The sequence below is a fragment of the Phoenix dactylifera genome, chromosome 11 (genome assembly GCF_051530095.1).
Source record: "Phoenix dactylifera cultivar Ajwa chromosome 11, Ajwa_hap1_PhDact_Kaust_v1.1, whole genome shotgun sequence".
NCBI lineage: Eukaryota > Viridiplantae > Streptophyta > Magnoliopsida > Arecales > Arecaceae > Phoenix > Phoenix dactylifera.
This window is the reverse complement of record NC_143200.1, coordinates 8,288,177-8,360,265: the sequence shown is the minus strand read 5'-3', so window position 1 is coordinate 8,360,265 and position 72,089 is coordinate 8,288,177. Positions and strand designations below refer to the sequence as shown.

General features: G+C 43.4%; 1 long non-coding RNA gene and 2 pseudogenes across 3 annotated transcripts; 1 reads left to right on the top strand and 2 right to left on the bottom strand.

Annotated features, from left to right (window-relative positions):
• Window positions 1-17,741: 17,741 nt before the first annotated feature.
• Window positions 17,742-18,875, bottom strand: LOC103724083 (NDR1/HIN1-like protein 1 pseudogene; annotated as a pseudogene). Its single transcript, XR_015971115.2, has one exon. The product of XR_015971115.2 is annotated as an NDR1/HIN1-like protein 1 pseudogene (transcript).
• Window positions 18,876-33,952: 15,077 nt separating this feature from the next.
• LOC103724082 (NDR1/HIN1-like protein 1 pseudogene) lies at window positions 33,953-35,228 on the bottom strand (annotated as a pseudogene). The gene has a single exon (XR_015971114.2). The product of XR_015971114.2 is annotated as an NDR1/HIN1-like protein 1 pseudogene (transcript).
• A 7,865-nt stretch (window positions 35,229-43,093) lies between these two features.
• LOC148700719 (uncharacterized) lies at window positions 43,094-50,893 on the top strand. The gene is made up of 2 exons (XR_016397807.1): window positions 43,094-43,258; window positions 50,662-50,893. It is a non-coding gene; the product is annotated as an uncharacterized LOC148700719 (long non-coding RNA).
• Window positions 50,894-72,089: the final 21,196 nt, after the last annotated feature.

Genomic DNA, 72,089 nt, shown 5'->3' with positions numbered 1-72,089 from the left:
GCTGGTTGCTCCTCTTGACTTGGTGCTTTAGCCGCTTGCTTTGCTTTGTGAGTCGCCATATAGCATCGCTTAACTATTGACTGATCTCCACGAACTTCGCCTACTCCTCGGTCAGTGGGGAACCGCATGAGCAGGTGATAGGTCGAGACCATAGCTCGGAGAGCGTTAAGCCCTGGTCGTCCAAGGATGGCGTTGTAGGACGAAGATAGGCGGACCACAAGAAAATCCATCCTCATAGTGCTTTTTCGAGGGGCGAGCCCGACCGTGACAAGAAGGCTGACCTCGCCCTCAACCAGGACCGAATCTCCGGTGAATCCGACCAGTGGAGCATTCATTCTCCAGAGATGGCTTTCTGTTATCCCTATTTTTTGGTAGGCATCATAGTACAAAATATTTGCCGAGCTTCCATTATCAACTAGGACGCGCTTTACATCAAACTTATTTACAATCATAGAGATGACCACAGCATCATCATGAGGAGTTTCAACTCCTTCCAAGTTCTTGTCCGAAAATGAGATGGCTTCGGAGGTGCGCGTGCGCTTCGGAGGGATCCTTCTCCCAGTTGGTTCTTTAGCCGAGCTTCCTCCTCCGACGGTGTTGATGGTACTGGCGATAGGCCTGTTGCCATTTGGATCTTCGGGCAGTGCGGCATTTTCTACCGGCCTCCTTTCTTTGCGCCGGTCCCGCACAAACCGGTTGAGTACTCTGCGGCGAATGAACGCCCCGATCTCATCCCGGAGTTGGAAGCACTCCTCCGTGTCGTGGCTGTGGTCTCGATGGAAGCGGCAATACTTCCTAGGATTGCGCCGAGCTCCTATATCCCGCATCGGAGGTGGAGGTCGGAGGTAGTCTCGACCTTCTATCTCCATTAGGATCTCTGTCCGGGGTACATTGAGGGGAGTGTAGTTCTCGTACTTCCCCGAGGGCATTCGAGGCCGCGGTGGAGATCTCGGTCGAGGCGGGGACCTCGGTCGAAGTTGTCCCCGCTGTCAAGGTGGACTTCTTAGCCGAGGCAGGTTCTTATCTCGACGGGGAGACCGGCTCCTCGGGCGGCCGCGCTCCTCGCAACGTCTCTTCTGCTTCTTTGAAGCCTACTCGGTCGCGCCCTGCCTGGAGGCGATAGCCTCTTTGGCCTTCGCATACTTCCGAGCTCGGATCAACATCTCAGTGAAGTCGGCGGAAAAACTCTTCTTAATAGAGAAGAGGAACCTATAGGATCGAGCCCCAGTCTTCAGTGCCAATATGGCTATCGACTGGTCAAGCTCGCAAACCTTTCAGGTTATAGCGGTGAAACGGTCGAGGTAGTCTTTGAGGGACTCTCCCTCCTTTTGCTTGATGTCAAGGAGGAAATCCAACGTTCGCTGCTGACGTCGGCTGGCACAAAGTTGGTGGCGAACTACCTGCCGAGCTGCTCAAAAAAGGATACCGTGCTCGGCTTCAGTCTAGAGAACCAGAGCTGAGTCGTTCCCCGAAGAGTCGCTGGGAAGGCCTTGCGGAGCACAGCCTCCGAGGACTCCTGCAATGCCATGAGGGCTCGGTAACTTTCCAAGTGGTCGAGGGGGTCGGTAGTTCCATTGTAAGGCTCCACTTGGGGCATTTTGAACCTCGGTGGGACCGGCTCATCCTCGATCTGGCGGAAAAAGGGGAACTTGGTGGTGAACTCAAAGTCACTCTTGCGCCTTGCCTTCCTGCTATGGAGCATCTCAATCTGGCGCTCGAGCTTTTCGAGCTTCCTGTCGAGTTCCCCATCCTGGGGGATTGCCACTGTAGTCTGCCCCGGTTTGGGTTGGTCCGGGGCCGACTCAGCTTTCGAGTGCTGCGGTCTTCTGTCTATGCTCCTCTTGGCGGTTCTCTCCGGAGAGACGCTCGGGCTGAGCCTTGGTAGCAGCACCATTCTTCATTGTTGGCTCTCGAGGAGCCATGAAGATTTTGGCCATGGGGCGCCGGTTCGTCTGGAGGAAGCACTGGCTGGACCAGGGCCTGTGGAGGCGGCATAAGTGGGGCCTCCGCACGTTGCAGGTCTTGGATGGCTGCAGCCAAGACTTGAACTTGTTGCACCAGGATATTGAACTGTTCCGGCTGGACTTAGGGGGCTGGGTTCGCCGGAGGTCTTGGTGGTGAATTCTGGATAGAGTGTCCAGGGCTTGGTTGGGGACGTCGAGAGGTATTGGAGGCTCCTTTGCTTCTCAACTTCATAGCCACAACTCGGGCCCTTCCTCTAGCGCCAACTGTTGCTGGAAATTGGACTCGGGGGCGACCATTGGCTGAGAAGGAGGGAGATCCGGCAAGAGATGGTGGGTGGCGGTCCGTCGGTGGGCGGCGTCCTCCGGGGGACCTGCAAAAAGCCGATGGCTGGGATTTTCGGCGCCGGCCCTCCGATGCTTAAGTCAGAGGAGGCTAATGTGTAAGGGGAGAGAGATTATCCTCTCTAGTTTTTTGAGTCCAGCCTCGCTCTAAGAGGGAGGGGTTTTCCTTTTATAGAGGAGTACAGGGTTACCTGTGATGTGACGGGGTGAACGAGTTACCGTCATGATTGAGCATGATCATATGAATTAATGCACGATCGTGTGAATTAATGTATTTCTGTGGAAGATCAGGCCGGAGCCAGTGAGTCGTCATGGCTGATCGGACGTAGCTGAGTGGATCAACTGTTCGCCGTGGAGGGCCTGAGATCCGTGGATAGCATGTGCATTAACTGTTGAATGAGCCAGAGATCTGCGGAGGCCATGCGCATTAATTGTTGAGTGAGCCGGAGATCTTCGAAGGCCATGCACAATAACTATTGACAGCAATAGCAGGGCACGGTCCTCGGGCGAGCTGCAGAAGGATGTGACCGCAGCGGATGGATAGTGACGTCGGGCTAACGAGGTCGGGCGCCTCGAAGTTGGGCGCCTTCAGGTCGGGCGCTTCCAGATCGGACGCCTCCAGGCCGGACGCTTTCAGGCCGGGCGCCTCCAGGTCGGGCGCCTCCAGGTCGGGCGCCTTGGTCACGTGCCGGTGATGCGTTCATGCGTTTTAGGGCAATCCATTTTCCCCCCCAACGCCTACCATAGTTAAGCTTAATATAAATAATAAATTGCAACTTATGTATTATAAAATTAGTAATTTTGTAGTAGCAGGTACTAACCATAACCACATAAAACAGGATAGAAATATGATGAAACAAGAAACTCTCTACTTGATCATTTTTATAATTTAGAATCCAAACACAACCCAAGAAAGTTTCGAGTCTAATTTTGAAACCAAACCCAATAACTAATTAGTTATTAAATTTATGTTTTATATCTCAAATTTATACTTTGGTGATTTTGTATAACATTTGCAGGGTATCGGTCTCCATCGACAGCCCCCACTGCCCCTCCCAAAATTTGTACCCCGGTGGGGCATTTGTTACACAAGACTGCAGTACACTGTTAGACACGGGTGCTACTCATGTATATTAATTAGCTGAAAATTATACTAAATAGATAAGCCAATTGACCTAATTTTAGTTTCGAGCACCTAAAAAACATTGCTCATGCGTAAGCCATCTATGCTTAACCTCCATTCCTATTATATATAACACTGGTTGTTCGGCATCCTTAACAGCATATGGTGCATATAAATATTATATATATATATATATATATATATATATATAAAGGCATCATTACCTTGTCCAATATGTGCTTTTATTGTGAAAATCTGAATATTTCAAAAATATTCTTAAAACAACCAATGATATCTGCTTGAGTGCCCGTATTTCATTTTTATCTTGAGTCAAAAAAAAAAAAATCTTTCTATTACGCTTTGCATGATAGAATTTGTTTTAGCCTAAAATACCTTATAGTAATTTTCCGGTTAGGCAAAGTATATTATATGTATGTATGTATGTATGTATGTATGTATATATGTATGTATGTATGTGTGTATGTATGTATGAATCAATTAGTTTGTTTTTTGTTTTTTTTTTTTGATGCAAGATAGAGGTTAATTTGCTCGTGAAGTCAGAAATAGTAAGAGCATTCCGTCATTCTACGAAATCTCTATTTCATGTTAGGGACTCCCACCTACTCTCCCTCTCGCCCAAACTTTTTATTTGTTGACCAGAAGGTACAAGCGAAAGAGACAGGAACCTACATGGAACTCAGCATTAGGCATAGACTTGAGAGGCGGCAGATGCCGGCCCTTTCCATGATGGGTAGGATCACGCTAGTGCGATCAGTGTTCAGCTCGATCCCAATCTATTTGCTATCCAATTCTGTCATCCCTATGAGACCGCTGAGGACCATGGAGCAAATGTTTAGAGATTTCATATGGGGGAGGGGAGAAGGCAAGGGAGGTGTACACTTGGTAGCCTAAGAGGCATTATGTCAGCCGACCAGGACTGATAGACTAGGAGTACAATCACTGGTGGCAAGACGAGAGGCCCTTGCTGCAAGGCACACAACCAGTTTGTTTTGGAGCCTGATAGTATGTGGGCATCTCTGTTGAGGGCCAAGTATGGAGTCTTGTCGCTGGTAGGGCCCGCTGGGGCCCGACGTCACTGGTCACCGGTTTGAAGGAAGATGTGTGCTAGAGCCCCAGTGGTGCTCCTGACGATCATATGGGTGATTGGCAATGGACAGGCTTGTTGACCCCCTAATGGATTTTGATGAATACAAAACACTAGAGTATAATTCCATTTATCTTAACAATTTACTTGAGAATTTTAGGTGTTTAATTAAGAATATTGTTAAGAAATGTCTAGGCAAGTTCCCATAATTTTTATGAATTTATTGAAGAATTTTTTAAGTTGAAGAAAACAGATCAGGGACAGCCGAGACGTCTCCGGTTTGTCCCAGAGACGTCTCTGGCACAAACAGGAAGAACTGGCACGTCGGGAGACGTCCCCGGCACCTGGCGAGGCGTCTCGCAGGGTCGGAGTCGACTCTCTCAGTAGCGGAGTTGACTCTCTCAGTGGCGGCAGAAAGGCTGATTTCAAGAGATGCGCACGAGCCGTCTCCACAGGACGAGGAGTCGTCCCCGCAAGTAAAAAGCAGACTTTCCGAGTCGTCCCCGAGGTAGCGGAGTCGGCTCTCTCAGGGTATTCCAGAGGATGTCTTTTTCAGTGATAAGGCAGCGGAGACGTCCCCTGAAAGAGCGGAGTCGACTCTCTCAGAGAATTCCAGAAGACATGTTTTTCGGAGATATAACGGCGGAGTCGTCCCCAAGGTAGCGGAGTCGTTCCCATGCAAAAAGCGCAAACAAGCCGAGACGTCCCCGTAAAGCGCCGAGGCGACCCTCTCAGAAAAACAGAAAAACAAGGATTCAAACCGTTCATCATCGGAGTCGCCCCCGTAAAGCGCCGAGTCGACCCCAAACATCGTCAAAAGTAAAATCTTACAGCCGAGACGTCTCGCGATGAAGCGGAGACGTCTCCGGAGCGCCTGGGACGCGACTGACAACTTTTGCAGGTTTGGTTTGAATTTCAAATCTCTTTAACTTTATCTCTAACGGCTATATTTGCTTTTTGGGCTATAAAAGGGAGCTCTTAAGTGCTTTCCAACAACTTCTCAAAAAAAAAACCCAACACAAGATCATTCAAGAGAGAAGAAAGAAAAAGAGGTTCAAGGGAGTTAGTGCATTCAAGTGAAGAAATCAAGTGCCTTCAAGCTTCCCAAGTGATTTCGTGCTCAACTACTCTCTTCCGCTAGGCATTCAAAGCTCACATTCAAGCCAACGCGATCCACATCGGAAGAACCACCATTTTCCACGCTTCCAACGGCTAAAAGGGTTCTTCCGGGTTTCATTGTTTATCATTGTTATATTTGCTTATTTAGAGCTTTCAAATCTTTTGTAAAACTTTTTCAATATTGTGCTTGTTCCAGTCAAGGGACTTGGAACAAGGAAAAGGCGTCCCAAGCCTAGGTGAAATTGGGGGTTTTAGGGTTCGTTGTTAGCCCAGTGTAAAACAACGAGTTGGGTAGTGCACTCACAAAACTACCGTACTGTAATCTTGGATTATAGTGGAAATTCCCAAAGGTGCTTTGGGGAGTGGATGTAGGAGCAGTGGAAGCTCTGAACCACTATAAAAGCTTGTGTTTGCGATTGTCTGTTTTCATACCTTTATTTTTACTTTAGCTCATACATTTGTGTGTTTTATTAGACAAAAAGTTTTAAAACACCCAATTCACCCCCCTCTTGGGTGACCATCTCTGGGCAACAAGTGGTATCAGAGCGGGTGCTCTGTATATTTCTTGAAGACCTAACCGTCTTAGCTAAAGATCTATATGGCAACACCCTTCAATGTTCCTGCTGAGGGGCAGGCAACCAATAGACCTCCACTCTTCAATGGGACAAATTATACCTATTGAAAGACTAGAATGAGGATCTTTATTCAAGCACAAGATTATGCCTTGTGGAGGGTTATAGTTAAGGGACCACAAGAACCATCTCACATGGTTAATGGCATTCAAGTTCCCAAACCTGAGGAGGATTGGGATGAGAATGATAATAGGATGGTTCAACTCAACTCTAGAGCCATGAACTCATTATTTTGTGCTCTAGATGTGAATGAGTTCAATAGAGTTTCAACCTGTACTTCTGCCAAGGAAATATGGGATAGACTTGAAGTTACCCACGAGGGTACAAATCAAGTCAAAGAATCTAAAGTGAACATTCTAGTTCACAAATATGAGCTATTTAAGATGGAACCCAATGAAACCATCACATGCATGTTCACACGTTTCACCGACATAATAAATGGTTTAAAGAGTTTGGGTAAATCTTATACTAATCAAGAACTTGTGAGCAAAATTCTCAGGTCTTTGCCGAAAGCTTGGGAAGCGAAGGTCACGGCGATTGTAGAAGCCAAAGACCTCAACACATTGGCACTCGAACAGCTATTGGGCTCATTGATGACGCATGAGCTGACAATGAAGCAACATGAAGAAGATGCGCCAAAGAAGAAGACAATCGCACTCAAGGCTACTTCGAGTGTGTGTGAAGAAGAAAGTAGTGAGAGTGAAGAAGAAAGCGAAGATGAGGACTTGGGTTTAATAGTAAGGAAATTTAAGAAATTCATGAGAAGAAAGAAACCCTTCCCAAGAAAGAAGTTTGGAGGGAGAAATGATTGGGAAAAGGAAAAAGAAAAAGAAAGAGACCCAATCATATGCTATGATTGCAAGAGACCGGGACACATTCGTTCCGAATGCCCTCAACAAAAGAAGCACTTTGGAAAGAAGAAGAAGAAGGCATTGAAAGCAACGTGGGATGATAGTGACACATCCTCCTCCGAGGAAGAGAAGGAAGAAACCGCCAACTTGTGCTTCATGGCATTCGAAGATGACGAGGTATGTCAAAACTCAACTATAAATTTTACTTTAGAAGAATTGTATGAAGCTTTTCAAGAACTTATGAGTGATTGTAGTATGTTAGGAGCAAAGAATAAAGAATTAAAAGCCTCCAATCTAAAACTAAAGGATGATATTAAAAATCTATTGATTGAGAAAGAGAGCGTTGAAAATGTTAACACCATTGATCTAGAAAATAAAAATTCAAAACTTAGCATTGAAAATGAAACGGCAAAAACACTAATTAAGGAATTAAATCTAAAAGTAAAATCCCTACTCGATAATAATACCTCACTTGCACAACATGTTGAATCCCTTAAAAAGGATAAGGAAGAACTAGTTAAAGAAAATTTGAATCTTAAGAATGAGGTACATAAGTACAAACCAATTGTTGAAAAATTTACACAAAGCTCTGAAAAATTAAGTCTTATTCTTTCAAATCAAAGAGCTGTTTTTAATAAAGCCGGATTAGGATATAAAACTAACAAGCAACAAAAGTATCTAAAGAATTTCTTTGTGGAAGCAAAAGATGTCAAAACTGAAAAACCTACATGCTTTCATTGTGGAAAAAGTGGACATAAAGCTTACTCTTGTATTCAAAGAAAGATCCAAACAAACAAGAGTACATTTGTAAAAGCTAAAAACATAACTAAAGTATGGGTGCCTAAGGGAACCAACTACACTAACCACGAAGGACCCAAGAAAACTTGGGTACCTAAGAGCTTCACATGATCATTTTGCAGGTATGCCTTGCAGCCGAGAATAAAAAGAGAATGTGGTATCTTGATAGTGGTTGCTCAAGGCATATGACCGGTGACAAGAGTCTCTTCCTCACCTTGAAATCAAAAGAAGGAGGAGTAGTCACATTTGGAGACAATGCAAAAGGTCAAATCATTGGTGTTGGTAAAATCTCCATATCACCCTCCTCATTTATTGACAATGTATTGTTAGTTAATGGACTAAAACATAATTTATTAAGTATAAGTCAATTTTGTGACAAGGGTTTTAAAGTGTCATTTGAATCTTCACTATGCATAATTAGTAGTCCAGTTGACAATGAGATCATACTTACGGGACATAGGCATGGAAATGTTTACATGGTAGATCTTGATGATCTCACCATGAAGGATGGCCAATGTCTTGTAGCCATGGATCCCAAAGTTAATGAGACTAGTTGGTTATGGCATCGTAGGTTAGGGCATGCTAGCATGGATTTAATTTCTAAATTGATTACAAAAGATCTAGTCAAAGGACTACCAAAAATAGACTTTGAAAAGAACAAAATTTGTGCTGCATGCCAATTAGGGAAACAAACAAGAAGTTCTTTCAAGTCTAAGAACATAGTCTCAACATCAAAACCCCTAGAACTAATTCACATGGATTTGTTTGGATCCACTAGAACTGCTAGTCTAGGGGGTAAGAAATTTGGTCTTGTAATTGTTGATGATTTTTCACGTTTTACATGGGTTTCATTTCTTGCACATAAAGATGAGTCCTTTCCCGCTTTTATCAAGTTTCATAATAGAATTTCGAATGAACTCAATCTTAAACTAAAAGCAATTAGGAGTGATCATGGTACCGAGTTTGAAAATCAGCACTTTGAAAAGTTTTGTGACGAAAATGGTATCAATCACAATTTCTCGGCCCCTAGGACACCCCAACAAAATGGGGTGGTAGAAAGGAAGAATCGCACACTAGCAGATATGGCTCGTACCATGTTGTGCGAATCGGATCTACCAAAATACTTTTGGGCTGAAGCAATAAATACTGCATGTCACATTTTAAACCGTGCATTAGTTAGATCTATTTTAAGGAAAACACCCTATGAGTTAATGAAAAATAAGAAGCCCAATATAAGCTACTTTCATGTGTTCGGTTGTAGGTGTTTTATTTTAAACAATGGAAAGGACAATCTAAGTAAATTTAGTGCCAAATCAGATGAGGGGATCTTCTTAGGTTATTCCTCATCTAGTAGAGCATACAGGGTCTTCAACAAGAGAACTCTCGTTGTTGAAGAATCCATACATGTTGTCTTTGATGAAGCTAATGGAGATTCTTCTAGAAAAGAAGAAGATAATGATGCAGGTATACTTGAAGACAGAATGAAGGAGTTCTCCATACAAGACAAACAACTTGAGGATGAAGTCAAGGAAGATACAATTCAGCAAGATGAAGAAGATCAACCCCAAGCAACAAATCAAGATCTTCCGAGGGAATGGAGGTATGCACATGGTCATCCAAGGGATCTAATCCTTGGTGATCCCTCGCAAGGGGTAAGAACAAGATCCTCTCTAAGAAATACTAGTAATTATCTTGCTTTCATTTCACAATAGAGCCTAAATCACTAGAAGAAGCCGAAAAAGATGATAATTGGATGAATGCTATGCAAGAGGAATTAAATCAATTTGAAAGAAATCAAGTTTGGACTTTAATGAAAAGACCCCCTAATGTTTCAATTATAGGCACCAAATGGGTATATAGAAATAAACTAGATGAAGATGGAGTAGTAATAAGAAACAAAGCTAGGCTAGTGGCCAAAGGCTATAATCAGGAGGAAGGAATAGATTTTGATGAAACTTTTGCTCCTGTTGCTAGGTTAGAGGCTATTAGACTACTTTTGGCATATGCATGCTTCATGGACTTTAAACTCTATCAAATGGATGTAAAAAGTGCATTTCTAAATGGTTATATAATGGAGGAAGTTTATGTAGGACAACCTCCAGGCTTTGAAAACCACTTACATCCAGATTACGTTTATAAATTGCATAAAGCATTGTATGGGCTTAAGCAAGCTCCTAGGGCATGGTATGAAAGATTAAGTAATTTCCTAATTGAAAATAAATTTAAGAGAGGAAATGTAGACAAAACCCTCTTCATTAAAAGAAAAGGAAATGACTTATTGCTTGTGCAAATTTATGTGGATGATATAATTTTTGGTGCTACTAATGATAGTCTTTGTCAAGAGTTTGCCAAGCTTATGCAGGGAGAATTTGAAATGAGCATGATGGGTGAGCTCAACTTCTTTCTTGGGCTACAAATAAAACAATCAGAGGAAGGCATCTTCATCAGTCAATCCAAATATATCAAGGAAATGTTGGAAAAATTCAAGATGAAGGATGCAAAGGAAATTAGCACACCCATGGGCTCAAGTTGCAAGCTTGACAAAGATGAAAAAGGTAAAAGTATAGACTGCAAATTGTACAGAGGTATGATAGGCTCTTTACTTTACCTTACTGCTAGTAGGCCAGATATATTATTCAGTGTTTGCATGTGTGCTAGATACCAAGCATGTCCTAAGGAATCACACTTGCAAGCTGTTAAAAGAATTTTTAGATATCTAGTAGGGACATCTAATGTAGGCTTATGGTATTCTAAACAATCTGACATAAATTTAATTGCTTATTCCGATGCTGATTTTGCCGGGTGCAAACTCGACAGAAAAAGCACAAGTGGCACATGTCAATTCTTGGGTGCTAATTTGGTTTCTTGGTTTAGCAAGAAACAGAATTCAGTCGCCTTGTCCACAGCTGAGGCTGAGTACATTGCAGCTGGAAGCTGTTGTGCCCAAGTTCTTTGGATTAAGCAACAACTTGAAGACTTCGGTATCAAAATGGACAACATACCAATTAAATGTGATAATACAAGTGCAATCAATTTAACAAAAAATCCTGTCCAACACTCTAAATCAAAGCATATAGAAATTAGGCATCACTTTATTAGGGATCATGTGCTGAAAAATGATGTGATGATTGAATATGTATGTACTGAAAATCAATTGGCCGATATCTTTACAAAGCCCCTTTGTAAAGATAGGTTCAACTTCTTAAGAAATGCTTTGAGCTTGTATGATCCTAGCAAATAAATTCAACTTGTATTGCAATGCTTTGCTACTTAAGCTAGTAATCCACCTCAAGGTCAACATAAGTGAAAGCATGAATCCATCTAAGCTAAATGACAAACTGTTTGACTTTCCGGAGGATGGTTACCCTCCCTTGGACTCTTCATAGAGATATTTTCAGAGCCTATTTCATAGGTATTCGAAATTTGGTCAGACATTCCTCATTTCAACATTAATAATTCAAAAATCATTATCAAACCTCTATAGGATGTATTATTAAGGGGGAGGATCACAAACAAACTCATTCTGTATTCACCAAAAGAAATCATATTGATTAGTGTGATTAAATGAAACAAATTAGAAAAAGATAAAAATCAGTCTGAAATTTTTCAGTGCCGGAGACGTCTCTGGCAAATCACAGAGACGTCCCCCCGGCGAGACGTCTCGCCTTAGTCGCAGAGACGTCTCGGGGACCGAACAAGGATTTTTTAAAATAGGTCGAAACAGCTCGAGCCGACCCGAGCTATCCCCTTCATCCCCAACAAAAACAAAAACCCTAGCCTCCATTTTCTCTCCAACACAAACCCTAGCCTCTTTCTCCTCATTTCTCTAGGTTTTCCATTCAATGGCACCTAAAAGAGCTAGGAGGACTGGTGGGAGGCGTCCTAGGGCAGCGACCGATGGTGAGGAACGGAGGGAAGAGCCTTCCGCGCCGTCTCCTCCGGTTGCTCCGCCAACCGCGACCATTTCCTGTGCGAATCGCACAGTAACCACTCGAAGGTACATAGATTTTCATTTTCTAGATAGTGAGGGGTTCTCTATTGGAGAGAGACTCCGCGCCCAAGGTTGGGAACACCTTTGTACACTCAATACATCGACCTACCCCGGCCTGGTTAGAGAACTATTTAGCAATATGGCCTTAGGGGACTTAGGGTACACTGCATATGTCCGGGGGACATTGGTAGAAATTAATAAGGATGTCCTATCTAGTGTCTTGCAAATTCCTAAAGACGGTGAGGCTCCGACCTCACATCCCCAAAGGGAAATAGCCCTAAACTTGCTTTTAGGACGAGAGGACTGCGGCCCTCTCGATGTGGTTAACTCCCAAGACCTGAATGCCGAGATGAGACTCCTTTTGAGTATTGTCAACCGAGTCTTATTTCCTAAAACCGGCCGCTTTGATTTTGTTTCGGAGCGAGACCTAGTTATCATACACCACATCCTACTAGGGATTCCCCTAAACCTCCCTAGACTTATGTTGAACTACATTGCTACATGTCATAGGTATTCTAGGTTTAGCATACCTTATGGGATGATCCTTACCCTACTCTTCAAACATTTCAAAGTACCCATTCTAGAAAATGAGCCTGCAAAACCCTTGAGAAACACCGACTATTATAATGAGAGCACAATGCGAAGAATGGAGTTTCACAAGGTAGATGGGTCATGGGTCAAGGTACCAAAGAGAAAAGCTCAAACCCTAGAGCCTGAGATCCCACTTCAGGAGCCTGATCACCACTCCCCTCCACATAGCCACATGGACTTTTCTGATGTACCCTCCAGCTCAGCTGGACCTTCCACATACATGCCACCACCTCCTCCAGTCAGTGGGCCCTACTCCCTATCAGAAGACCAGATGCGCACTTTAGCATCTGTTATTTGCCAGCAGATGAGGGAGGAGATGAGATCGATGATCTCTACTGAGTTGGCCCCCATCAGAGCCTCACATGAAGGGATTCTACAAGAGCTGAAGGAAATTAGAGCTCAGATAGAAGCTACAGCGCAAGAACTAGTTAGTGTGAATGCCACCCAAGCCTTCAGATCAATTGAGCTACAAGACAGCTTGAGGACCATTTCAAATAGCCTTCAAGAACTGACAAGCCCTGGAGGTAATGTGGGCACTGTGGTTGCCCAACTTCGAGGAAGAATTGAAAGGGCAAGCATTGAATTTGAAGCACTAGTGGCAGCCTTTCATCAGTCCCAGGGAGAGCAGTTCAAAACATTACTAGATTCCATCAATGCATTTATAGATGCAGCTTGTAGGGCTTATGAGCAACGTCGCCGATGAGGGACATTTTGTAGACATCTAGGGTTCTTCTTTTGTAAACCCTAGGCTCATTTTGAAACACTTTTTGTATTAGAAATGAATACTTGTAATGATCTCCTCTTTTAACTTTGTAATGACTTCAAAGGTTTACAATGATATATGAATGACATACAATTTCTTTTGAAACCTTGTGTACATTTCTGACTCTGTGTATGTGATTCTATGATGTGCCTTAAAGATCTCATAACATACCTTAAGTGCTCAAATTTGACACAATTTATGAATGCATACAAAACAGGGGGAGCACATCTTGTGGTAACTATTTTAAACAAAAAGAGGAGTCTGAAATGAATTCCAGAACAAAGGGGGAGTGGTATGAATGACTGAATTCATTAATAAAAATAACTTGGACAGGGGGAGCAATAACTTGAATACCCTTGAGTGGTTCATGGTACTATGCTGAATTTTACTAGAAAGTATGCTTTAAGCACCTAAGGATAATTTGTCCCCTTCATTGTTGATGACAAAAAGGGGGAGTAGAAAAACACATTTGTAGAACCAATATATGAAATGCAAAATACAAAATTTACAATCATACTCGAAAGTTGAATTAGAAGAGTTAAAATTGAAGAATATTGGCTTTAAGATAATTGCTCTTCTGAAAAAGAAAGGGGAGTCAAAAAGGAACTTAGCTCTCAATTGTCTTTAGCATCCATCTATATTTTAACTTGATTGAAATTCAGTAGATATGCTAAAATTGCCTAAGAGCTATTACGATCAATTTTATGCATAAGGATAGAACTGAAAATTGACTATTTTGAATTATGCACATTGTATCTAGCTCTAATCAAAACATTAGACTTGTACATTTGATCAAATACTGTGTATATGTTTAAATTTCGAATTTTGCATATACTCAGTGTTTTGTCATCATCAAAAAGGGGGAGATTGTTGACCCCCTAATGGATTTTGATGAATACAAAACACTAGAGTATAATTCCATTTATCTTAACAATTTACTTGAGAATTTTAGGTGTTTAATTAAGAATATTGTTAAGAAATGTCTAGGCAAGTTCCCATAATTTTTATGAATTTATTGAAGAATTTTTTAAGTTGAAGAAAATAGATCAGGGACAGCCGAGACGTCTCCGGTTTGTCCCAGAGACGTCTCTGGCACAAACAGGAAGAACTGGCACATCGGGAGACGTCCCCGGCACCTGCCGAGGCGTCTCGCAGGGTCGGAGTCGACTCTCTCAGTAGCGGAGTCGACTCTCTCAGTGGCGGCAGAAAGGCTGATTTCAAGAGATGCGCGCGAGCCGTCTCCACAGGACGAGGAGTCGTCCCCGCAAGTAAAAAGCAGACTTCCCGAGTTGTCCCCGAGGTAGCAGAGTCGGCTCTCTCAGGGTATTCCAGAGGATGTCTTTTTCAGTGATAAGGCAGCGGAGACGTCCCCTGAAAGAGCGGAGTCGACTCTCTCAGAGAATTCCAGAAGACATATTTTTCGGAGATATAACGGCGGAGTCGTCCCCAAGGCAGCGGAGTCGTCCCCATGCAAAAAGCACAAACAAGCCGAGACGTCCCCGTAAAGCGCCGAGGCGACCCTCTCAGAAAAACAGAAAAACAAGGATTCAAACCGTTCATCATCGGAGTCGCCTCCGTAAAGCGCCGAGTCGACCCCAAACATCGTCAAAAGTAAAATCTTACAGCCGAGACGTCTCGCGATGAAGCGGAGACGTCTCCGGAGCGCCTGGGACGCGACTGACAACTTTTGCAGGTTTGGTTTGAATTTTAAATCTCTTTAACTTTATCTCTAACGGCTATATTTGCTTTTTGGGCTATAAAAGGGAGCTCTTAAGTGCTTTCCAACAACTTCTCAAAAAAAAAAACCCAACACAAGATCATTCAAGAGAGAAGAAAGAAAAAGAGGTTCAAGGGAGTTAGTACATTCAAGTGAAGAAATCAAGTGCCTTCAAGCTTCCCAAGTGATTTCGTGCTCAACTACTCTCTTCCGCTAGGCATTCAAAGCTCACATTCAAGCCAACGCGATCCACATCGGTAGAACCACCATTTCTCACGCTTCCAACGGCTAAAAGGGTTCTTCCGGATTTCATTGTTTATCATTGTTATATTTGCTTATTTAGAGCTTTCAAATCTTTTGTAAAACTTTTTCAATATTGTGCTTGTTCCAGTCAAGGGACTTGGAACAAGGGAAAGGCGTCCCAAGCCTAGGTGAAATTGGAGATTTTAGGGTTCGTTGTTAGCCCGGTGTAAAACAACGAGTTGGGTAGTGCACTCACAAAACTACCGTACTGTAATCTTGGATTATAGTGGAAATTCCCAAAGGTGCTTTGGGGAGTGGAGGATGTAGGAGCAGTGGAAGCTCCGAACCACTATAAAAGCTTGTGTTTGCGATTGTCTGTTTTCATACCTTTATTTTTACTTTAGCTCATACATTTGTGTGTTTTATTAGACAAAAAGTTTTAAAACACCCAATTCACCCCCCTCTTGGGTGACCATCTCTGGGCAACAAGGCTATTGATATTCTGGAGATAGCTGGGTGACTGAGTGGCCATTATGCAGATTGCTGACTTTTGTGGACACGGCCAGGTTACGTGGGCTTAGGGTCAGTGAGCTGATTGACCCTCAATGGAGTGGATGGAGGATGCAAATGATTAGGGAGGCTTTTGGGGATCAGTTGACGGAGAGGATCCTGGCCTTTCCTTCGCCGATATGGGGAGAGTCTGACAGATTGGTATGGATGCTGACTGGGTGATCGAGGGTGAAGGCTAGGGACATCTAGGCGTTGATTACCCAGGAGCCAGTCCGTCATATCGATGGTGGTTGGATATGGAGGATGTGGATTCTCGTCAGTGTTATCTTCTTCATCTGAAAGTTGGCATGGGGCTATTTACCGACCAGGAGGATGTTAGTTGGATAAGGTGCTCGGATCACTCCGCACTGCGACGTGTGCCCAGATACGGAGGAGACCATCAGCCATGTTATTCTGGAGTGCCCCAGGGTAGTATAGATTTGGGAGAGCTCTTCTGTTCCTTTCCACCAGGCTTTGGGGTCAGTAGAGGAGCTGTTACACCACCTGAGAGAGTCTGTGAGGAGACCTAGCACAGTCGAGGTAGGGGTTATGAGGGCATATTTGGCTTATCACATTTGGTTGAACAGGAATGCCCACATGTTTGAGGGTAGGGGATCCTTGCCGAGTATAGTGGTGGGCAAGCCTTCCCGCGATGCGACGGAGATCGTCATGACTACCACGTTGTTCACCTCTGGGATGACTAGGGACATGGCATACCCACTCTGCTACTACAGCGCCTAGATTTGCCTTCTTCTCTTGGGTACCCCCACTTCTTGGTCATCTCAAAGTGAACTTCGACGGTAACTGGTTGGTGGACGGAGCAAATGGCAGAGTGGGCTTCGTAATTAGAGATCATCTAGGCACGTTGATTGTAGCTGGAGGGCGTCGCACTATCCGTCGGTTCGTCATTGAGGTGAAGTTGCAGGCTGTTTGGGAGGGCATATCCTATGCGAGGTGAGTCCTTGGAGTCGACAAGATTTTTAAAGAGGGGACTCCGTCACGACAGTTGACTTGATTCGGGGAGTGGATCCGGATGAAGACGGGCACCCATTGCTTTATGAGATCCGCAGGCTAGCAAGGGAGATAGGATCCTTCCAGATAGCACATGTTTATCAGGAGGTGAACAATGCGGCAGTCTGGGTCGCTTCTTATGTGGTTCGATATTTGGGTGGAGTGGTTTGGACCAGCATTGGAGATATACCCCACCCTCTGTATCATCTTCTTTCTTTTGACTTGGCAGATTGCACTCACGTAAGAATTATATGAATGCCGTTTTTAACCCAAAATAAAATAAAAAATAAAATAAAAGAGACAAGAACTAAGGGATCATCCCGTCATCCTACAAAATCCCTATTAGGGAGTTCACACCTACCCTGCGTCTCTCACCCAAATTTTTTATTTGGGAACTAGACACTGCAATCCCCCCCCCCCCCTCAACTATTTGGCAAGAGTTTTTTTTTTTTTTTTTTTGATACATCAGCCACTCACACTAATCTCACGCTTATAACCAATTGAATTACCAAAAAATAGATTATTTTTGTGGCAAAAGTTTACCGGTACATATTTTTCATCGGGTCAAATACTTGTTTCCATATTTAAGCTGAAATTTTTATAAATTTTTATTAGGTTGGATCACTACAACTAACAAATTATAAAATTGCAGGCTAAACTAAATTTATATCTATAAATACTCAAACATAAATCTAGACTGAATCAGCCTAAAATTTTATAAGGAGACAAAAAAAAATCCCAACAGATCTTCAGTATTGGTATTATGTATTTTAATTTGTTTCGATGACTAATAACAACTATTATAATAGTAATGTACAAATCATATTTTTAATTTATTTAAATAATAAATACAAAGGTTGAATAATCATGTACCCACTAACAAAAACTTTAGCCTGCAAATTGTAACTTATTAAAAGTTAGAACATTCATTTACTATCAAAATAACCGAACAAAGTATTTCATAAATTTAATTACCGAAGATAACGAGCAGCGGTCTATCACGGTGTGTTGAAATCAAATCCCATTAATTACAATAAATAAGAAGACCACAAGTGCGAAGGACAAGAAACCATGACGTCGAGACAAGAAGATCATGATGTCATCTTAGCTCCATCCTGGATCGATCCATCAATACGCCCAACGGCTGTGATCAGACATACGAACAGTACCCGCTATATATTCCTTGTGGCTAGAGTGTATTTATTATCCCTCCCTATATTAATTAATTTTTACTTGCATGGCTATTCTTACCCCGGGCTACACCAAACACTGACTAATTTGGATGCAATCGCTGGAGGAGATATGAAGAGGAGGTGGAGACAAGAAGGTGACCGTCGCCGTCAGACGTCGACGCTGCAGGAGGTGGTCTTCTGGAACTGGAATTCCTTGGTGGAGTTGACGGTGAAGAAGGCGGGGCAGTTGACGTCGATGTGGTAGGTGCCGGAGATCCAGGTGCCGACCTTCCACCGGAGCCGGCCGTCGATCTTGAAATAGATGAGCATGAATCCGGCGGACTCGTCCTGGTCGACGGCGACGGCGAGGTAGTGGGCGAGGGGGACGGCGTTGCCGTAGAGGTAGGGGGACCAGACGCTGAAGTCGTTGTGGCCCTGGTAGCCGGTGGGGAGGGCGGTGGCGGCGGTGATCTGCTGGCCCTTGTAGTCGGCGTAGACGTCGAGGTCGTCATAGTAGATGCCGATGCGGTCGTTGGGGTTGTGGGAGGAGATGGTGATCTGGACGATGGAGGAGAGTAGTGAATTGGGATCCGAGAGGTCGAACTTGACGACGGTGGCGTCCTGGAGGTTGAACTCGGGCTTCGACGGACGGAGGACCAGCCAGATGACCAGGATCACGAAGAGCACCAGGATGATGAGGCACAGGAAGCACGCGAACAGGCGGCGGAACACCTTGTGCCGCCATGGCCAGTACCCGCCGTAGTCGCCACAGTCCTTGAACGACATCTTATCTACTTAGAGATGGGAATTAGAGAGATAGATAGGAAGGGTGGAGAAGGCGATGGTGGTGACTCAAACTAAGAAAATTGAGACCTTGGAAGTTATATAGCAGGGTGGAGGATGAGGCAGTAGCATTGTTAGCAGCAGCGGAGGATATTTCGAAGAAGGTATGTCACGTTGGCCCACTGAAATCACGGAGGATACGTTAGAATGGTGTAGATGGACCAACGATTAATTGGACGACCTGGATCTCTCCTCACTATTTTTTTTTTTCTAAATGCTGCACAATTTATGTCACGTTAGAAAGACTTCAAGAAACGACGAGTTGACGCATATATCATGTGTTATACAGGGTTATTAAAATATAAAAAATTAGATTTTTTTTTTAGTTCATGAAGAAATTAAGGGGAAAAGAAAATAAAAAGCCTGAGTCGGGTGGCTGTGGAATTTGAGGGGTTCGCGTAGAGACACCACCAATGAGTGGGGCCCACTTTCAGAAAAAAGGAAAAAGGAAATGACGGAAGAGAGAACAGAATTGCCGACCGATTTGTTTTTGTTTTTGTTTTTTTTTCTTAAGATGGAAATGGATATGCATGGCCATGTCAAGTGAGTAACCATGTGCAAACATATACAATGTCCGCACCACATCCACATGGACCGGCTTACATTTTTTTTTTTAGGCTCTATTATATTGCCCCATGAAACGTGCGGGAAAATGATAAGCATAACTCGTTTAAGGTCATCTTTTATGAATTTATAAGTTTTTCAGATTTTTAAAAAATAATTTTTTTTAAATATAGAAATTTTTTTAATATAAAAGATAGAGATGTAGAATGATATGTTAGGTGGAATAGATCGAGTGTGTCAGCCCAAGATATGAAACAAATACTCGGGGTGCAAATGGGTCGGATCGGATGCTGAGTGATACTGACCCGATCCGATTTTTTGTTCGGATTCTAATTTTGGATCTAGACCGGATCCGATTGTAGATCGGATCAGGTCAGGTCGGATCTGGGTCGGATCCGGATCCGAGCCGGATATTTTTTTCTTTTTTTTGCGCTTTTGGGAAGGAATTTGGGCAAATCTAATTTGGTCATATCATAATTATGAGGTGCTGGGTGACCCATGACTCGAAAGACTTGCAATTGACCTCCAGTCAACAGATGACCCATGACTTACTAACTAAGTCGTTCTACAAGCCAAATTTCATATCACACTATTTTTTATCTATGACTGATTGGACGGAACTTGGTGTCTCCCAGCTCCCCTCCCACGAGGACAAAAAAAATCCCAGATCTACTTCCAAAATCCAATTCCATTGCAGAAAACTGGCACGACCCATATTCAATTCAGTGTTCCCTCACTTTCTCCCTTAAAAAGTTAAAAGAAACAAAAACCAAAAAACAGAAGGAAAAAAAAAAAAAAGCCAGCTACCGAGACACCAGAGGTATCAACAGTGTAATAGATCGAGAGAGAATCCTGACGGGCCGAGGTTCCTTTGGATTCCGTGAGCCTATGCTTGTTGCTATCCTTCCACGCTTGAACCCTGCTCTCCTTAAGGCCTTTCCCTTTAGTTTTTTTTTTTTTTTTTTTGGGTACAAAGCTTTCCCTCCTCATTGGCTGGCATTTCCCACCCCTTAGAGAATAATAAGGCCATGGGAGCAAGCTAACAAGCTCCTAAGAAACCTATCTCCTTCCTGTCTGACTTGAAAATCCGCCATAAATTCACTTAAAAACCACCAATAGTACCACAACCCACCCACACACACACACACACACAAAAAAAAGAGACTCGCCTTTGCTTTTCCCCTCTCTCTCTCTCTTCGGGTCCTTTCGGATCGGGTCGGGTCCATTTGGTAAATCCAGATCCGATCCAAAAAACGATTCGGTTCCAATTTTAGGATCCGACCCAGTCCCGCGGATCCTAAATTTCGGATCGAATCAGGTCTACGCGGGTTGAGCGAGTCGGGTCGGGTCGAGTCGAGTCGGATCGACTCGGCCCATTTGCAACCTTACAAATACCAAACAAAAAATATAAAAGAGACATTGGAAGAAAAATAATTAAAAGAGAGAAAAAATATTTATTAAAAATTGAGCCATGCTTTGCTCTCACGTCTTACCAATAAGGACAACTCATACTCTCTCCCTCTCTTTTCTCACACCACATACTAAAGGAGACATCAAAAGTTCTTTTTAATGGAGATCATATGGGTCGGATGTTCGATTTCTATCCAAATTCAAAAACCAATACCCATTAAAAGATAAGACTTGATGACGAATCCAAAAAAAATTAGGACTTGGCAATGAATCTCAACACTCTTCCTCATTGTAAAATTTATGCTAGCAACATTGAACTTGTCAATGTCGTTGAATGCTACAGCAGCAAGCCACAACAACTATTGCCAATATTGTCGCAGTAAAAATAATATGTAATAGCTTATCAAAATAATAATTAAATAGCAGAACTCTTTTATTGGCTCAAAAAATAATTTTTTCACCGTCTCGTACTCTTCGATGCATATGTTGAAGTCAATAATGTTTTTTAACACTTCTCCTCAGCATAAACTTCATGGTTACGATATCATAATTCCCATAGAACATCTAATTATACCAACAAACATCAAGTTGCTTGCTACAATTGATGCTCACTAGAGCGCCGGCTATTACCTTGGTGTATCCTTGTTAGAGAAAGCACCATCACCATTGGCTCCCCAGCCACCATAACAATCAACAATAATCGTGTGGCCATAAGCTCTGCATCCCCAGCAGACCCTCGAATAACAAAACAGCTAGATGGGTTGTGGTTGAAGGTGGCCTTTTCATCGAGGTATTGGCGTATTGCTCCCAAATGATGGGCTTAATAACATGCTCCGTCGCGTCCTGTATCACGAATCCATGTCTTCATGAGACACTCAAAAGTAGCCATGATGAAGTTCTGGAGGACCCTGAGGGAACTACAAGATGACATGAAAACATCCTCGATCTATGCAAATTGGAGAAGCCACTTGGGGACACGGCCGGACAACAACGATGCCAGTACCAAGAGCATCATCAGCACCAATAGCTTCCTCTTTGTGTAGTAAATTCTCCATTGTAGCACAAAAACAATTGAAATAGGATGCTCCAGTATCCAATTAGTGGGCTTCGAGCCACGACCCCAATAAATCAACATCCACATACTTGGAGAGCAATCTCGACCCAATGGTGGACCTGTAAGATTTCTCAAAGATAGTTTCATAGAAAGAGACCATAGGTCAGAAACTTTAATCTCTACACCTCCCATGAAATCCCCCTGCAAATCTTTCAAACAAATATCTTCCAAACTTGATACAACATCCACCTGATCAAGCTCCTTATGCTCCAATGTTGATTTTTAAACTGATCAATTTTGCTATGCTCTAAGTCTTGCAAACTTGATCCAGTCTCTAACTGACCAACTTCCTTCTGATTCAAATCTTCATCTTTAAACCAATTCTAATCTTCTTCTAAATTTTTAGAGAAGTTCGGAACCAAAATCCACTCTTCAGACAATTTTTGTTTAGATAACCACCTTGCTAAAACTTGAGTAGACATGCACAAGAATATCCCACTCTTTCTTTGGCTCTTGTATATCCTCAATATAGAGATAATTTTTTTTATCAACTGAAACTTGAATAATTCACATCACCTTTCTAGATTTCAGATTCTATTTTTCTCTCACAACCTCGTTGTTAAGAGTATCTGTCAGTCGGCATTGTCTTTGACTCATCCAAGATATCTCACAAGTCTTGGATTTTCAAATAAAACTTGACAACAGCCATCCCAATTGGATAATAGATGTTATTCAACTTATGGAGAGAAGCAGTAGTAGCAAAAGTAACCATATTGATATTAGTGAGATCAGGCATATTAAACCCATTGAGAGAGAATGTAGTAGCATCAGTTATGATGATTCATTCTCTTGAATCACTAAACATGAGTCCATACATTTGCACCACCACACAATAAATTATTGAAAGCTCTTCAACCACACCGAGCTACGAACACACAAATAATAGATCTCCAAGCCTATAGCTTTAATACCATGTAGAATAGCACATAATGCGAAGTAGATTAATTGTGCCAACCCAAGATCTAGAAAAACACCAAACGAAAAATAAAAAAGACACGTTGGAAGAAAAATAATTAGAAAAGAAAAGGTAGAAGCATCAGTTATGATGATTCATTCTCTTGAATCACTAAACATGAGTCCATACGTTTGCACCACCACACAATAAATTATTGAAAGCTGTTGTCCCTAGTGTGATTTTGATGTTTACAAAGTCATTGAGGTCATATTATTGTACCAATACTTTTAAATTAAGTATGTCAAATGATCTAGTACATAAGTATTCAAGAAAGAAAGAATTGAAATATTCTTGATACGCTTTGCTGATACAATTAAAACAACTTTCAAGAACTTATCTAAAGATAAATTTAATGGGAGAACTTGAGGAAAAACCTAAAGTTCAGTTTGATAGAATTGAGAGTCAAGTTTTCTTGGTTGAAGTGCAATTCTGTCTTTTCGAAGTTTAAAGAGATGAAACTTTTACATGCCAAGCATCCTAAATGAAAGGAAATGACTTGCAATGTTTCTACTTTAAGAGCTCGTTTGGTTCGCGGGAAGCATTTTTCCTCCTAGAAATATGATTTTTGGAAAATAAATTCCTAGAAAGAGGATGCCTAGAAAAATACTTTTGGTATGTTTGGTTGACCATAAGAGAGTAACAAATTTTCAAAGTGCTTATGTTTGGTTGGCCATCCACTTTTCTGAAAAAGTTATGTATAATTCCTATTATGCCCTTAATAAAAATTAGGTCTTTAATGCCTCTTTAATGCTTCTTTAATGCTGAAGGATCTTTTTGGAAAAAAGTAAAAATGGAGTAATTCCCACCTCATGGAAAAGTAACTTTCCCATGTTTCTCATGAGAAAGACTTTTTCATGAAATGTGGAAATCATATTTCTATGAAAATATAACTTTTCTGTCTCTCTCCTTTGAAAACTCTAACCAAACAAGAGACATCTCATTACTTTCCCGTTGACCACACTTTCCTCCTTTTTCCGCGAACCAAACGAGCCCTAAGAAGTTAAGTTTTATGTGCAAATATAACTTAAAGATGCAGCGAATCAGTATTAGAGTCAATCCAGAAAGTTTGGAGCCGACTCTAGCACGCTTTGGCACATTTGCACAAGTTTTGGGTGGACCCCGGTACGCCCTGAACATTTGGCACAGAGTTCGGGTCGACCCCACCAGACTTGATAGAAGCTTATTTTTCTGCACCTAGAACTCGAGTCGACCCCATCAGAGTTCGAGTCGACCACACTAGTATTAACAGAAACTTGCTCTTCTGGAACTTCTGCTAGAGCCGACTCCACTAGAATTCGAGTCGACCCCAGATCTGCTCGAGTCGACCCCAGATCTGCTCGAGTCGATCCAGCTCGACTGACAGCCTAACGGTTAGTTCTGCAGAAGTACTTTTGAAGGCTCTAATGGCTATAAACGACTAGTTTCTTCAATCCAACGATTAGTAACTACTATTTGGAGGTTGGAGAAGTATTTAAGAGCTTCTATTCATCAGAAAAATAATCTTGGTGAGAAACTAGGTGTGCATTCAAGAGAAAGAGCCAAAACCAAGAGAGTTCAATTATTGCTTCAATTCAAATCCAAAAGAAGAGTGTTGAGCAGAAATCCCAAGTACTTTTAAGAGCTCAACCAATCCATTAAATAGTGAAACAATCTTAGCAAGAAAGAAAAGCAAAGCGCCTTCAAGGAAAATCATCCTTTTTCTTCCTTTTAGTGCATAATTGTTTTGTTTGCACATTTAAGGAGTTTTAAATTCTGAATTACTTATTCTCTTTGTAAGATTTTGTTGGTGAGCCTTAAAACTAACTGAGTTGAGGATTTTGTTAGCGAGTCCGAAAAACCAATTGTATAGATTTTTGGATTGTGATTCCGGTAAAACAATCCAACTGTAATCCGCAGGATTATAATAAATTTCCAAAGAAATGCTTGGGAGTGGACATAGATGCTTTGGAGTGCACCGAACCACTATACTTGCTTGTGTTTGGATTATATTCCTTTGTGCATCTTCACTCCTTGCATTGTGTAGTTGCTCTAGCTTAATTTCTTACTGATTTACTTATGATTGACTAAAGCTTATTTATATCCGCTTCCACTGCATTTACACCTTTCACATAGGTTAAATTGTACACTTATCTGTAAGTTAATTTGGGATCATACTTTTTAAAAAACCCAATTCACTATCCTCTTGGGTTGTCACCTTGAGCAACAAAAGCTCTTCAACCACATTAAGCTACGAACATACAAATAATAGATCTCCAAGCCTATAGCTCTAATACAATGTAGAATGGCACATAATGCGAAGTAGATTGATTGTGCCGACCCAAGATCTAGAAACACACCAAACGAAAAATAAAAAAGACACGTTGGAAGAAAAATAATTAGAAAAGAGAAAAAATATTTTATAAAAAATTGGAGCCACACAAAAAGTTTTTCTCTCACATCTCACCAAGGACAATTCTCTCTCTCTCTCTCTCTCTTTTCTCATACGACACACTAAAAGCGACACCAAAGTTTTCTTTAAATAGAGCATCATATGGATGGAATGTTTGATTCCTACCCAAATTCAAAAATCAATGCCCACCAAAAGAGAAAATTTGATAACCACTAAAGGATAAAGATAACTATTCTAAAAGGAATAACTAAATAGTATAAAACTAGTAATAGAATCTTAGAGTCATAAAATTAATGACCAACTAAATTGCCAACTTCCTATCTTGGCCTCCCTCTACATTCTCAAAAACCAAATGCATGTGAATGGAAGTGTTTAGAAGAAAAGGTTGATAGGAAATTGGCAGCATGGAAAGGCAAGGTTGTTTCATTAGATGGCAAACTGACCCTTGTAAATACGGTTCTAAGTTCAATCCCTATTTATTGGATGTTTCCACTCCTCATCCCTGATGAAGTTATAGAAAAAATCAACAAGAAACAAAGAAGCTTCTTTTGGAGGGGGACATGTAATAGCCCAGTACTGTAGGCTTCTGGGCTGGCCCGAAGAGGCCAGGCCCAAGTCGATCCCATGCTTAGCCCAAGGCAAACCTTGTCTTGTGGCACGAGGCATGGGAGAAGAGACTCTGATTGGAGTCTTTCTTCTCCTTCGGCATTTTTGACTAGGAGTCAGAGTCTTAGGGCCGCTAGGACTCTAGGACTCCCATATAAAGGGAGAGCTCTCTCTCTCCACAAAGCCTCCAACTTGAGCGATCTTCCTTCTCTCTCTCATTCTTCTTCTTCTTCTTCCTGTTGAGCTCGTGGTTTTCCATTATTGTGTTCGCCAAAATCGGAAACACCGAATGCCACTGGGGTCGAGGTATCACCCTAGACTTCTTCTCCTTTTCATGCCCTTCTTCCCACGAGCCAAAATCATGGTTGCCAGCCGAGAAATCGGCCGAAAATTGATTGGGGAAAAAGATCCCATGTTTGATCTATTTCGGCTCTCTTTTCTTTCGAGTTATGTCGCCGTCGCCCACCGAATTTGGCTGGATTTTGCCGCCGTCTAGGACCCCTGGAAAAGTGTGGCTGTTGATTTGTAGAATCGACCAAGATCCATTCCTCCCTTCTTCCTTATGCCGCCTGACAACCATCGCCTGCAATGCCTTGATGGAGAGATCGCCCTAGACCGCTGCCACTGTAGTCGGCTGCCTTAGCCATGCCACCCTCGCGCCACCCTATGATCCAAGAAGAAGAGGGAGAGATCGGCTCTCCCTTGTTTTGGGGAAGAAGAGAGCCTCTCTCTTTCTCTCTCCTCTCTTTTCCTTTCTATCTCCCCTCTGTCTTGATTTCTCTTTCTTTGTTTCTCTCTCTTCGCATGATTCAATGGACCTAATAGGAGGGTCCCAAATATTTTCATTGTAGATCCGGATCGACCCTAGTAGAGATTTCAAGACCAGTGTCACTGCAACCACTTATTGCACTAGCCTTACTTACCCTGACTATTGTCGAGCATCGCTGAACTCTATCATCATGAATCCTTATTATGTTACCTGAACCATAGTCTGATTCGTGTTTTATGATTTGACTGGCTTGATTGGCTCGAGCAGACTGACTCAGATCGTCGAATGCTGCTAATTCATCCAATCAAGAAATAAATATCTAATCAAGGAAAAAGATAATAGATCAGGGGGTTATCAATTGTGGATGGATCCAATGGTAGCTGATAATAGTCAGGTGCAAGACATAGTCATAATCTTGCTTAATCCAAAGCCGAAAATTCATTAATGGGAAATATGGAAATCAAGTTAATGAGAAACTGATAAAATGACGTAAGAAATTGTTGTTGAACAATTGGTTACATATGAGATATATATTTATTATGTATGTATATACGTATATATGTGTGTGTGTGTGTGTGTATATATATATGTATATATATGTGTGTGTATGTATGTATGTGTGTGTGTGTGTGTATATATATATATATGCTTCTTTGAAAAGATGATAATAAAAACTTAAGTGCAGGTTATTTGTATAAGCTTTTTAAGTATTGATATGATATTCATTTTATATTGCCAATTGGTTATTTTTTTAATTACTTATGGTGTAGCGGTTTGAAATTCTTACCGGCTTGTAAAGCTCACAATCTCTCTCTTTTTCAAAGTTGCAGATAGCATAGTACTTGTCTACGGTTGAGATCATAGGTAGAAGGGATAAATAGATAGAGCATCACTGATACTGGTTGCATGATTAAATTCTATAATTGAATCAGTTTTATTACTCGTTATAAATTGAGATCATTATTGTTCACGAATATTGAGCTTGTAATAAATTTTTCAAGCCTAGCATATTCTATAGGGCTCTGTTCTAAAGAGTGTGCAGCCATATTACATTCGGGACCCGAGTATTAGATGTGGGGCGTGATAGGACAAACTTTGCAAAGGTATACATTGCCTCGCCAACTGGGAACAGAGTTGCAGACCCAAACTCTTGGTGGGCTGGTAGTTATAAATCTCAAGTTTTTAACAGATGCCTGCTTAAAAAATGCTGGTGGAGATTTTTTCAAGAGCATAATAAGTCTTGGAAAATTCTCATCCAAACCTGCAATGTAGCAATAGACTCCTAAGCCAAACGGAGGCGAGGCGGTTAAAATACATACGCATCCACAGCTTGGAAGAATGTTGTGAAAGTGGACAACTTCTTTCACCAAAGCATCCTGTTTGAACTTTGAAACGGAAAATACGTTTCGCTATGGCACGCCTAGTGGACAAGATCTGAACGTCTCAAGTATTCTTACCCGTGCTTTCCACATACCTCGTTGCCAAATATTTCAGTTCATGAGTTCAGAAGGATAACTGAAACCACAACCCTTTTCAGAGAAGACATCATCTCAAACATGGAAGTAACCTACCATCCCTTCAACAACTCTATGGAAAATATCAACCTCACAAACTTATCAGATTCAGTATGGAAATGGAATCTTAGAGGAGACTTCACCGTCAAAGAATGCTACACATTTCTGTGCATTGGAGGCATTTGGTCAGCTTTTGCAAAGGCAAACTGGAGAACACCGGCACCACAGCAAGTAAGGATCTTCAATTGGCTTCTCTTTTTTTTTTTTTCTTTTTTTTTGCTAGAATGCAAGCATCATACGTAACGTATATGGATACAACCAAGAAAATCAAAAGGTATACATCACAGAAAGCACTAAGCAGCTCCACCTTGCCCACTTATATATGGTCTTTTGAGTAGTTAGCCACAAAAGAAGCTACCCAATCCGTGGCCTCATTGGCCTTCCTGAACACATGCCTCGCGTGAAGCCATTCCATCACAAACTATGATCCGGATGTCTCTCAGTAGTGGGTGATAATTGCCGACCCCACCTGAGGCCTGTAGGATCCACCCAATGACCGTCGCAGAGTCACCCTCCAAGAGGATATCTCTTTCCAGCAAAGCACGCCGAATATAACTCAGTCCAGACCAGGCTGCTCTTAGCTCCGCCGCTGGCACCGAGATGTCAAACAAGTAGTAGCCCCCCGGCCGCGATCACCCTAGAATCTGGGCCCCTCACAACAAAGCCTGCACCTCCCCTCTTGCCGCCCTGCAAGACGCATCCATTGAAGTTGAATTGGCTTCTCTTTCACAACAAAATTCTTAACGGCAGAAAAACTAATGGGAAAGAATATTCAAGGCCTGCAATGCTACCCCATGTGCTGCTCTCAATTTGAAGGCACGGACCACATGCTGTGGCAATTTGGTAGATAAAAATTCACAAACTAAATATACCCCAAGCCCCATGCGCCACATGGTATGCCATGTCGGTATTGAGCCCTGTATTCGCACCACCCTATCATGTATCGGTACAATCAGTATGGAAGCCTATTTGGCATACCGAATATGCCCTCTGTACCCTGTACTTGCACCAAATTAATATAATATGATATACTTCGTACTATCCGATCCAGTATGGTATGACAGGTGAGACCCCCCTATCTCTCATAAACTATCCAAACGTGCTTGGGACAACCTTGTTTCCACGACTTGAATACTGCTCCGCTTTGAATCTCTCTCTGTGAATTTGCTCTTCCAAAACAAGGGCAAAGCCAAGCAGGGCATACAAGATATTGTTCAGGCGCTTAAGTAGAAGGCTAAGGTTCCAAGGTTTCTTGCCTTCGTCTGGTAAAGACCCCAAGGTTTCTTGTCTTCGTCCTGTAAAGACGACGCTCCAGATTATTTTTTCCTTTTCCTCTTCTCTGGGTTGACTCAGGTCAACCCAAACCTTCATGAAAATCCCATGTAAACTTCCCTTGATCTTTCAATAAATCTGGGTTGTTGAACCACACATTCACATTAAAAAAAAAATACACTTCCATCTTTGACCCACCTCTCTAGAAGAGATCTTGAGCCTTAACTATTCCAGTCGTTCCTCCACCTCTTCACACAATTCAATAGTTTCAACCTTTCCCAAAGAGCCTGATAGCATAAGCTGGCGATCGTGCACAGATTTAAAATTCTCGGTTCGATCTCAGTATCTTTTTCTCAACCTTCCTTGTTGCTCGGCGTCTTGTGCAATAAACATCTTGAAGGTGCCTCTATCTCAGGAAATAACTCTCTTTCCTTGACTACCTATGTAAGTTCGAATCCTTGTAGAAGATAAACTTCAACAGAGAGGACTTGATGGGTCTCAAGCCAGCACGGGTTCGTTTCCAGCCCAAGTACGAGATGATCAAGCTATTAATTCTTTTTATTATTATACTAAATGACCTCAGTTTAAATTCAGCCATCAGCAATATGTTGAGAGATTTGAGAGATTAACAATATTTGGTGAGGCCTAATCTATATTATGTGGTCCATTATTTATGGGCCTCTTTTATCACACACCCATTTTGATTGGGGATGGCAAGCGTTTAACCCATTTGACTTGTTTCAGATCACTAGACCGGGTTGGATTACTTATTTAATAAAATGGTCAGATTTGGATCTTATCTTTTGACCATTTAAATAAATAGGTTATGTTTCGGTGGACGGATTTTTGATTTATTCTATATCTAACCTGATCTGTATCTTGTCCGAACAGACCCAACTGCCACCCTATTTTTGGCCAAATCAAAGCATGCTGGAACTTATCAATCATACAAAAGATTCTTACGGAGTGACAACTGATCATGTAAATATGTCTCAAATTTATCATGCAAATGAGCAAGAATTTTTACATGTTCCTCTTCATTCACAAGAAATCAATTTTAAGTATAAGGACGGATATATGAATTCCCATTGTACCTTCCTCTTGGAGCAGTGAAGTGCATCAGACCGGCCAAAGTGCTGGTCAATAGCAATGCGCTTAAATTATCCATAACAAATTTCTTTCCAGGCCCTCTCGCAGCGCATAGATGTTGCAAAATCAACGTGACCTACCCATGGAAACAGAATATCAAATGATTGTTTATATTTTGATTTGGAGAGGATGATTTGTTTACATGATAGATGACTCCAACATAGAGGTGGCAATTGGGTTAGATTAGATATGGATGAGGTTGGATGCGGGTCAAATCAAATATTCATCAATCCAAACTGACCTATTTATTAAATATATCAAAATTTTAAATTTGAATGCGACCTATTTATTAAATAAGTAATCCGACCTGACCCACATAACTCATTTATTAAATAAGTTAAATAAGTTAGATGGATTTTTAATAGATTAAATAGATTTAAATAGATTAAATAGATTAAGTGGGTCAGGTTAACCAATTTAGAAATAGGTTAAACGGGTTTCAAATAGATTAAACAGGTCGGGTCATAATCCGACCTAAATTATTAAATAGATTAAATGGGTTACAGATTTAAACCTGAATCCAATTTATTTAATAAACATGTTTAGATAGGATGACCCATTTACGACCTAAATCTGTTTATATCATACCCAAAGCTTTTTAAAGAGGATCATTCGCAGATCAAATTGACCGGCTGGATCATAATTATTGCCACCCTAACTCTAACGTGTCCTTCATCTTCATGCTCCCACTACATCTAGCTGCCTTGTGGACCATTAAGTCATATTAGTGGCCCACTTCGTAGACCGCTAGTTTGTTTTATACTTCTGTTCTCCGTTTCCCTTCCCTAGTTTATACCTTATGTTTTGCCTGAATGCTCTACTCTCTCTCTCACTCTCAACCAAAGCCCCTCTCACCAGCAAAATCTTGGATTCAACTATGGTAACTTACTGTGACAATTGGCTGGCGTAATCCTACGAATTCTTTACTTCAAAGAATTCTCTCCCACCGCACCATGCGGTCTTTGTAATATTTTATTTTCTAATTTTATAGGACATATTCATATTAAAATGTACGATCTTCCGTTTTATCAAAAGCTATGCAGCTACTGGTGTACTTCGAAGTCCCTATGGTTGAGAGAAAATGTCGGATTTTCTAAAGCACGCCCATGGGAAACCAAAACTTGGGCTATTGTGCTCGTATCTTAAAAAATGAAAAGTTTAAGCCAACCTATGGCATGGTCGTAAGTACTTAACTTTTTAAGATGCCATAATCTAGAATCTCACTAGCAGGAAGATGTTATTTAGAATTTTTTGATCCTGTATAAGTACCTAAAATCTATCCAGTACATAATCAATATAGAACTAAATACATGCCTGCATATATCCTCATATTCTTCCTTCGTTTAAACCCCAACATTCTCGCAATGCTAAGGGTGTAAATCTATTCAAATCTAATCTCAAGCACCACGATCAACCGATGGTTAGCCCTTATGTACCCGTGTGATAGGGGTCATGGTCCGGATCCGTTCTGATACTATTTGTTACAGTTTAGAATCTCATCCGAAAAAACTACCTGAAAGGTATTATTTAGGTTCCTTTGCCCTATACAAGTACCTAAAATTTATTCAGTATATAGCATCTTATGAACTATGGAAAATTGTAGTAAATTATATCCCGAAAAATGCATTGATTCAAGTTTTACTTTTGTTACTTAAACATCCACCAAATAAAAGATGTGAAAAAGAAAAATTCCTACCATAGTTAATCTTAATATAAATAATAAATTGCAACTTATGTATTATAAAATTAGTAATTTTCTAGTGGCAGGTACTAACCATAACCACATAAAACAGGATATAAATATGATGAAACAAGATACTCTCTACTTGATCATTTTATAATTTAGAATCCAAACACGACGCAGGAAAGTTTCGAGTCTAATTTTGAAACTAAACCTAATACCTAATTAGTTATTAAATTTATGTTTTATATCTCAAATTTATACTTTGTTGATTTTGTATGACATTTGCAGGGTATCGGTCTCCATCGACAACCCCCACTGCCCCCTCCCCAAATTTGCACCCCGGTGGGGCATTTGTCGCACAAGACTGCAATACACTGTTAGACACGGGTGTTGCTCATGTATATTAATTATACTAAATAGATATGCCTATTGACCTAATTTTAGTTTTCGAGCATCTAAAGGACATTGCTCTCATGCGTAAGCCATCTATGCTTAACCTTCATTCCTATTATATATAACTCTGGTTGTTCGGCATCCTTAACAGTATATGGTGCATATAAATATTATATATATATATATATATATATATATATAGAGAGAGAGAGAGAGAGAGAGAGAGAGAGATTACACAAGACATCATCACCCTGTCCAATATGCGTTTTTAATGTGAAAATCGGAATATGAAAAAAATATTTTTAAAACAACCAATGATAACTGCTTGAATGCTCGTGTTTTAAAAAAAAATTCTTTCTATTAAGCTTTGCACGATAGAATTTAGTTTAGCCTAAAATATCTTAAAAGTAATTTCCGATTAGGCAGAGTATATTATATATATATATATATACATGCATGCATGTATGTATGTATGTATGAATCAATTAGTTTGTTTTTTGTTTTTTTTGGATGCAAGATAGAGGCTAATTTGCCCATGAAGTCAGAAATAATAAGAGCATTCTGTCATTCTACGAAATCCCTATTTCATGTTAGGGACTCCTACCTACTCTCCCCCTCGCACAAACTTCTTATTTGTTGACCAGAAGGCGCAAGCGAAAGAGACAGAAACCAAGACACAAACCAAGAGATATCCTGGTGAGTCCCCCAAACCCATAAAACATTAAATTATTCATAGGTGAGTGGGTGAGCCACCTTTGCCCCCACCCACCCACCCGATACATCAACTGCTCATAGTAATCTCACATAAACAAAACCGGTTGAATCACCAAAAAGTAGACTATTTTTTGGCAAAAGTTTACTGGTGGATATTTTTCATGGGCTCAAGCACTTGTTTTCATATTTAAACTAAAATTTTTATAAACTTTTATAGGTTAGATCACTACAACTAACAAATTATAATATTACAGGCTAAACTAAATTTGTATTTATAAATACTCAAACATAAATTTAGACTGAATCAGTCTAAAATTTTAGAAGGAGACAAAAAAAAAAATCCAACATATCTTCAATATTGGTATCATGTATTTTAATTTGTTTCGATGACTAATAACAACTATTATAATAGTAATGTACAAATAATATTTTTTATTCATTTAAATAATAGATACAAAGGTTGAATTATCATGCACCCACCAATAAAAACTTTAGCCCTCAAATTGTAACTTATAAAAAGTTAGAACATTCATCTACTAACAAAGTAACCGATCAAAGTATTTCATAAATTTTATTACCGAAGAAAAGGAGCAACGGTCTATCACGGTGTATTGAAATCAAATCCCATTAATTACAATAAATAAAAAGACCACGAGTGCAGAGGACAAGAAGATCATGACGTCAGGACAAGAAGATCATGATGTCATCTTAGCTCCATCCTGGATCGATCCATCAATACGCCCAACGGCTGTGGTCAGACATACGAACAGTACCCGCTATATATTCCTTGTAGCTAGAATGTATTTATTATCCCTCCCTATATTAATTAATTTTTACTTGCATGGCTATATTGCTTAATTTTTACCCCGGGTTACACCAGACCGACGTCAAGAACACTGACTAATTTGGATGCGATCGCTGGAGGAGATATGAAGAGGAGGTGGAGACAAGAAGGTGTCCGTCGCCGTCAGACGTCGACGCTGCAGGAGGTGGTCTTCTGGAACTGGAATTCCTTGGTGGAGTTGACGGTGAAGAAGGCGGGGCAGTTGACGTCGATGTGGTAGTTGCCGGAGATCCAGGTGCCGACCTTCCACCGGAGCCTGCCGTCGATCTTGAAATAGATGAGTATGAATCCGGCGGACTCGTCCTGGTCGACGGCGACGGCGAGGTACTGGGCGAGGGGGACGTTGTTGCCGTAGAGGTAGGGGGACCAGACGCTGAAGTCGTCGTGGCCCTGGTAGCCGGTGGGAAGGGCGGTGGCGGCGGTGATCTGCTGGCCCTTGTAGTCGGCGTAGACGTCGAGGCGGTCATAGTAGATGCCGATGCGGTCGTTGGGGTTGCGGGAGCCGATGGTGATCTGGACGGTGAAGGAGAGTAAATTGGGAGCCGCGAGGTTGAAGTTGGTGACGGTGGCGTCCTGGAGGTTGAACCTGGGCTTCGACGGACGGAGGACCAGCCAGATGACCAGGATCGCGAAGAGCACCACGATGATGAGGCACAGGAAGCAGGCAAACAGGCGGCGGAACACCTTGTGCCGCTTACATGGCCAGTACCCGCCGTGGTTGCCGCAGTCCTTGCCCGACATCTTATCTACTTATCCTATCTACTCCGGATTGGAATTGAGATGGGAATTAGAGAGGTAAGAGAGGAAGGGAGGAGAAGGCGATGGTGGTGACTCAAACCAAGAAAATTGAGACCTTGGAAGATAGCAGGGTGGAGGATGAGTTAGTAGTTTTGCTAGCAGCAGCGAAGGGTATTTTGAAGAGGGGAAATGAAGATAGGCACGGGAATTGGTGGCGAGTCGCAATCCACGACCGTGAAATCGCGAAAGAGACGTGTTATGATGGGCTACACCGACTAAGGCACTGGTCGTCGATCCGTTAGACCCACTGAAATCACGGTGAATATGTTGGAATGGTGGAGATGGACCAACGATTAATTGGACGACCTAGATCTCTCCGCACTAATTTTTTTTTTTTTAAAATGCTGCACACTTTATGTCACGTTAGAAACACTCGAACATATCATGTTTGGGTCATTAAAATATAGAAAATTAGATTTTCTTGATGTGAAGACGAAATTATGGGGAAAAGAAAAGAAAAGGACTCTAGAGAAGAGACCGGTGCTTAGCGGAAAAAAAAAAAGAGACCGGTGGTGGCTGTGGAATTTGAGCGGTTGAAGCCAGAGATACCACTAATGAGTGGGGCCCACTTTTCATAAAAAAGAAAAAGGGAAATGACGGAAGAGAGAACAGAATTGCCGACCGACTTTTTTTTTTATGGAAGAGAGAACAGAATTGTCGTGTCAATTGAGTAACCATGCGAAAACATATACAATGACCACACTACATGGCCGGCTTACATTTTTTTTTCTAAGCTCTATTATATTGGCCTCAAGAAATGTGGGAAAATCATAAGCATAACTCGTTTTGGTGTTACTCGTTTAAGTTCATCTTTTATAAATTTATAAATTTTTCAAATTTTTAGAAAAAATAAATTCCTTTTAAACATAAGATTTTTTTTAACATAAAAGATGGAGATATAGAATGGCATGTTAGGTGGAGTAGATCAAGCTGCCAACCCGGAGCAAATACCAAACAAAAAATAGAAAAAAGATGTTGGAAGAAAAAATAATTAAGAAAGAGAAAATATTTATTAAAAATTGAGCCACGCTCTCTTTCACGTCTTATCAGTAAGGACAACTCACACTCTCTTTTTCCTTATTTTCTCACGCCACAAACTTAAGGAGACCTCAAAAGTTCTTTTAAATAGAGATCATACGGGTAGGATACTTGATTCCTATCCAAATTCAAAAACCAATATCCATTAAAAAATAAGGCTTGATGATAAATTCTAATAGGATTAGGAGTTGACAATAAATCTCAACACTCTTCTTTATTGCGAAGTCTATGCTAGCAACATTGAACTTGTCAATGTCATGAAACACCACAGCAGCCATGCCATAGCAACTATTGCCAATATCGTCACAGTAACAATAATATGTAATATTTTATCAAACTAATAATTGAATAGCAAAACTTTTTTATTAGCTCAAAAAATAATTCTTTCATCGGCTCGTACTCTTCGATGCATATGTCGAAGACATTTGATGTTCTCTAAACTTCTCTTCAGCACAAGCTCCATGATTACTATATCGAGATTCTCATAGAACATCTAGTTACGCCCGCGAACATCAAGTTGCTTGCTGCAATTGATGCTTGCTAGAGCGCCAGCTGTTGCGGTGGTGGACCCTTGTTAGAGAAAGCACCATCACCATTGGCTCCTCAGCCACCATAACAATCAACAATAATCAGTGTGGCCATAAGCTTTGCTTCCCCATTAGACCCTCGAATAACAAAACAGCTAGATGGGTTGAGGTTGAAGGTGGCCTTTTCATCGAGGTATTGCTCACAAATGATGGGCTTAATAACATGCTCCGTGGCGTCCTGTATCACGAATCCATATGTCTTCATGAGACACTCAAAAGTAGCCATGATGAAGTTCCGGAGGACCCTGAGGGAACTACGAGATGACATGAAAACACCCTCGATCTATGCAAATTGGAGAAGCCTCTTGAGGACACGGACAACAACGATGCCAGTACTAAGAGCACCATCAGCACCAATAGCTTCCTCTCTGTGTAGTCAATTCTCCATTGTAGCACAAAAACCATTGAAATAGGATGCTCTAGTATCCAATCAGTGGGCTTCGAGCCACGACTCCAATAAATCAACATCCACATACCTGTCGAGCACCGGACGCCATCATCGCAAGCAGGGGATGATGTGCCCGGGGGCAATCTCGACCCAATGGTGACCCGTAAGATTTCTCAAAGATAGTTTCATGGAAGGAAACTATAATCTCTACACCTCCCATGAAATCCTCCTGCAAATCTTTCAAACAAATATCTTCTAAACTTGATACCGCATCCATTTGAACAAGTTCCTTATGCTCCAATGTTGATTTTTAAACTGATCAATTTTGCTATGCTCTAAGTCTTCCAAACTTGATCCAGTCTAGGCCTGTTAACGAGCCGAGTTGCTCGGACTTGGCTCGGGCTCAACTCGAGCTCGAGTCGTTAGTCAAACGGGCTCGAGCCCAACCCCAAAATGAGGCCCGTTTAAATCCGAACCTGAGCCCGAGCTCAAGCTCGAGCAACTCACAAGCCTAAACTGAGCTCATGACTTAACAATGCTCACCGACGACCAAGGGGCAGCTTCAGGATCCGACAGTCGAGATCGCGCCCATGCTCCAAAATCCTAACCATCATCCCCAGCCTAGGCTTTAAAAGCTCCAGCGGCTGGTACTCTGCTGTGAAGGCCCTCCTCTCCTCTCCTTCTCTCCAACCCAAGGCCCTCCTCTCCTCTCCCCTCCGCCAACTACATGTTCGACACTAACAAGGGGCGGATACGGATCTGGATGAAGGTCGCTCTTGCGATCGACGTTGTCCTGCTCTGCGTTAGGGTGGGGAGAAGGTGGTGTCGGCGGCCCGATCTGGGAGAAAAGACAGAAATCGCCCTCTGTCTCTCCTGCAACCCTGTCCTCGAGCCACGACGCCCTCTTCCTTGCATTAATCCTTCTCTCCACCAACCCTATCTGCTGCAATTTCTCTCCTCCTCTATCCTATCTTCTCCGATCTGCTGCATTTACGCCACAATGATCTCCATCGCTCCCTATTTAAGCCATTCCTGTCTTGTTCCTCTTCGTCCCCATCTTATCTGAACTGATCCCTCTCAGTTAATGACCCCATAACCTCTTCTTCTCTATTTCTTCCAGTTTTAGAGGGTTTCAACATCGCTAGATTAAATCTTGGACTTCTTCTCCTACAGGGACAGTGGTGTGAGCCTGAAGAAGAGGAGCTCGATCCGCTGCCCCGAGGTTCATCTCTTCTCCCAAAACTAGGTTTCCTTTCTTTTTTTCTTTTTTTTTAAGTTATATATGGAGTTTCGTTGAACGTGGTTCCTTGTCTTCTCCATCTTCTTCTTCTTCATAGTTTACTGCATTCTATATATGGATGTGCATTTTGTGTGAACTTCTTTAACGAGCCGAGCTCAAGCCCGAGCCTTTGCTTTGCCAAGCAAGCCCGAGCTCGAGCCCAATACAAAGCTCGGTACCAAGCCCGAGCCCGAGCACAAGCCTGAGAATCTGTGAAACGAGCCGAGCCCAAGCCTAAGCTCGTTAACAGGCCTAATCCAGTCTTGAACTGATCAAGCTCCCTCTGATTCAAATCTTCATCTTTAAACCAATTCTGATCTTCTTCCAAATTTTTAGGAAAGCCTATACCAAAATTCACTCTTCAAGCAATTTTTGTTTAGATGTCCACCTTGCTAAAACTTGAATGGACAATCGCAGGAATATCCCACTCTTTCTTTGGCTATTGTATATCCTGGATATTGAGATATTTTTTTTTATCAACTGAAACTTGAATAATTCATATCACTTTTCTAGATTTCAGATTCCACTTTTCTCTCGCAACCTTATTGTTGAGAGTATCTATCGGTTGTCATTCTTTTGACTTATCCAAGATATCTCGTAAGTCTTGAATTTTCAAATAAGACTTGACAATAGCATTCGCAATTGGATAATAGCTGTTGTTCAACTTATAGAGGGAAGCAGTAGTAGCAAAAGCAGCCATATTAATATTGGTGAGATCAGGTATATTAAACCCATTGAGAGAAAAGATAATAACATCAGCTATGATGATTCACCCTTTTGAATCACCAAACAAGAGTCCAAATGTTTGCACTGCCACACAACAAATTAGAAGCTCTTCAACCACACCGAGCTACGAAAACACAAATAACAAATCTCCAAGCCTATGGCCCTAATACCATGTAGAATGGCACACAATGCGAAGTAGATCGATTGTGCCCACTCAAGATCTAGAAAAACACCAAACGAAAAATAAAAAAGAGACGTTGAAAGAAAATAATTAGAAAAGAGAAAAAATATTTTATTAAAAATAGAGCCACACAAAAAGGCTCCCTCTCACGTCTTACCAAGAAGCACAACTCTCTCTCTCTCTCTCTCTCTCTCTCTCTCTCTCTCTCTCTCTTCTCATGCTACACACTAAAATAGACACCAAAGATTTCTTTAAATAGAGCATCATATGGATGGAATGTTTGATTCCTATCCAAATTCAAAAATCAATGTCCACTAAAAGAGAGAACTTGATAACCACTAAAGGATAAAGATAACTATTCTAGGAGGAATAACTAAATAGAATAAAACTAGTAATAGAATCCTAGAGTCATTAAAATTAATGACCAACTAAACAGAAACTCTAATAGGACTAGGACTTGGCAATGAATCTTAACAGAAATATAGATAAGTTGATGATATTTTACTAGCGAATTGAATGTGAAAATTGGATAGCCAAAGAAGATCATGAAATCATGATTTCTAAGTGTTGGTTACCACAACATCCAATGTTTCTTTCAAAGGATACCATTTCCCCAATTTAAATTTTTTTTATTCAATTTCTTGTCATTGAAAGTAAGCGAAAAAAAGAGGCATGGTCTGAGTATTAGTGAAGGACATTGGTGCCATCCTACAAAGTAGTAGAATACTATAAATAGCATGAAGCAGGATCACTCTTTTTTTTAATAAATCACTACGAAATTATAGGTTACATGGAAGAAGGATAGGTGTATACATGCAAATATGATAAAACAACACCTAGAGTAAAGGAATCTCTAGGCACTACAGAATACTTGCACTAGGCTGGCTCTGCAAGAATTACTTGGATGTCTCCTCGCATCTCAATTTCTCTCTTTTTTATCTGTGTTTTATTTGGGAAGCACACTTAGTTAACATTGCCGGACACCTCGTAACCATGAGACTTATATATTCTTGTAACCTATGTGATCATTTCTTAACCCTACACCCCCTCCTCTATTTATAATATGAAAAGCCACCGCCTTAGAGTAGAAACTCCAGGCTACATGTGCCACCATGCAAGGAAACCCTAGGCATGTGTCACATATCCCCTAGGAAAAAACCCCTAATCCTAGCAGCCACCTAAGAAACCCTAGGCCTAGCTAGTCGCACCTAGAGCTTCTAGAATGAGTCAACCACCTAGGGTTACACTTAGTAGCCGGATAATCTAGCAAACCCTAGTGCGAGGTGAGTCTATCCTAGTTTAAATACCAGCTCGATCTACTTATTTTACGCCCACATCAACCAATCCCTATACAAGGGTCTGATTCACCTTCTCAAATGGATTGAGCTCAAGTTCAATGAGAACCCAAGAGAGATCCTAGAAGGTCAACATTAATGAACGAGTGTAGGATCCTAAAGTCAACATGGGTCTCTAATCTACCCATTCCATCTTAGCGGATGGGTGTGCTATAGTCACAACGAAACAAGCTCTCTATACATAAGACTTAGAATCATGCTAATCCTTAGTAGATAGAGTAGACAAAGAAGTCCCCTTCATGCATAGCAATTGTTCTTGTAGTTCAATTCCTACACCTTCTTTTATCCTCCATTGACTGTTGGAAAAAAATATTGCAATGTCAAACCCATGGCTAGTCGATCTCATGACCCCTCAAACCCTTAATTATATTTAGAGACTATAGAAAATTTGTCACGCCCCGGACCCGGATCCGTGACACGGCCGTGCTATTGCCGACTATCGCCCACAGTAGCACGCAGCCTCATACAGGGGTAGCAGGTAGCCAAAAGGATTCATCCTTATATATATATTAAAAGTTTTGCAGTACAACCTTCAACTGGTTGAAACCAAAAATACAGAACTTCTATACTATTCAAATGTACAAAAGTATATAAGCTTCTTCCAAAAATACGAAGCTCTGTAACAAAATAAAAACATATCTGATGGCGATCACTGGTGAGGATCTGAAAGAAAACGAAACATAAACAGATGTGAGCTACACGGCTCAGTAAGTAATCCTGCATAATCCTACCGGATCAACCAGTAGACTAAACATGTAAATCAGGGTTTTGAGAAGCTGACATGCATGTTTATCTAATAATCATCATGGCATAATAAGTATGCAATTTAAACAAAGCAGTAGTGCAAATCACAAAATTTTCATAATATATGCATATGAAACCGTGCCCCCGGCATGCCGTGGTCCTTTTTCTCTCGGATGCTACTGCGAAGTCAGACTCGACCACTGGCGGGGCCAGCTCAGTTACTATTCAGCCACTGGCGGGGCAGGCTCAGTTACTATTCAACCACTGGCGGGGCAAGCTCAGTTACTATTCAGCCACTGGCGGGGCAGGCCCAATTCCAACTCAGCCACTGGCGGGGCAGGCTCAGTTACTATTCAGCCACTGGCGGGGCAGCTCAGTTACTATTCAGCCACTGGCGGGGCAGCTCAGTTACTATTCAGCCACTGGCAGCTCAGTCATTCTCAGTAGCATCTTTGAGCCCATTATAGTGCCTCTTGGCTAGATAGTATTTCATTATACTAACTTGCATGCATGATTAAAATATCAGCATCCTCATGTTGCATACATAGCCATAGCTTCTGGGATCATGCAAGTTACTTATGCATTGTAACATATCATGCATGAAACATATATACTTAAAATAAATGCTTAGGAAAATATTAATAACATGACATGATCCATAACAGGATTAGGACAGGTTACTTACAGTGATTCGTTTTCTCCCAAGTTTCTTACGTCCTGGTGACGGATCCTGAATCACCTAAAATCACATTATAATGAGCATATTATTTCCTTTTACTTGTTTGGATTCTACCCGAAATTTAGCCCAAGTCTAATGTGTTCATATTGGAGCCTTGATTGGGTCCATATGGTTTAATTGGCCTTCTAATTGGTCATTAGGCTTAATCCCAAGTTTAATTTGGGTTTAATTTTGGTTAAATTTATAGTCTGGCTTGTCCAGACTTAGCCCAAATTTGATTGGGCTCGGGTTTAGTCAAATTTGGCTAAACCCTTTCCCCCTTTTTTTTTTCTTTTTCTTTTTCTTTTTCTTTTTCTTTTTCTTTGGGCTTAACGGGTTGCGGGTTCGGATTCGGATCCGACCCGCGAACCCGTTATCGGGTTCTTTCTCCCCCCTTCCAGAGGCTTCCGCCTCTTCACCTTCTTTGTCTCTACCGAAGCCCATGCTTCCGGCCCTCTTCTCCGGCTCCCCTTCTTCTCCTCCGGCCAGATCTGTGGCCTTCTTCTTCTCCGCCGGCCGGATCTACCGCCTCCTCCTCCTTCCGACCTTCACCGAACCCTCCCCGGCCAGATCTACCAGCCCGGAGTGGTGTTTCCCCTTCGGGGCGGCGACGGTGGGAGGCCGGCCCTTTCCCTCTCCTTCGAAGTGGTGCCGGAGGAGAGGAGAAGAGCCGGGAGGTGGGATCGAGGCCGATCTCCTTCGGGAGAACTTCTCCGGCTCCGACCACGGCGAGGTAAGGCCGTGGTCCGCGGTAAGTATCCCCCTCTTCTTCTTTTTTTTTTTTTTTTTTTCTTTTCCTTGTTCTTCTTCCTCTTCCGTTTTCTTCTCTTTTTTTTTTTTTCTTTTTTTTTTTTGTGGGAGTCTCGCCACCACCTCTCGGCCGGCGGAGAGGTGGGGCTCGGCTGAGGCTGGCGGCCTTGAGGCCGCGTTGGTCGCCGGCACGGCAGACCCGGCGGCCCTTGGCTGCCCCTCAGCCCTAGGGCAGCCACGGCCGGGGCCTGTCACCCGCAGGCCGAGTCCGGCTGGGCTCGGCCCGAGTGGCGTGGGCTCGGCTTGGGCCGTTCTCAGGCCGGCCCGCGGCCTGTTGGTCCGGCCCGCAGCCTGTGGGTCCGGCCCACGGCCCTCCTCCTGTTCTTCTCTCCCGTGCCGGTCTCCTTCCTCTCTGTGCCAGTCTCCTCCCCTCTGTTTCATCAGTGAAACAGAGGGGAGAATACCCTACAGAGGGGTATCTCCACTCCCTAAAACTTTATTATTTAACCTAAGGGCCACTTACCTGGATTTTTGCTGGTTACCGTTGGGCCGTTCCTCCCCCTCGTAGTCCCTCCTTCCTCTTGGAGCTTCAGGGCTCTTCCGCCTTAGGCTCCAGGGCTTCGGCTCTCTCTCTTTCAGTGTTCTTGGGGGCCTCCGACTTAGGGTTGCCGGCAGGGACTTAAATAGTGGTTTAGAAGATGAGACCCCCCTCTCTGAGAGGTCCCATCCGCTCCATGCCTCCCCTCTCCGGGAATGGCCGCCGCCCCCTCTGTCTCCGGTGCGCCGGCATCGACTGCCAGCAGGGGTGGGGGTCACCCTTCCCTGTCGGTCTTATCCCTTCGTTTTTTTTTTTTTATAATAATCATTATACTGGCTACAGTAAAATTTGGGCCCAACCCTTAACTGGGCCTATTTTTCTATTGGGCCTAGTAGGTTGTGGGCCCGGACATTACATTCTTCCCCCCTTAAATAAATTTCGTCCTCGAAATTAAACATACCTTGGTTCTCGAAGAGCTGAGGGTAGCGTTGTCGCATCTCTTCCTCCAATTCCCAGGTAGCTTCCCTTTCAGTGTGGTTGGTCCACTGGACTTTAACGTAGGGAATGGTGCGCCTTCGGAGGATTTGCTCTTTTCTGTCTATGATGCACAGGGGAGCCTCCTCATAGGTTAAATCTTTATTTAATTGCAGAGGTTCATGTGGTACCACATGGCTGGGATCCGGGACGTACCTCCGTAACAAGGAGACGTGAAAGACGTTGTGTACGCCTGATAGCTCTGAAGGTAGGGCCAATTTGTAGGCAACTTTGCCTATTCTAGCAAGAACCTCAAATGGGCCAATGTAGCGAGGACTTAATTTGCCGTGTCTTCCGAATCGGGTAATACCCTTTGATGGTGAAATTTTTAGGAAGACAAAGTTCCCCTCCAAAAATTCCGAGGCCCTTCTTCCTCTGTCAGCCCATCTTTTCTGTCTATCCTGGGCAGCCTGAAGCCTTTGCTTAATTAGTAGTACCTTGTCTCTGGTGTGCTGGACCAGTTCGGGTCCTAGCATTTTCCGCTCCCCGACGTCATCCCAGTGTAAGGGGGATCGGCATCTTCTCCCATAGAGAGCTTCGTATGGGGCCATCTGGATACTGGAATGGTAGCTATTGTTATAAGCAAATTCCACCAGTGGTATGTGACTATCCCAGTTTCCACCTAGGTCCACAGTGCAAGCCCTCAGCATGTCTTCCAGAGTTTGGATTGTCCGCTCTGACTGGCCGTCAGTCTGGGGGTGGTATGCTGTACTGAGCCTCAGTCCGGTACCCATGGCCTTCTGAAAGCTTTCCCAGAATCTGGACACGAATCGGGGGTCACGATCAGAAATGATGCTCACTGGTACTCCGTGCAGGCGTACAATCTCATCGATGTATAATTGGGCCAGCTTGTCTAAAGGAGTACCAATTCTGAATGGCAGAAAATGAGCTGATTTTGTAAGGCGATCAACAATCACCCACACTGCATCATTCTTTCTCACCGTTTTGGGGAGTCCTGTAACAAAGTCCATCGTGATGTGCTCCCACTTCCATTCAGGAATTTCTATTGGTTCCAGCAACCCTGCTGGCCTCTGGTGCTCTGCTTTTACTAGCTGACAGGTCAAGCATCGGGCCACAAACTCAGCTATTTCTCTCTTCATCCCCTTCCACCAGTAATGTTCCCGAAGGTCCCGGTACATTTTAGTACTGCCTGGATGAATAGAGAAACGGGATTGGTGGGCTTCTTCCATGATTTCCCTTTTTAGGTCAACATTTGCCGGTACACACAGTCGGTGGCCAAACCTTAGAGTGCCATCTGGGTGCATTTGGAGTTCGGGTCGCAACCCTTTCTCCACTTCATCCTTGAGCTGACAAATGTGCTCATCAGACTGCTGGGCAACCTTTATTCTATCAATCAAGGTTGGTTGTATACTCAAGGCGGCCAGCAAAATTTTTGTAGTTTGGGTAACCACCTCAACCTGCATTTCATCGAGATCCTTCTGAATCTGTGGTTGAGTGGTGAGTAAAGCGGCGGAGCTTATAACTGACTTTCTGCTTAGGGCATCCGCCACCACGTTGGCCTTTCCTGGGTGGTATTTAATACTCAGGTCATAATCCTTCAAGAGTTCCAACCACCTTCTTTGCCTCATATTCAATTCCTTCTGGGTGAATATATACTTCAGGCTCTTGTGGTCGGTGTACACATCACAGTGTTCGCCATACAAATAATGTCTCCAAAGTTTCAAGGCGAACACTACTGCGGCCAACTCTAGGTCATGTGTCGGGTAATTCTGTTCATAGGGTTTCAGCTGTCTCGAGGCATAGGCTACCACCTTGCCATCTTGCATCAGCACACAGCCTAGCCCGTTCTTGGAAGCATCACTGTAGATGGTAAATTCTCCAGTTAAGGACGGTAATGTCAAAATTGGGGCAGAAACTAACCTTTGTTTAAGCTCCTGGAAGCTCCTCTCACACTTGCCGTCCCAGATAAACTTGGCCCGTTTCTTAGTCAACTGGGTCAAAGGGGTAGCTATTTTGGAGAACCCTTCCACAAATCGCCGGTAATACCCGGCTAATCCCAAAAAGCTTCTTATTTCCTTGGCGTTGGTGGGACGAGGCCAATCCACCACCGCTTCTATCTTCTTGGGGTCCACTGACACTCCTTCCTTGGAGATTATATGGCCGAGGAACGCCACACTGTCCAGCCAGAACTCACATTTGTTCAGCTTGGCGTACAGTCTCTTCTCTCGAAGGATTTGTAGCACTACCCCCAGATGGTCTTCATGTTCCTTCCGACTCTTTGAGTATATCAAAATGTCATCGATAAAAACTATCACGAACTGATCCAAATATTGTTTAAAGACTCTGTTCATCAAGTCCATAAATGCAGCCGGGGCATTGGTCAGTCCAAAAGGCATAACCAAAAATTCATAATGCCCATACCTGGTTCGAAATGCAGTTTTTGGCACATCCTCAGATTTGATCTTCAGCTGATGGTAGCCTGACCTCAAATCTATCTTGGAGAAGACCTGGGCGCCTTGCAGCTGATCAAACAGGTCATCGATCCGTGGTAGGGGATATTTGTTCTTTATGGTTATCTTGTTCAATTCTCGGTAATCGATGCATAGTCGCATACTCCCGTCTTTCTTTTTCACAAATAGGACAGGAGCTCCCCATGGCGACGCACTGGGCTGGATGAACTTTTTATCCAGGAGTTCTTGTAGTTGTACCTTCAATTCCCTTAACTCAGCAGGGGCCATCCGGTAAGGAGCCTTGGAGACTGGCCCCTCTCCTGGTGCGAGGTCGATTGTGAATTCGATCTCTCGGTCTGGGGGTAATCCTGGTAATTCCTCCGGGAAGACATCCGGATATTCTCTGACTACTGGAATATCTTCCAGTTTGGTCTCTTTCTGGGTATCCATTACACAGGCCAGATAGGCCATACACCCTTTTCTCACAGCCTTTCCAGCTTTCAAGGCAGAAATAAAGTGTAGTGTAGGAGCATCTTGAAGGGGTATATCGCCCTGAAAGAAAAATTCTTGCTCCCCAGGTATCCGAAATACCACCCTCTTGTGGTAACAATCAATGTGGGCGTGATACTGTGACATCCAGTCCATGCCCAAGATAATATCAAAGTCTTGCATGTCAAGCTGTAAAAGATTTGTCTCTAATTCTTTTTCCCCTATCTGAATTATGCAATCTTTATATTTAATGTCAACAATTGCGGTTTTCTGAAGGGGTGTAGCAACATGCCATGGTTCCACTAATTTCTCAGATGTGCTATGTAATTGTCTGGAAAAGCTAACCGACACGAAAGAATGCGTAGAACCAGAATCAAATAGAATGAGGGCAGGAATCAAGTTGACCAGAAGTGTACCTGTCACCACTTGATCGCTAGCACTGGCATCCTGTCGAGTCAGTGCGAAAACCCGAGGGTTACCCCTCGATCTCTGGTCCTCTGGTGCAGTATGTCGGGGCTCGTCCTTCTTTCGGCTAGGGCAGTTGCGGGCGATGTGTCCTGTCTGCCCGCAAGAATAACAAGCTCCGGTCTTCTTCATGCAGGTACCCCTGTGGTTTCCGCCACAGGTGGGGCAGCCTCTGCTCTGTCTCTTCTTGGGCACAGCCCCCTTGCTGCCTCCAGCCCCACTACTCGGTGCTCCTGATGACCGGGTCCTCTTCAGGTCCTCCCTCTCTCTCCCGGACCGTATCAGGTCAGCCTCAACCTTCAAGGCTCGGTCCAGTACATCTTTGTAGCTTGAGAATAAATGGGAGGATATTCGGGACCGAATCCCGTACCTCAATCCCTGCTCAAACCGGTTCACCTTACTTCTCTCATCCTCCATGAACTGGGGGCAAAATCGTCCCAGTTCGTTAAATTTATTGGCGTACTCCAGAACGGACATCTGGTCAGTCTGGGTTAGTGTCAAAAACTCATTCTGCTTCGCCAGGTGCACTGAGTCCGGAAAGTATTGATTGTAAAACATCCCCTTAAAGTCCCTCCAGGTGAGTCTGTCAACGGCATAAGCCGTCTCCATGGCCGTCCACCAGTATTCGGCGTTTCCTGTCAGCATAGAGGTCGCCAGCCGGACTGTCACCTCATCAGGAAAGTGGAGGGCTCGGAACATCTTTTCTATCTCCCGGATCCATGTTTCAGCCGCCATAGGGTCAGACCCACCCTCAAAGGTCGGGGGGTTCAGTCGGCGGAACCTCTCATAGCAGGAGTCTGCTGATGGCATAGCGGCCAACTGCATCATCTGCTGCTGTTGCAGCACTTGCGCCATAAGCTGATACACTCCGGCTAGGCCTGCCTGACCTGCTGCAGACCGTGGAGTATCCGGGGAAACTGACCGCTCGCTGGGCTCCGGGGAGGGTGGTCTCCGGTCGTCATCCATATCTTCCTAATGATCACCTAGCAGTCAAAATTTTTTTAAAGTGAGGTTATGATAACTAGCATATTATAACATTTTCTATAACGGTGACATTCTTAACTACCCTTTTCCTTAGGCATTTTATGGTTATTCTATTGTTTAACCTAAGGCTCTGATACCACTAGATGTCACGCCCCGGACCCGGATCCGTGACACGGCCGTGCTATTGCCGACTATCGCCCACAGTAGCACGCAGCCTCATACAGGGGTAGCAGGTAGCCAAAAGGATTCATCCTTATATATATATTAAAAGTTTTGCAGTACAACCTTCAACTGGTTGAAACCAAAAATACAGAACTTCTATACTATTCAAATGTACAAAAGTATATAAGCTTCTTCCAAAAATACGAAGCTCTGTAACAAAATAAAAACATATCTGATGGCGATCACTGGTGAGGATCTGAAAGAAAACGAAACATAAACAGATGTGAGCTACACGGCTCAGTAAGTAATCCTGCATAATCCTACCGGATCAACCAGTAGACTAAACATGTAAATCAGGGTTTTGAGAAGCTGACATGCATGTTTATCTAATAATCATCATGGCATAATAAGTATGCAATTTAAACAAAGCAGTAGTGCAAATCACAAAATTTTCATAATATATGCATATGAAACCGTGCCCCCGGCATGCCGTGGTCCTTTTTCTCTCGGATGCTACTGCGAAGTCAGACTCGACCACTGGCGGGGCCAGCTCAGTTACTATTCAGCCACTGGCGGGGCAGGCTCAGTTACTATTCAGCCACTGGCGGGGCAAGCTCAGTTACTATTCAGCCACTGGCGGGGCAGGCCCAATTCCAACTCAGCCACTGGCGGGGCAGGCTCAGTTACTATTCAGCCACTGGCGGGGCAGCTCAGTTACTATTCAGCCACTGGCGGGGCAGCTCAGTTACTATTCAGCCACTGGCAGCTCAGTCATTCTCAGTAGCATCTTTGAGCCCATTATAGTGCCTCTTGGCTAGATAGTATTTCATTATACTAACTTGCATGCATGATTAAAATATCAGCATCCTCATGTTGCATACATAGCCATAGCTTCTGGGATCATGCAAGTTACTTATGCATTGTAACATATCATGCATGAAACATATATACTTAAAATAAATGCTTAGGAAAATATTAATAACATGACATGATCCATAACAGGATTAGGACAGGTTACTTACAGTGATTCGTTTTCTCCCAAGTTTCTTACGTCCTGGTGACGGATCCTGAGTCACCTAAAATCACATTATAATGAGCATATTATTTCCTTTTACTTGTTTGGATTCTACCCGAAATTTAGCCCAAGTCTAATGTGTTCATATTGGAGCCTTAATTGGGTCCATATGGTTTAATTGGCCTTCTAATTGGTCATTAGGCTTAATCCCAAGTTTAATTTGGGTTTAATTTTGGTTAAATTTATAGTCTGGCTTGTCCAGACTTAGCCCAAATTTGATTGGGCTCGGGTTTAGTCAAATTTGGCTAAACCCTTTCCCCTTTTTTTTTTCTTTTTCTTTTTCTTTTTCTTTTTCTTTTTCTTTGGGCTTAACGGGTTGCGGGTTCGGATTCGGATCCGACCCGCGAACCCGTTATCGGGTTCTTTCTCCCCCCTTCCAGAGGCTTCCGCCTCTTCACCTTCTTTGTCTCTACCGAAGCCCATGCTTCCGGCCCTCTTCTCCGGCTCCCCTTCTTCTCCTCCGGCCAGATCTGTGGCCTTCTTCTTCTCCGCCGGCCGGATCTACCGCCTCCTCCTCCTTCCGACCTTCACCGAACCCTCCCCGGCCAGATCTACCAGCCCGGAGTGGTGTTTCCCCTTCGGGGCGGCGACGGTGGGAGGCCGGCCCTTTCCCTCTCCTTCGAAGTGGTGCCGGAGGAGAGGAGAAGAGCCGGGAGGTGGGATCGAGGCCGATCTCCTTCGGGAGAACTTCTCCGGCTCCGACCACGGCGAGGTAAGGCCGTGGTCCGCGGTAAGTATCCCCCTCTTCTTCTTCTTTTTTTTTTTTTTTTTTTTTTTCTTTTCCATGTTCTTCTTCCTCTTCCGTTTTCTTCTCTTTTTTTTTTTTCTTTTTTTTTTTGTGGGAGTCTCGCCACCACCTCTCGGCCGGCGGAGAGGTGGGGCTCGGCTGAGGCTGGCGGCCTTGAGGCCGCGTTGGTCGCCGGCACGGCAGACCCGGCGGCCCTTGGCTGCCCCTCAGCCCTAGGGCAGCCACGGCCGGGGCCTGTCACCCGCAGGCCGAGTCCGGCTGGGCTCGGCCCGAGTGGCGTGGGCTCGGCTTGGGCCGTTCTCAGGCCGGCCCGCGGCCTGTTGGTCCGGCCCGCAGCCTGTGGGTCCGGCCCACGGCCCTCCTCCTGTTCTTCTCTCCCGTGCCGGTCTCCTTCCTCTCTGTGCCAGTCTCCTCCCCTCTGTTTCATCAGTGAAACAGAGGGGAGAATACCCTACAGAGGGGTATCTCCACTCCCTAAAACTTTATTATTTAACCTAAGGGCCACTTACCTGGATTTTTGCTGGTTACCGTTGGGCCGTTCCTCCCCCTCGTAGTCCCTCCTTCCTCTTGGAGCTTCAGGGCTCTTCCGCCTTAGGCTCCAGGGCTTCGGCTCTCTCTCTTTCAGTGTTCTTGGGGGCCTCCGACTTAGGGTTGCCGGCAGGGACTTAAATAGTGGTTTAGAAGATGAGACCCCCCTCTCTGAGAGGTCCCATCCGCTCCATGCCTCCCCTCTCCGGGAATGGCCGCCGCCCCCTCTGTCTCCGGTGCGCCGGCATCGACTGCCAGCAGGGGTGGGGGTCACCCTTCCCTGTCGGTCTTATCCCTTCGTTTTTTTTTTTTTATATAATAATCATTATACTGGCTACAGTAAAATTTGGGCCCAACCCTTAACTGGGCCTATTTTTCTATTGGGCCTAGTAGGTTGTGGCAGCCATACAAGTGTGATGTCCAGCCTTCAACCATAACTTTGAACCATTATCAAGTATCCATAATGATCCAATTTTTCCTATAGAAAATGCTTCTTCTCTTTGGTCACTCTACCCAAATAATGTGACGAGTGAACTCTTTCTGGCTTTGAGACCCATTGCACATAACTAAGATTGTTTTAACAGACCCAATGGTTCTTGTCAATACTCCCCTATCTACATGCAAACCTAACTAATCTTGGATAGATAATGTTGGGAAAAAGTTTAAACCACAAATCTCTTAATGGGATAGGGTTTGAGATGTGTGATGCCCAAACCAGATAGATTTTCTTAGAATAGATGCTACAGAAATGATAAGGCCTGAGATCATTTGTCTTTTTTTTTTTTTGTGCACCGGCATCTCACTACATTCAGCCATGAGTACGCCCAAAATAATTATAGTACAAAACATGCTCTAGTGCCGCCGGCATGTACTCCAAAACTCCATAAGATGGCCCCAGAATGGTACGCTGCAAAAGAGGCGATCCAGTTCGCCGCATTGTTCGCCTTCTGAAAGACATGCATGACTCAGAAGGGGTCCAGCTCCCCCACAAGATGACAGATATCATAGATTAGAGGGTGCAAATCTGGCCTGACATGTCCGCTTCGAATCCAGTCGACCACTGTAGTCGAGTCTCCCTCAAGAAGGACCCGCCAAGCACCCAGGTGAACTCTGACCTGAACGAGGCCCTCCCACGCCGCACACAGCTCCGCCATTGGGATAGACTCATCAAAAATACGTCATCCTCTAGCTGCAATCAGCCTGGAGTCATGGTCTCTGATCACAAAACTCACACCGTATCTACTACCGCCCTCTAAGATGCTACCGTCAAAATTCACCTTAAGAAAATCAGAAGGTGGGGACTTCTAGGATACCATCGGTATCATTGCGTACCTAGACACTGTAGGAGTCAAAGAGAAACCGCAGATGTCCCTGTCACCTCCAGATGAGCTCACAACTGCAGCGCTCACCAGCACAGCTGCATGTGCGAAGGCACTGTCCACCACCGATCTCGGATAAAACCCTCTACCGTCGAAGATCCTCACATTTCTGTCCAGCCATACATGATATGCCACATATGCCCATGCCACTCTCCTCTCTGCCATATCAGGTCTCCGAGCTGAGTCTCTTAGTTGTCTTAGAAATATCTCCGAAGAAGTAAATCTCTACCGATAAGCCAAGGCAAGGTCCCAAACCTGAAGTGCCCGCAGGTACGTAAACAACACGTGGCCAATAGTCTTCTCCTCCCCCGGACATCCCTCACAATCGACTGATATGCAAACCCCCTTCGAGCCAATGCCTCTCTAGTAGGTAGAATACCCCATGCCACCCTCTACAGGAAGAGGGCCACCCATGGGTGGACTCGTAATCGCCAGATCCAACGGCCCTCCAGATGATGGGTGGGCCTCAGGTCCAGTGTTGTCCGGAGATCACTAACTGTAACTCCCGCCCTACCAGACGGGCTCCATACCCTCCTATCTGTTGTCCTCTCTAAGGGTAGGGGTGCAGCTAGTATCCTCTCAGCTAAGGCATCACTAAAAAGAAGGTAGATCTGATTAGTATCCCATCTACTCTTTTTGAAAACCAGAGGATCACACACTCTGCAACCCCCTGTTGCAGCCGGGTCAAACATGGTAGGCCATCTGGATAACAGCAGTCCAGCCAACCATTGGTCCTCGACAACATCTATCCTGCGACCATCCGCCACTTCCCACGAGATACAAGGAAGCACCTGCGGGGCTCGAGCACACATCTCGTGCCCAATGAAGGAGCACTGGCGTCCTGGTCTAAATGAATCACCAACACACCTCTCTCCATACTTGGCTCTCATCAACCTGCTCCATAACCCATCCGACTCTAAAATAAACCTGGCCACATGCCTAGCTACCAATACCTCCCGCCTGGTGATAAGAAAATGGATGCCCAGGCCCCCACTACTTGTCAGCTGACAGAGGACCTTCCAAGCAAATAGATGGGTGCCACCTCCCTGAGCTCGTCTTCCCCAGATAAAACTTCGAAGCAGTTATCCCAATGGCCTCAGTAGAGCAATCAGAACAATCGTATTGGAGAGTAGATAATGGAAATAGACCAATGTGACCCTGCCCATCATAGAGAGAGTGCTCACTTGCCACCCCTCCAGACGCTGTTGGAACGTCATCTCCACCTCGGAACAATCACTCCTATGTAGACGCTAGCTGGTGATAGGAATCCCCGGATACCGCAAACTGCCAGCCTGTTCACCGATCCCCAAAATCTCCAAGATGGTATCTTTCACCTGAGCGTCGATCTTCGACGAGTAGCATACCGCTGATTTGGCCAAGTCTGCCCGGATGCACTACAATACTACACTATTATCCTTCGGAGCACCTGTGTCGACCTCCTACTCGCACTAGCCATCAAAAAACAATCGTCAACAAACAACAAGTGGGAGATCTAAAATGTACCTGCCCTCAGCCTGTAAGGCTCCAAAGCATGGGTCTCAGCAGCACTACGGAGAGCTTTGGATAAAGCGTCCGAGCATAGAATGAACAACAGAGGGGACAATGGGCATCCCTTCTGCAGGCCCACTGAGGACTCGAAGAATCGCGTAGGCGTGCCATTCACCAGAATGGCAAAAGAAGGTGGCTGGATACAGCTCATGACCCAGTTGATCCACTGATGATAAAAGCCAAAAATCTTCAATGTGTGTACCAAAAAATGCCAATCCATCCTGTCGTAAGCTCTCTCCATATCTAATTTGATGCCCATCAAACCCCGCTTACGTGAGGCCTGCCTGAGATTACACATAAACTCCGAGGCGATCAATATATTATCAGAAATACTCCGCCCTCCGATAAAAACCCCTTGCTTGGGACTAACCAACTCAACCAATATACTTCTGACTCTCCTCACTAAGATCTTGGTAATGATTTTGTAGAGGGTGGTACAGAGGTTAATGGGTCGATAATGACTCAATTCCATGGCATCCTGCCTCTTCGAAATCAGAACGATAAAAGTTCGTTTCCACTCACTAGGAATGGTGGTTGAGCTGAAGCACTGGAAGATGGCCTTAATCACATCCTGTCTGACTATGCGCCAGTACCTTTGGAAAAAGAGAGGGAAAAAACTATTCGACCCTGGGGCTTATCTCCAACCAGGGACCAAAGACTCTCCTGAATCTCTGCTGCAGTCACCGGCCTAATCAGCTCGGTGTTCTCCTTATCTGTAACCCTCCTCGATGGAATAGGTTGAACAGATGGTCCTCCATCCCTAGTCTGCTTTGTCCATCTAGATATGAAGAACTCCTCCAATACTCTCATGACCACGTCTAGATCATCAGTCATCTAACCACATATCTGTCGGTGGGCTGTGACTGAAAGTCTGAAACCAGTAGCCCGGCTATTCCATGGCCCTTTTGAAATGTGAAATCACTTTCAGACATTTCCACTAACACTAACGTCTCAACCTAATCAACCTCTTTTCCACCAGTCCACCCTTCTCCAACTTTCCATTATTATATCAGATCTTCTGAAGCTATGAGTTTAGTGGGTTATTGTTAGCCTGGCATGAGCTTATAAATACTATGCATATTGACTTGGTCGAGTGCAATAAATTCCATAGCCCACGTGTTTGAAATGCAGCTGTGGGCATCCTTTTGGGAATAAAAGTCTTACAATAATAGAATCAGAGGAGATTAAATATTCTAGGATTTTTTGCATGGATACCCTTCTAAATATCGAATTTTACGTGAATACCCTTCCAAAATTGATATTTACATGTATACCCTCGTAAAATACTTGTTTTGCTATTCTATCCGCTTTTATTCTTATTTTTGTATATATACCCATGCCATCTAACGCCGTTAAAAAATTAACAGTTTCAAATTAAAATGACTAAAATATCCTTAATGGGTAAGCGTGCAAATAGAAATTTTTATAAGGGTATACAAGCAAATAGTAACTTTACAAGGATATTAATACAATTTTCTATATTTAGAAGGGTATTTACGCAAAAAAAATTCTAGTAGATGGAAAGAATTTAGATACATTAATTAATGTGATAGTCTTTATAATCCTGTATTGTATATTTTTGATTTGCAATTGGCTGCATCTAGATTTACCTCCTGCAATTGATCTGATGATGGGATTAATATCATAAGGGGAGTAGGGTTCAAGCGTGGAAGGATGGCAACAAGCATAGGTTCACAGAATCCAAAGGAACCTCGGCCCGTCGGGATTCTCTCTCTCTATCTATTACACTGTTGATACTTCTGGTGTCTTAGTAGCTGGGTTTTTTTTTTTCCCTTCTATTTTTTGGTTTTTGTTTCTTGTAACTTTTGAAGGGAGAAAGTGAGGGAACACTGAACGAAATATGGGTCGTGTCAGTTTTCTGCAATGGAATTGGATTTTGGAAGAAGGTTTGGGATTTTTTTTGTCCTCGTGAGAGGAGAGCTGGGAGACGCCAAGTTTCGTCCAATCAGTCATATAGATAAAAAATAGTGTGATATGAAATTTGGCTTGGTAAGTCATGGTTCATCTGTTCTGACTGAAGGTCAATTGCAAGTCTTTCAAGTCATGGGTCACAAACCAGGGTGGAAGGAGGAAGGAGATCCCGATCTCGCCGTCGCGCACGCTAGCGATCGCGATCTCCCGATCGCGTCGCCCGCGATCCCGTGGAGGGGGGGGAAGACGGGGGCGGGGGGAAGGGGGTGATGTGGAAGCCGAGCGCGCGGAGTGGGGAAGACGAGCGCGAGGAGGGGGAAGTCGGGCGCGGTGGGGGGGGGGGGTTGGGGTTGTTGGTGGTGGGGGAAGCCGGGCGCGAGGGGTGGGGAAGACGGGCGTGGGGGGGGGGGGGGTGGCCAGACGAGCACAGTGGGAGGAGGGGGAGCTAGGCGCGGGGGGTGGGGCCGTGGGTGAGGGGGCAGACCGGCGCAGAGGGAGGAAGAGGAGCAAGGATAATAACGTCATTTCATATTTTAATTTTATTTTTAATTAATAAAAATATGATTTTTTTAACACCGTTAGAACAACCGTTATATTAGGGATATTTGTATAATAACAGAATTTTACGAGGGTATACATGCAAATACCAATTTTCAAAGGGTATTCACGCAAAATTTGATATTTAGAAGGATATCTATACAAAAAAAAAACCTAATATTCTAATACCTAGAATATCCTCAATTCTACGGAGGAAAAAAAATAAGGCAATTTCTACGGTGCTCGAGAAGGTTAAAATCATATTTTTGGCATTTGATTTCATGTGGATGGTCAAGATTCATCCACCGGCACCCATCTGGAACCGATCATATCATTTTCATAATAAAATGAATGGCAGGAAGCGTAAGTTTGTCAAAGTTCAGGGACTTTTTCTGAACGGTCTTGTTCCCCCATCAAACCCGTCCCTGCTTTGCCGACGGAGCTACAAGTCTCCCCCCTCCATACCCCGACGGGAGCAGCGAGTCTCCCACCTCCATACCCCGAGAAGTCAGGCTGATTGGGGCGAATGAGATCGCCCTTACCAAAGAGCCGTGCGAGGCGGCGGATGGAGGCGAAACAGCGTGGAGATGGGCTGCAGCAGGGAGACGAGCATCAGCGAGGAGGCGGAGCGGTCGGAAGCCGAGCAAAGGAGGTGAGAAGGAGAAGGTATAGAGGTGGATGAAGGCAAACCAACGAGGTGCCGAGTAGCAGCAGCAGGGAGGCGGCCGGTGGTGGGGAATAAGGTTCACGAATTCAGGATCAATCGGCGGTCGGGGAGCCGATTAAAAAATAAAAAAATAAATATATTTTTTAATAGAAAAGATTTGCGCTGAGCCAGCTTTAGTTCTGACTCAACCAAAATATCTAACTTGGTTCAACCAAAACTGAATACTTTTTATAAAAAAATAATTTGAAAAAAAAAGTTGGCAACCGGTTCCAAACCTGCTGAGGGACAACTGTCCTGACTACCCCAATCCAAGGGACAGTTAAAATCCTTCTACCGTTTCATAAAAAATAAAAAAAAAGTACCACAGTACAACCAAATAAATAAACAAACAAGATTGAGAAAAGGCGGAACCCAGGGGGACACACAAAAAAAAGTATTTGGAGTATGCAATTCTATGAATGTGTATCAAGATTGATTGTTTTGTTTTTTAATGGAATGAGTCAAGATTGATGGCTATATTAGCTTTTAAACTTGTGAAGGGGTCATTCTGGATGACTTTATACGGACACCATCTGATAGATACCAAAATCAACTAAAGAAGCGCACAGTGCAAAGAGGGGAAAAAAATTTTACTCTTATAGTTCACATGAACATTTGGATCTTTTAAATCAATCACTAATTTTACTCTTATCATATCTATATATAATTAAGATTCTCTTATTGTCCGGAGAGCTTAATCGAATCATTCTCGAATAAATCAAGTGCATCACTTTCTTCAATCCGAATGATAGGATTATCCATAGGAAAACATTTCGGATAGAGAACCTGCAGGATAGCCAAGCGGAGGATATTCCGAGGTGCCTTTTGAAGGAAGGTGGTTCTTAATAGGAGAAACAGAGAAATCCCCAAAAGCGCTGCTTTTCTAAGCCGATTCTTATGCACAGTTTGCCTTCCAACAGCCCCCCCCAAGATCTATTTAGAGACAGTTTTGGTTGATGAACTTTGAGATGCACCTTTATACCACTGCCAAATGAAAAGGTGAAATATCAAAAGTGACAAGAAACAAAGCAGAAAAGATCACTTTGTAAGTGGGAGATTCTAGGATCAGGCTAGAATAAAAAAATAGAGCAGAATGAGATTGGACAAAGAGAGAAAAAGAAAAAGAAAAAGATGGCATAAGACAGGAATAAAGAAGAGATGGTGGGCCTTGGGACCATTATAAAAAATAGAATAAAAAGGAGAAAGAAATTCGTTCCTTTTATTGGCTTTTCCTGCAGATGCTTGTCATGTTACATCAATTAAAAAATTTTGTCCACTCAACCAATTACCTTGTACATTACTGGGGATAAATTTTAAAGGAAAAATGCAAAGAAAATTGACAAAAACTTGGATGCTGTAGAAAATCTCTAAATTAGAAAAGAAGTCTAACTCAACTTTAAAGTTTATCACTACAGCAGAATGAAATATAATGTTCTTATCTTCCTCACTGAATGCAATAAGAGTATATTGTTCATTGCTTAAATGCCCCAGAATCAGCATTCTATCTTCTTACAAAGATAAGCAATTTTGTTGGATCAGAAAACAAGCCAGTCTACTCAAATGGCTTCTTCTAGTATTTCTGAGGACAGGACAGATGTTAGGTCTCAGTCACCACCCACTTCCGCACCACGTCAACCGACCAACCAGAGATCATCCGTAGAAATAACCACAACCAACCTTCCCCATGGACCAACGTCCGTTTCAATCTTGGCCTCTTTTTCTCATCTCAAGTCAGCATCTCACCAAACAAGTATTCCTCATTTTAGAAGCTTCGCAACCTCGAACGTCAGAAGAACTTGCACCCATCACAACCTAATGTTTGCTGCAACCAACATATCTCCAAAGCAATGATTCCCAACAACCCAACCATATCATACAGTGGACGCCTATGAATACTGAATGTATTGCCATCAATGCGACATCAGACTGAAACAAACGAGAATAACGTTATTTTAGGATTTAGTCCCCTGTACGCTGAACTACGAACAATGCCCTTTACCTTACAGAGAGTTCTTCAAATTTTACCTCAATTCGGAACATTGACACGAATAATCTGCGAAGATAGACAGGAATATGGGATTCATCTCCTTAACAATCTACTAGGACAGTGGAAATATCACTAGTTTTCACGCCTTACGGTTTGGACCCATGGGCAACCGATCCTCCTACCTCACCAACATCGCATCTGCTCTCGATCCATATACCTTGGACTTTGAGTATCTCAAACTGTTGATCACCGAACAAGAAGTCAAGAGCTGATTATGGGTTTTGTAAAACGCAAGAATATCCACTCTCCATTTTCCCAATCCACTCATGGCTACTCAGAATCAGATCCCCAGAACTGAACCAATCATTTATGTTTTTGTGATCTTTTATACATAATATTTAATTATTATTTATGCCAGGCTCAGCCATCTCAGTTGAATTTTATCACTTAAACCTTGTATCTGAATAAGTTGCAGTAACTTCACATAAAAAACCTCTAATTTCTATGATCACATGTGCAATACAATATCCAAGTGATCACTCTAATTTCTGTGATAAAACTAATGGTACCTGATCATCTGGTGAAATTATATTTCATGTTTTCTTCGGGCGCTGAGCTTTTAAACTACTAACGGATCGTCATTGGACTGTTGCTTTCACAATTTTATGCATATATAATGAACTTTCGCAAATCAATTCACTGTCCAAGAGATAAATTCAATTTTGCAATGCAATCAAGAACAATTGATCACTAGGAATATATTATGTTGTTTGGCTATTGCAAGTAATAAACTCTTCTGTTACTATCATCATCTAGCCCCCTATCCTTTCAAATGCAATTGGTATTCATTTCCCTCTAGTTGGACCACGTCATTATATATCACATGAAGCATTTCGATAAACTTTCCAATCTTTCGATTATAGTTTTGTCTGTTTTCCAACCCTTAAATGCAACATGAAACTTCGAACTGTTCACAGAAGGGTATGAATTCTCACCCAAAAATTAAAAAGGAGAGAAGAGTGTGAACGCCTGATATATCCTTTTTCATGCCAATTACAGAACAGCATGTACGGTGAAGTTTATTGGTTCTCTCCAAACACGTGGGCTTTGACACAGCAAGCATAGTAAGTGGCTCCCTCTTCAACAAGCTTGAAATGTTGGACTTGATCGGATTTGAACCCATCTAGATATGGCCCACACTAACACAATATTGAGAATTGTTTTATTTATTTATTTTACTCTAGATTTTGCATTTAATATAAAAGCCTCTGATATGATGATAGAATATGGTTCGTAGTGGTTAGGACAAGGGACAAGTTTCTACATAAATATATGGAGATAATACCCATCTTAATAATCCTTAACTACCTCTAATAGGTGAGGCACGTTACAAAGGAATACCTTGTGGACTTGGACCCCAATGAGTATTTGTCTGAATCAGGATTGTGAGCTACTCATAGCTAGTGGAAAGCAAATTCAACTCTTCTTCTTCATGTACTACAGCTGGGCTCTCCAAATCAATAGACAATGGTTTCATCTTTCTGACGCGATCATGTTGCCCCATATAGTTTAATGTTGTCGTATCAAAGCCTACTGACTTCTGGATATAAAAAGTGAAGCCTTTTTTCTCTATATCTCCTTGGCAAGATTGTTGATATTAAATAATAGATCAAGCATTTTCCCCCATAAGTTGTGACCCTATGGAAGAGGCCAACGACGGTTGCCAGCCTATGTCGAAGCTTTTGCCGTAATCCACATCATTGCAGACTGACGACTTGGCCACTTAGGTCGATTGCCAGAAGCTGGCAACCAGCCATTGACATCCTATCTAAAGAGCATGACTCTTTTCAAAGACCACAGGCACGATGAAGAGTTAGGGCACACCACCCATGGATAGGGTTGGAAGTGGGCCGGGCAGAGCCAAGTCGCACTCCTAGCCAAGTCTAACCCAACTTTTTTTGTTGGGCTTTAGGCAAGGCTTAGGCCCAAAAATTTTGGAAAATCTAACCCGAGCTCGACTGGAGCCCAGGCTCAGGCTCGGCCTGAAACCTGATTGGCTCAAGCTCTCCGGAAAAAGGCAAAAAAAAAAAAAAACCAAGAAGAAAGAGAGGGGTCTTCTCGTCCCCCACCCATAATGCCCAATCCAGGGATGCTTCTTCTTCTCCCCTCCTCTGCTCTCCCTAATCTCATGGGCGGCCGCCCCATTCCCCACCTAGGGTTAAGGTCCGACTTTCCTTTATCATGTGTTACCTATATCCCTACCATGGTCCTCCATCATTATGCCTTAGTGGAATTGTGTTGCCAATTCATCCTCCATCTCTTTCCCTCGAAAGAGCTCCTCCTTTACTACTTTTGTCGCCTCTGCCTCCTCCCTAGGCTCCCCCCACCGCAACACATGCTGCAGCCGAGCCTCCATCTTTAGCCACTGCTTGCTTCCTGCAAGCCAGATACTAAGGGAGTAGCCTACTAGCCTCATTCAGGCTTAGCCTGGTGCCATGGATGGGCGTTGCATGCTCAGCCTAGTGCCACAAGACTAGTTCGGGCTTAAGCTCGGGTCAAGCTTCAGTTGAGCCAAATAACTACCCAAACTTGGCCTAAAATGTACACAACCCTAATTTTGAGCCTTAGCCCGATCTAAGAATACTTGGGCCTATCCCATATCCTTTGTCAAAGTTGGCCTGGCCCAATAGGTCTCAGGTTGATCTGGGCCCACTTCCAACCCTACACATGGATCTCCAACCATCATCCCTCCTCCGATGGGGATAGTCGGGATGGACCTCTGCTTCACCTCCAACAACCACCTAAGTGAGCCAACAACATTAGCTCCCATGCAATCATGTCGAATGACCCTCCACATCCACCTCTTAGAGCCACTAAGGCAGACCAATAGTACTTGTTGATGGTTTCTTCCTTCTCTTCGATGACGTCCACTTCTAGAGAAATACCATCCCACTGGAGGCCTACTTTTTGGCCAATCGTGCGATCTGATCGAACGATGCCATCATCCTAAAGAAGTTTGCTGAAAACAATCTCTCCTTTCTTTTTTTAATCATCGAGAAATTAACGAGGGGGGAATTATATGCTCCCTCCTCTACTTGGGGACAGGGGTGTATCTTTCATGCAAAAGAATGATTATCCTAACTTCACACGAAACCACCATGGGATCATTAGCTGCCTTCTTGGAGATCTATGCCGATGAATAAATGACAGACTTCAGAGTGCTTCGAGACCTATATGGTGGATGATCCAATGATGGTTTTGGGTGAAGAAAGGTAATCATTCTTTCACACAAAAGATATAATCCGGTCCCCTATGCTTGATCGAAGGGTAGTAGAAGAAAAGAGGGGACACAGTTTTGGGTTTGGGGTTTCAAACCATAAACCCATATCTATTTATAATAATGGATTATTCAGTAAAGGCCTTGGATCTGATCGAATAAGCCCTAGTCTACTAACTTGCTATGATTGAACCAAACTAATTGTGTATATATATATATATATATATATATATATATATATATATATATATATATATATATATATATATATATATATATATATATATATATATATATATATATATATATGTATATGTATGTATGTATGTATATGTTGTCAATCTCTGGACGTTGATGTAGAATGCCTCTGAGAACCTGCAAAACAACGGATAAAGGGTGAAGGCTCATTGAATTGACTTTGGCTAGGCCCTCTAATAGTTAAGTTAATGAAGGTTTTTGCTGAAAATGGAGGAGGATAGAAGAATAGAAAATAGAAAGATAGTCTTCCTCAGTTACATTGCTTTTTTATTACCTTTTTCGGAGAGCCATTTGGACCTATTCATAGTTGAGGTCTCAAATCTTTCAAAATCGCATCCCAACAAACTCGAAGTCATTCCACAAGGCCTGCTAATGGGGCTTAACAACCTTAGGATCACGTTCTAACAACTTGGCGTGTAGTGGGATCGAGCATGCCTTTAAGGCGGTGGAAAGCAAACTACTCCTCCTTGAGGAGATCCTGCTTAGCACAGATCAGCAATTAAGTTTGTGGGACCAAGCTGGAAGGATGTCAACCTCAAGATTCTAGTGCTTCTACTCTGCTCGATCTAGCCAAGGGGGAATGGGCTAAGATGTTGGAGGAAACTCGAACACACAGGGACTGCATCATAGACTGTATGCTGGATGAATCCTTATATATAATATTATTGTATTTGTAAATTTTCACATCACTTGCCCACCACTTTCTCAGTTGAGCTGAGAATAGAAACTTGGCTGGAGAAAATAGTATATTCGGCAACTTAGAGGGTCAATCTCGATGACATCAGTTTCTGGATGTTATCCATCTCATAATTTTGAATCCTCCATCAGAACGTGTAATGTTTGGAATCCTGCAATACGATCATGGCAGATTGCTCTAAATTTGAGCTCGTCATTCAATGTTTTAATGACGGCACTTCGTTTGCAATGTCTAGGGCAAGTGGTATCTTTCGGATGGAGACTCGTAAGGCAGGATCTACGTCCGAAGGTTGGTAAAATGGGCTTTCATCTGAGCCTTGCATGTGGAGGCATCTAGGCCATTCATGGTGTTATAAAAGGGAAAGGTGATGTCGTTTTTCCTCCTCCTTCACTTTCATCTTCCTCCCGAGTGCTTGAGATTCAAGTTCTAGACTCTTTAACCTTAGGTAGCCATGTAGAGAGTGTCACGCCCCCGCCTGCGCGAGGCACGTGAGGCACCTAGTGCCCACGTGGGGGCCACATGAGGGGGGACCGTGGGGCTCTCCTGCCAGATATTGTCCGGTTCTGGGGCTTCACGCAAGCGTCCTTCACCCCTCCCTGGTTTTGTTTTCCACCCAAAACGCGTCTGCAGGATTAGGAGACACCCGTCTCATATGCCCAGGCTCTGGAACGAGTCTTTCCGATGTGGGACTATTGGGTCTCACACCCTTCCCACCATCGGACAAGAGCCGTCCTCGGCTCTGATACCAAATGTCACGCCCCCGCCTTTGCGAGGCACGTGAGGCACCTAGTGCCCACGTGGGGGCCACATGAGGAGGGAACACGGGGCTCCCCTGCCAGATATTGTCCGGTTCTGGGGTTTCACGCAAGCATCCTTCACCCCTCCCCGGTTTTGTTTTCCACCCAAAACGCGTCTCCAGGATTTGGAGTCACCCGCCTCATATGCCCAGGCTCTGGAACGAGTCTTTCCGATGTGGGACTATTGGGCCTAATCTGTCACGCCCCGAGCCCGAGGCGCGGCAGACGCCACACGCCCGCACGGCGGCCGCGTAGACGTGCAAGGCATCGGATTACATCAAAGCAAATACAGATGTTCAAGACTTTATTTAAGGATTAATAGCAGATGCTTAAAATTGACAAAATACTTAAAATCATTCAAAAGCAGTCTTACAAAACTCCAAAATAACATATGCCAACATAATTCAAATATCCAAACTAAACTAACTAAAATGTCAATAACTGAAGAATCATCGGAAACTCTAACGCACTCCCCAATCCCGTGCGATTAAGCCTCTGGATCTGAAAAATGAAGAAAACAGAATAATGAGCTACACTAGCCCAGTAAGCAACAAAATACCCCAGAGTGGGGGTCAGAGCATATCAGATCAAAATACAGGATAATGTCCGGAATAAATCATAAATAACATCGTTTTGTTGTTTTCAAAACTTATTATCATTTTTCTAAAAATATGATATCAGATTATCATTTTTCCAAAAACTCTTATACCAGAATCTCAACATAATAGGCTACGGCCACGTAACCCAGTGGCATGGATTGCACAAAGTGCCAAATCCACTATTTTTATTCACCGATGGCAGCCGGTGTTGCACAAAAGTGCCAAATCCACTATATTTACCCACCGATGGCAGCCGGTGTCCAGAAACCACTATTCTAATCACCGGTGGCGCGGTGTCGAAACCGGTTCCTCACAGATTACAAGTCGACAGGTCCAACGTATAATCCCCATTGGCGGGGCCAGAACAGATCATAGCCATGCTGAGAATACATATATATAAAAACAGATTTCATAAATTTTTCAGTCATAGTTTACGGATTTCAAAGCATAATTTTCAGAAATTTAACATGCCAGACCCATTTTACTAAATACAAAACATATTTCAGAATTTAATCTATTTATCAAATAATTTAGAAATCACACTCGAAGTATTAAGTTACTTACCTCTTCTCGCTTGATTCCTACTTCAGGTAGACGGATCGGGTTCACCTGTTAAAGTTTAATTAATTTTTTGTTAATTTCAGACTAAGCAAAATTCAAAAATAATACTATTGGACATGGTCCAACAGAGCCCAAAGTTGGCCCATAATGGGCATGGCCTGATAGGGCCCATATCGGACTCGGCCCAATGGGCCCGCATAGACTCGGCTAAATAGGGCCCCCATGGTTGGCTTCTAATTGGTTCATTTATGCAATAAAATTTATTGCAGGGACTAATATTTAATTACAGAGTAATGTTCTATAATAAAACTTGAGTGAGAGGACTAAATAACTATTGTTAGGGACCTTTATGTAATAAGTCTTTCCTATAGGGATCAAATACAAATTACTGAAGATCCTATTTCTGAAATAGCATACTGCCAAGGGCTTAACTGCAAATAATCTGTTTACTGGTCTAATGGGTTTGGGTTTCGGGTCCCGGGTTTCGGGTTCGGGTTCGGATTTCAGTTCAGGTTCAGGTTCAGGTTCGGGTTCAGGTTCGGATTCGGATTCGGATTCCAGTTCAGGTTCGGGTTCGAGTTCTCGGGTTTGATCTGGGTTTTGGAATCGGATTTTTTTTTTTTTTAACCGGGCCCATGTTGGGCCCACAGTGAACCGGGCCCAGATCGGGCCCACTGTGAACAGGGCCCATGTTTGGCCCTGTTCGGCCCGTAGGGTCGTCCTCCTCCCCCAATCCCCCCCACGGCAGGGGAAGACCGAGAGGGAGAGCGGAAGAGGAAGGGGCGGCGGCGGCGGCGGCGGGGTGGCCGGAGGCCACCCCTCAGTCGACGGCCAACCGGCCGCAGTGGCGGCCGGCGGCCGTTGCGGTGGCTGGGGTCGAGATCAACCGAGAATGCTCTCGGTTGATGGGGCCAAAACAGATGGAGGAAGAGGGCTTACCGGCGGTGGCAGAGGCGGCGGAGGGATCTCGGCCGAGGGAGGCTCGGTCCGGTGTCAGGCGGCGGCGGCGACGCTTGAACCCAAGGAGATGGGTCTCAGAACAGGGGGTGGCCGCGAGGGAGATCCGGGCGGCGCTCGGTCGGGAGGGTACACCGGTCGGAGAAGAGGAGGAGGGAAGGAAGAAGAGGAGGAGGAGGAGGAGGAGCTCGGGATGCCCTAGGGGAAGGAGTAGATGGGGCTTCATAGTCCCATCGTAACGGTTCTCCGCCGCGAAAATCGCGGCGGTCAAGCGAGATCCACGGCCGTGAATCGGCCGTGGATGGACTAGGAGGGGCGCCGCGGGAATCTCGCGGCGCCCTTGCCTTGTTTGCCCCTCCGGAGGAGCCGGAGAGGATCGCCCATGCGATCCTCTGTTCCGGCTCCTTCCCCAAATGAATCGGGGCTGAAGTCGGCGAGGGCTGCCGACTTCAGCCCCGTGTCTCACATTCTTCCACCCTAAAAAAAAAATTCATCCTCGAAATTTAACATATCTTAGCTTGCAAAAAGGTCCGGATATTTTTCCTTCATCTCGTCCTCCAGCTCCCACGTGGCCTCTCGTTCTGAGTGATGGCTCCACTGGATCTTGACATAAGGAATCGTGCGCCTCCTCAACACTTGCTCTTTTCTATCAACCACACGTACAGGCTGCTCAGGATATGTCAAATCTTCTCTAAGCTGCAAGGGAGCCACTTCTACCACATGGCTCATATCTGGAATATACTTTCTTAGCATGGAAACATGAAAAACATTGTGAACTCCAGACAGTGAAGGTGGAAGTGCCAATTTGTAAGCCACTGCTCCTACTCTTTCCAGAATCTCAAAGGGGCCGACATAGCGTGGACTAAGTTTTCCACGTATTCCAAATCGCATCACCCCTTTAGTAGGAGACACTTTCAGAAACACATGATCTCCGACCTGAAATTCCAATTTTCTTCTTCTATTATCTGCATAACTTTTCTGTCTGCTCTGAGCTATCTGGAGGTGTTCCCTGATCAGCTGGATCTTCTCTACTGTTTGTTGCACAATCTCGGGGCCCATAATTTTTCTTTCACCAACATCATCCCAACAGATAAGTGATCTACACTTTCTTCCATATAGAGCCTCATAAGGTGCCATTTGAATACTTGCCTGGTAACTGTTATTATATGCAAACTCAACCAAAGGCAAGTGACGGTCCCAAGAACCTTTCATATCCATTACACAAGCTCTTAGCATATCTTCCAAGGTCTGAATGGTTCTTTCTGATTGGCCATCAGTCTGAGGGTGGAAAGCTATGCTGAAGCTCAGAGTGGTCCCCAAGGCTTTATGCAAACTACTCCAAAAGTGAGATACAAACCGCGAGTCCCTATCGGAAACAATGGATACGGGTACTCCATGCAACCTCACTATTTGTTCAATGTAGAGCTCTGCAAACTTTTCCAAGGTCATTCCTACTTTGAATGCCAAAAAGTGTGCCGACTTTGTCAATCTGTCCACAATCACCCATATAGCATCATAACCTTTAAGAGTGCGAGGCAACCCGGAGACGAAGTCCATAGTGATGTGTTCCCACTTCCATTCAGGAAGTGGTAGGGGCTGCAACAATCCTGCCGGTCTTTGATGCTCTGCTTTAACTTGCTGACATGTCAAACACCGAGCCACAAATTGTGCAATTTCTCTCTTCATATTATTCCACCAAAATGTACCTTTCAAATCCTTATACATCTTAGTACCCCCAGGATGCACTGTATATCCAGTATTATGAGCTTCCTTCATAATTTCATTCTTTAAATCGGAGTCATTTGGAATACACATTCTGTTCCTGTATCTCAATGATCCATCCTCATGAAGTCTGAATTCTGATTGAGAACCTAATTCAATATCACTTCTAAGCTTTTGCAACTGAGGGTCATCTGCTTGAGCAATCCTGATCTTCTCTATCAAGGTAGGTTGGACATGTAAGTTTGCCAATTGTGCATCAGAGTCATGCCAACATATCTCAATTTCTGTTCTTCTCAGATCTTCCAGAATTTTCCTCTGAGAGGTGAGTAAGGCAGCAATACTACCAGTGGATTTTCTGCTCAGTGCATCTGCTACCACATTAGCTTTTCCCGGATGGTAATGAATAGACAAATCATAATCCTTCAGTAACTCTAACCATCTTCTCTGTCTCATGTTTAGTTCCTTCTGGGTAAAAAGGTATTTCAAACTTTTGTGATCAGTGTACACCTTACAAGATTCACCATATAAATAATGTCTCCAAATTTTTAATGCAAACACAACAGCAGCAAGTTCCAGATCATGAACGGGGTAGTTCTCCTCATATGACTTTAATTGTTGGGAAGCATATGCAATAACCTTATCATTCTGCATCAGTACACAACCCAATCCTTTCTTTAAGGCATCACTGTAGATGGTATAACCTTCGCCACTAGAGGGAAGGGTAAGGATGGGAGCGGACACCAAACGTTGCTTAAGCTCCTGGAAGCTCTGTTCACATTTATCTGACCACTCAAACTTAACTCCTTTACGAGTTAGTCGAGTCAAAGATGCAGCAATAGAGAAAAAATCCTCAACAAATCGTCTATAATATCCTGCTAGGCCCAAGAAGCTGCGAATCTCAGTAACACTATTGGGTCTGCTCCAGTTGACCACTGCCTCGATCTTCTTTGGATCCACATAGATACCCTCTTTAGATATTACATGCCCTAGGAACATCACACTGTCTAGCCAGAATTCACTTTTCTTCAACTTACCATACAACTGCTCTTGTCTTAGGGTTTCCAGTACTAACCTCAAATGTTGCTCGTGCTCGGCCTGGCTCCCAGAATAGATCAAGATATCATCAATAAAGACTACTACAAATTTGTCCAGAAAGGGTCTGAACACCCTGTTCATCAGATCCATAAAAGCTGCAGGGGCATTTGTCAGTCCAAAAGGCATGACCAAAAATTCATAGTGCCCATAACGAGTACGAAAAGCAGTTTTAGGCACATCTTCAGCCCTTATCTTTAATTGATGGTACCCAGAACGAAGATCAATTTTAGAGAATATCTGAGCACCCTTTAACTGATCAAATAAGTCATCAATTCTTGGTAGAGGATACTTCTTCTTTATTGTTGCTTTATTTATCTCTCGATAATCAATACATAATCTCATACTACCATCCTTCTTCTTTACAAATAAGACCGGAGCTCCCCAAGGTGAAACACTAGGTCTGATGAAACCCTTATCAAGAAGATCCTGCAACTGCTCCTTTAATTCTTTCATTTCAGCTGGAGCCATTCTATAGGGGGTCTTAGAGATTGGTGTGGTACCAGGAATTAAATCAATTGCAAATTCAATTTCTCTATCTGGTGGCAAGCCAGGAAGGTCTTCCGGAAAGACATCAGGGTATTCATTCACTACTCGAATATCTTCCAATCTTTGATCTGATTGTCTGGTATCAACCACTGTGGCAATATACGCCATACTCCCCTTTCTAAGCAGCCGCTTAATTTGCATAGCTGAGACAACTCGAGGGGAGGTATAAGCACCACTCCCTACGAAGCTGAATTCGGTATCTCCGGGGATCTGAAAGTTTACCCGTTTCTCATGGCAATTAATGGTGGTAAATTGTGATGCTAACCAGTCCATACCGAGGATTATGTCAAAGTCATGCATATCTATAACTATCAAATCAGCAGGCAAGTCTCTACCTACTATCTGAACTGGACAAGTCTTGCAGACCTGATTACCAATCATCCCACTCCCTGCAGGAGTGCTAACATGCAGATCATACTCTAATTGCACACAAGGCAGGTCATGTTTTTGCACAAATGTAGATGACACAAAGGAATGCGTAGCTCCAGAATCAAATAGTGTATGAGCATAAACAGAAGCAACTGACAATGTACCTGACACCACCGTGTTGGATGCCTGAGCATCCTGCTGAGTCAGTGCATAAATACGACCCTGTGTGCGCAGTCTCCCCCCTTTCTGCTGCTTAGGAGAAGAAGGCTGAGCTGACTGAGCCGGAGCAGGAGAAGCTTGCACTTGCTGGTTTCTTGAAGTTTGAGGCCTCTGAACTGATCGGAGATCCTGTTGAGGACACTCAGCTACCTTATGACCCTGCTGGCCGCATCTGAAACAAGCACCAGATAATCGTCTACAGTGTTCAGTCTTATGCATACCACCACATGCATCACACTTATGCTTCTCTTGCTGAATAGTCTTTCCATCAGATCCTTGCTTCCCTGATTGCCAAGATTGGTTATGTGATTTTGCAGTCTTGCTAGAATTCTGTCCACTGCGAGCATCATAATCTCTGCTTCTCTTCTTTTGTTTCTTACCTTTGGCATCATGGGTTTCTTTCCAGACAATTTCCAGATTCTTAGCCCTGTCTACCAGATCATCATAGTTTGTCGAGTGTATTGCGGCCAAACTCCGACGTAAGTGAGGCTTCAATCCTTCTTCAAATCTCCTTATCCGGGACTCTGCATCCATGACGAGGGTGGGAGCAAACCGAGATAGCCTGTCAAACTCTGCCTCATACTCATCCACAGTCATAGTTCCTTGATTCAGATTGAGAAATTCCCTCTCTAGCTCCCTCAGGCGACTGGAGGGAAAATACTTGGAGTAGAATGCTGTGCAGAATCTCTGCCAGGTAAGCGCCTCCTGCTCGGGTGCCAATGTGCGCTCCACAGACATCCACCAATGATGAGCTCGGTCCTGAAGCATATAGGTGGCAAACCTGACCTTCTCTTCATCGGTGCACTCCATTGCCCTGAAGGCTTTCTCCATTTCATTTATCCAGGTTTCGGCCTCTTGAGGACTAGTGGTGCCTTTAAAAGCCGAAGGTGCCATTCTCTTGAATTCTGCTATACTCCTTCTTTGCTCAGGAGGAGCAACATCCTGCTGGACTGGTTGCTGAGGTTGTTGCCTCTATTGGCGTACTAACCCGACGACCTCCTCGATCAGTTCGAGCACCCGAGTTTGATTTCCGGTGGCAGCTTCTGGAGTTGATTGACCCTGGGGCCCTGAGTTATGCGGTGCCTCGCCCGCTTGGTTAGTGGGGGCTCTTCCCCGAGAGCGCCCAACCATCCGATTTAAGCTACGGACACGGCGAGGCGGCATTCTGATTCAGTGGAAATATAGAAATGTTATAAATTTATCAAAACAGAATAATACATAATAGTTAACAAAACAAATGAACATTATCCCCTTAGCAGGTTCCTACCCATCTCTCAACCTTTCTGACGGATCCTAGGAATCCTAAAACTTAGGCTCAAAAATGACTGTTTCAAACATAATCCCTATGAATCTGAAACCTGAGCTCTGATACCACCTAATCTGTCACGCCCCGAGCCCGAGGCGCGGCAGACGCCGCACGCCCGCACGGCGGCCGCGTAGACGTGCAAGGCATCGGATTACATCAAAGCAAATACAGATGTTCAAGACTTTATTTAAGGATTAATAGCAGATGCTTAAAATTGACAAAATACTTAAAATCATTCAAAAGCAGTCTTACAAAACTCCAAAATAACATATGCCAACATAATTCAAATATCCAAACTAAACTAACTAAAATGTCAATAACTGAAGAATCATCGGAAACTCTAACGCACTCCCCAATCCCGTGCGATTAAGCCTCTGGATCTGAAAAATGAAGAAAACAGAATAATGAGCTACACTAGCCCAGTAAGCAACAAAATACCCCAGAGTGGGGGTCAGAGCATATCAGATCAAAATACAGGATAATGTCTGGAATAAATCATAAATAACATCGTTTTGTTGTTTTCAAAACTTATTATCATTTTTCTAAAAATATGATATCAGATTATCATTTTTCCAAAAACTCTTATACCAGAATCTCAACATAATAGGCTACGGCCACGTAACCCAGTGGCATGGGTTGCACAAAGTGCCAAATCCACTATTTTTATCCACCGATGGCAGCCGGTGTTGCACAAAAGTGCCAAATCCACTATATTTACCCACCGATGGCAGCCGGTGTCCAGAAACCACTATTCTAATCACCGGTGGCGCGGTGTCGAAACCGGTTCCTCACAGATTACAAGTCGACAGGTCCAACGTATAATCCCCATTGGCGGGGCCAGAACAGAT